The following is a 72089-nucleotide window of genomic DNA, read 5'->3' on the forward strand; positions in this document are numbered from 1 at the left end:
AATTTGATATGATACATCCTTTTACAACTGGAACATTAACAGTGCCGTGCATGTGCCAATCAAATATATGATTTTTAATTCTAAATAAAAATTACATTTCAGCGCCAGGTGATATCGAACATTTAACTGTGAACCGATCTGCTGAGTCGGCGGATTTGAGCTGGTCACCTCCATGCCGAACAAACGGCATCCTAACCAAATACACAATAAATCTTCGAAATGTAGACACAAATGAAAGCTGGACGAATAACACCAGTTCAAATGAGACACATCACACGATAAGGAATCTTTTACCGTATAGCAATTATACTATTACGATTGCTGCTAACACCAAAGAGGGTCCTGGGAAATTTGCACATAATACTACTCTGCAAACAAAGATTGATAGTAAGTTCTATATTTTTGTTTGTTTCATTTTTTGTATTGAAAAACGCCAATCCTGCATGTTATTGTTTTTGTTATACTTTTATCTTATATCTCATAGTGCCTAGTTGATTACCTGTTACCGATACATGGTGTGACTTGTGTGACAAAATGCAATTTTATGCATTTTAATTCTAGAAAAGACCTGATCAAACGTGTGATTTCGAGCATTTCGAATGCTCTGTATTCAAAATGTAGTCAAATGCTCTGTTTTGATAATTTCTAATGAATAAGCGAATTCATGAGATCCAAATTAGACGAACCGATAATAAGTAAAAATATCAAAGCCAATTGTTTTAACTTTTTGTATTATTTAGAGCCGAGGATGCCGACATACCCTAAAGCCATTACAAAGAGTGCAACTAGTCTTAACGTTACTTGGAAAACACCAAACTTATACACTGGTCCCACAAAATACATTGTTTCTGTCATAGATTCAAAAAACATTTCTATACAGATAAAGCCTTGCGATACAGGGTTCGGTGAGTAAAAAACAAAGTTTCTTCATTTTATATATGCTCAGAACATCTAGAAACGCAACGTTTTTCCTCCATTTTTTCATACTATTATTGATAATTTCCTGATAGATGTATATTTGAATAATATCAATGGTCCAAATTCACGATTGAACAAGCACATAGCTAATAACGTATATACCCAGGATTTGAATTTACCAATGCAAGGCATCGTCGGTTAATAAATATTGACTGAAGACCATGTGTTGCCTTTCTAGATGTACTCAGTAAAATTGTTTCATGTTGCCGTTGATATATGAGACCCGGAAGACATATAGTACTTCAACTGCCGTCCTTCAGTCCGTCCGTCATGAAGTGGGTATTCGCAAATTGTTCCAACTTTCATGTTTTTCAACTTAAATGTATTGCAACTACATCAATACAGTGTGTACTCAACTCCTACTTCAATTTCCATTCAAAAGAAATGAAACTTAACATACAGCCTCTGCATGGAGTGGACACGCACATACGGTCTGGAATTTTATGTCTGATTATTTGTCTGGAGTTAGGATGTTGTTATGAACATGTTTCTTATTATCTTTAAAGTATTTTCGAATACATATGTCATACAATGTTGATATCTTTCTTGTTTATGAATCAATAATTGCTTAAGTTACCATTAATCTAAGGGTTTAATATCGTTAAAATCTATACTTAATTTTGTGAGTTTCGTTCCTGATGTTTCATTAGTGTCCCCTGCAGATATATTTAATTCAAAATATGTTTTTGCAGATATCAGATATTGAAAAACAGCTAAAGTAGAAAATTTATATATTTTCAGATTTCAAAGCTACTGAATGTATAGTGACAGGTCTAGATGAGTATTGGACGTATAGTATTACAGTAATTGCAACCACTGATGCGGGCAGCACATCCTCTATATCAGTAACAGGACAAACTGCTGAAGCTCGTTAGTTTTATTCATAGTTATTTCATTTGAAAATGTGCAAATGTGCCTTCCTGTTGAATATTGTCCCTGTAATGTATAATATTATACTAAATTGTTATTAATTAAAGTACCGGTAAACCACTACTGATCAATTCTGTCAACATGAAAGCCAATTTTGAAGCTTATTTTATTTCAAAAAAAAAAAGAAATTGAATATTCTCATTGTCAAAATAGGGATGCGTTTTATCTAACTTATTCATTGTCAGTCATGAGATTATTTGCATAATCAATTGGAAATTATGGACTTATTGACTGAGTACATGTAAATCCTCTTTAAGAGGATAATGAAATAATCAGCTAGCACAATTACAAAAATAATCGCTGGCCTCCAAAGTTAACAATAGGCAGGCTATTGCCACGTGTTTTAAATATTAATATCCCTGGAACAGCAATATGAAATTCTTTATTATACCAAAACAAAATTGAAAAAATATATTATACACATTTTACAAATAAATCAAGAAAATGCAAAAGAGAAAGAATCAACCATTTAAGACTTGTACATAGAAGGAATTAATTTCTTATATAAATGACAAGATCTGTGGAGATTTGAATATTGGATGAATAATGTAGATTTATGCCGGATCACTTTAAACATTATATATAGTAATGAAATGGACACCACAGGTATACGTACATGAAATTCATGAGACACGAACGTAAAACATCTAGAATTATAATTCCATGAAAGAAAGACCTTATTATCTTTAAAAAGCTACTTCATAAAGAAATTATGATATTATGCTCTTACAGGACCTGGGAGTATTCGCCGTTTGAGTCTTAAATCAGAGGATGATGTTACCAAAAATAGGTCTGTAGAGGTAACATGGACTGCACCAAAAGACAGGGATAGAAATGGAATTATCCAGAGATATTATGTCGAATTCAAAGACAGTAGTGTATGTATATAAAACCTTCTGCAAATATCAAATACGCAAATTACGCAAATTTTAATCATTGCAACACTTTGACCAAACTATTTTGATACCAATATTTGTTTTAGAATTCATAAACCTTATAATTCTCGTTTGTATTTTTTAAAGTCGATCACATTCTTATGGGCCAGGCAATTCATAAAAAATGAAAATTTGAAACTTTGAAAATACCATTGCACTTACAAAAAGCCATCACAAATACTCTTTGATTGCGGGGAATAAATGTACTGCAATTCACCAAAGGACTGCAATATAAATGCTTGAAGAGACAGACCTTATTAAAGTAAAAACATCACAGGTTCGTGTGGCTGGTGATTCCAAAACATGTATGACCATTATTTCCAAATAAAAGAGGCGAAATGTCATGTACGCTTTTATGTTATAGATTAACAGCGGTCCAAATAATACCAAATGTAATATTTATTAAATATAAGACATAATATTATTAACAAACAAATTTTGATCAACTGAATGGAAATGCAGAAAAGTTTTGAACGTTTTGCAACAATTTATTATCATTATTACTCAATCAGAGTAGAATATTAATTTCTAATTAATTTATTAAATTTGTGTATTTGTGTATTTGTGTTTTCGCGAGGTCGTAAAATAATTTTACACTATTTATTTTGTTGAATTGTTCGGGATATTTGTGTGAATGTCGTCCTAGAACTATCGAGAGTTTTGGAGTCGGCTAAACGCTGTCAAGCGTTTGACGAGTCCTTGCTATCGGCCGATTTCTCATTCTTAAATGGCCTCACAACACAGCGAAGTGATGTAGTTCCATTGGATTGTCTCTAATTTCAAAGAGTTCATTGATCGAATGAAGTTCATTTATGTCAATCCTATTTGCTATGACCAATATACGATGTAATCTGTCATATTTATGACTTGTAATTGTGCAATACTCGAATAAAGCCACGTATTTTCTTCCGCGGTAACTCATTAAGCATAAACACGCATAACGATTCTGCGGGATTTGGTAATACATTTGCGCATATGATTATGGTGACGAATTTTATGCCCTTTTGTCACAAAATAGCAAATATGATGTTCACAAATTCAAATAAAAACTGCATATTAACTTATTAGCCAAATTATCCATTTGTTACCCTGTCCGTTTCAAAAAATAATCTTTAAAATCATTGCGCAAATAACAAATTTATTGCGCTGTGCATTTTATGAATTGCGCAGGCTTACAAAGCTTGCGTAACATCCAGCGAAAGACAAAATATAGTTCCGGAACATACTGCTAGTATCTTATTGAGTGGGTACCTCTGAAAGCATTGGAATGTCTCTTATCAAAGAGTTTGCCACATCGATGAAATTAAATTATGACAGCTTCATTTTAAATGACCCGAATAAGATATGTGCAGTACGTTAATTCTTCCGCGAGACTTCGCAATTTAAAGCGGAAAGAAACACCCCTCCCCACACCCACCCTGCTACCGACCACGTAAAAATGGCTCAAACATTTTTCTGCCCAGTCTGGGCCTGTCTGTCTACATGAATCAAAATGGATAATTGAAAGTGGATGGACTTCGGGACAACAGACATGATTTTTAAGGGGTTAACAAGTCTGAAATAGAATAAGTGATAGTTTTAACTAAAAAAGAACTGCATTTATTAATATCGGTTACACTATATATTGACAGTCAGCAACATTTACATACATGTATCTCTAAACGCAAAAGTAAGTATACTTTAAATTGACATCACTTATAATATGATTGAACAATACCTAACATACGACAAGGCTATCGCCAGGCCCATTATAATATCTGTAAAATATCAGTTCTTTCGTCCATCCGTTACAAATTGTATGTGGCAATCCGCGCTGTAAAATTTTAATATTATAAATTTTCATATTCAAATTTTATCATGTGCGAATATATACCAGCCGATAATTGCCTCTTTTGGCAATGCTGGAGGCAAATGTTTACTGGAAAAATATATAAAGTCATGGGCAGTATCTTAGTGTCAGCTGTCAAATTGTAGTCTGTACTTTCAACATTTTTATTTCTGCGAGCCACTTTTCAATTTTAGAGAAATATATTGGGTTTAAATACTTGTATAATGTCAATCAAAGTTTTACTAGGCATCGACCGAATGTTCATTTCATTTATTGTAACAAAATCTCTCTTTAGTTGGGAAAAAAAACTAAAAGCAAACTGAAACTGGTAGACTATACTGTCAGTACATCAATCATTAGCCGACTCAGGCCCTTCAGGCCTTTGATTTAGAGGTTTCGATCATTGTGTATATTAGGAATTTCTCATGAATTTAAAAAGATCACTAATATACTATTTTCGTGGCTCAATTAGTTGAATTACATCTTGCAGGAAAACAGGTATTAGTTTTACGTGTTTGCTTAACTAGAATATTAATTTTTAAGAATTTATCGTATCTGCTTTATCTATTATTTCAAAATCGTGAAATGAGAATATATTTTGCAGGGTAAAACAGTCAGTTTTGGCACTAAAAACAATATCACGACTCACTATTTTTATCAAGGCATGTTTCCTGGCGTGTACTCTGTTCAGGTTAGTATATATTGTGTATCATACTTGTATATGACATATAAAGAATTTTATTATAATAAGGAGGTATGTTACTTTCAAGTTGTTACCAGAGTAAATCCAAATTAGTTGGACCGCAGCAATTTTTTTAATTTCGTGTAATTTAATGTGTTAACTGCTATAATCTCAATTTTGTTTATCTCTGTCACTTCGAGAATAATTTTTTTCGAGGTTTGAAGTACATGACCTTCCACAGGTATTTTATATTGAAACAAGAAAGAAAATACTGATATTTAACACGTTTCAGTGTATTTTGGTTTCAATGTTATCCGTAGAAGTCTGCATAATTTTACTATTATGCGTGTAAGCTTTCTAATATAAGCTTAAATGTATATTTTATGTGTGATGATGCTCATGTTTCCATGGTAAAGCATTTTCTTTCATATTAGAAAAGCCTGTGTATGAAAATGGGGGTTTCGACGGCTTCAGTGCCATTCTGTTAATGACCAACATGGACTGTTTCGGTAATATTATTAGCAAAATACCAAGCACTTTACATGGTACCCTATTTTTTAAAGTTTAAAGTAACCATGGCAACAAAGATGTTCAAAATAGTTTATTATCTCAATTTTTATCGTAATAACGTATAAAAGTATTAAATAAAATTTTAAAAAAACTGCTTATTTCTAACGTAAGTAATACTATTTTCGTGTTAATTGCACATATTTAAACAAATTTCAAAGCTTACAGTAGTACCCCTTATCTGACATTTTATGAAAAAATACGTCTGGACGCTGCTGTTATTCTCTTGGATATTGTTGAAATGCAAATTAAAAGCCGAAGCTGTGATCATTAAATAGACCAATGTCAACGCTTTGGATTTTACATTTAGCTATTATTATTTATATAAGTCACGGACTTCGTTTCCATGGTAACATCAGTTATATTCGAGAAACCATTTTTTACTGAAATTTGAACAATTTAAGACCTTAGTTTTAGCATATAAGAAGCAAATTATCAACTAAAACTGAAAAATATGTGTTGCAAATCAAACTGCCCAATTTTTATTCGTAAATGACCGAAAATAAGTACACTTCATCCAATATTCCCAGTTACATCAGTTACCATTATCCATTTTCTTACATTTCGCAAAACATTTCATATTAACTAATAACAATACAAAAGAAGCAATCTATTGATCATTATTCAGAGCGAAAGACTAAAAAAATATTTCAGCAAATAATGCCTGTTTAAAAATATTTCAAATAAAGAGAATGCACAAAATCACTTTCAAAATAAAAGCTATCAATTTTTGCGCGGTAACTGACACGTAATGTCATGACGTCATCGACGTCATTTTAAAGCAACAATGTTTTGAAACGTTTCTGCGGCAATTTATTCATTATTTCTGCCTAATTAAACAATTAAGCATCATATCGGAGATAGTTACATAAAATTTTTCAGAAGAATGGATATACAAATACAGTTTATCGTAAATGTCGTCGTAAGTTGTCACGTTAGCTTCCGGTTGGGCTTGTGCGCATATAAATATTAAGGTAACCTACCTCCTTAAGTAAATGGTAGTTTTGAAAAATGTGATCAGCTGTCAAGTAACCACAATGTATATCGACTCGCAGTGCAATATTTGACATTTGTATTTGTAATACGTAACAAACTAACGTTTGCAACATTATTTATATAATAGATATGTCTACTTTGAGTAGCAGTTTTGTCAGTTTGTCAGTAACTTCAAAATAAGTGGTTTGTGTACACCGCTGATCACATTGTCACATTGAATAAGTCAAGTTGCAAGTGTAATACATATTTTCTTTTCAGCTGGGGCTTAGCTCAGTAGGAATAATGTGCGTGCCTGCGTATTGCAGGGTCATGTGTTCGAACCCCGGGCTGGCCGTATGCTTTCTGTGACAGTTTGATAAAAATCGACTGAAATAATACGTCCTCCACCTTAACTGCCCAATGTTACATAGCTAACATACTATTGAAATATGGCGTTAAATCTAAATATAAACAAACAACTGGGACATCGTATGAATATGTATTTACACTAGACTGATCACAATTATTACAAATATTTGTAATGTCCCTGAAGTAGCTAAGGAAATGATAGGTTTTAAAAGTCTCCCCGTAAATACAATTAAGGCTGTTATATTTCAATCTTCTCAGATCGTTCAGCACGATTTTTATGTCGTGTTTTGGTACTGTTTAGTTTATCAGCTTGAATATTCAGCCTGGGTGGTTCCAATACTCCCGCTTTCATTGCTATGGGTATTGTATAATCCCACACTGGATATGGTGCCTGCTTTTTAATTTTTGCAGTTCCTGTAAAATGCAGGCTCCATAACCGCAGATCCCCTTTCTAAATTCCAGTTTGCTTTCTCGTTTAGGGCAAACCTATTATTTTAACTGAGGACCATACACCGCTTTTGATGGAAATACACGCTAGTGAACCGCCGTATGAATACATCTGCGGATGTTTCTAATTTGATTTTTGTACTTGTAGCATATGTAAATATTGAGTTGTGCTCAACCCGGCGCTAGAGTGCATAGACGGTAGCATGCATTTCCACTACAGGCTGATAACGGAACCTGCAACATTTTCGTTTTTGTCGTGTTGAGCGACCTGTGGAGTTTCCACTTTTTCTATTTTATAATAGATTAAATGAACATTTTGAATCAGTAAATGCACTCGACTATTTGAAGACTATCTCATTGAGATCTATTCTGCTCACCTGGACGTCGGCGGCACACTTTTCTTAAAGTTTTACGTGTTTGTTCATGTCTCAGTACACAGTGCATGCATTGGATTGTAATTTCACAAGGGTTCCTATATAGTCATCTAACCGGTTGAAATAACACATTTAGACAAATCTTGAATAAATGTTCTAACAGTTACGGCTCTTTTTCGGGGAAAGTTTTTGCGTGTAACCAGCAATGAGACGAATGAAACTTCACACAAGATGTATTATATACACGCCCAAGGTTGAAATTATTCAAACTATGGTCTATTTGACTCAAAAACATTAATTGAAGTATTGTATGCCAGTTGTTTTCATTGCTGCAATAAAATTTAATTTGTAGTATATTATAAAATAAGTCAGTTACACAAGACTTGCCAAGGTTGTGACCCTTTTCTAACATGGAAGATGTCAAAATATATTAGTGAGCGATCATATGAACTCCTCTTATAAGTATTGAAGTAACCCTTTGCATAGATCGATAGAAAAATGTGATGAGTCGCAAATGAATTTTAAAACTATTCTGGTCAATTAATCACGTTTTTATTTTCTCTATAGCTGCTTATATAGCGAAATATCTTTTGCTTGTGTTACAGAAAAAACATATCTTCATCTTAATTTAGCTATGTGTCTTTTATTTAAAGACGATACGTTAATAAGTACTAAAGCGCTGATATCGAACTTAAGATTGATTGACTCCCACAATTTTTGCATTGTTTTGTTCGTTATGCAATAATGATACATTTTCATAAGGTTTTTGCTGCTACGACTGTCGGAAATGGCACGGAGGTAACACAATCGATAACTGTTAGACCAGGTGGTGAGTATCATTCGTGTGTACCCTTTTTAACCCATTTCCTATATTTGCTTTCTTAATATAATGCAAATCTCATATGAATCTATTTCAATATGTACCCTATCCAATTCAATTATCATTAGGCTCTAAACTGCGTTCGTTCTAAAGGAATGAAAAAGTAACGTACATGGCTAGTTGGAAACAAAGAAACAAAACCTGATGAAGTCTATTATGTACCATTATTGTGGAGATAATCATATTGTTTTATAAGGAATAAGTCTAAGGGTAAGCGATCTGTGAGAGGGGATTGGAGTTACAGATATTTGTGTTTGGACTGTACAATGGTTAGATTATAAGCCGTTTCTTTTCCATTTTCCCCCATTCGGCCATCTTTGTATTTTTGTTCTCTTGGAATGGTAAGTTTCTGTAAATTTCAAACTGCATAGTGCCTGACAAAATCAGACGTATTCATTGTTATACTTATTTTACTATAACATTTCTGTAGCACTATGATCGAAAGAGGTATTTATAAGTGTATTACTTGTATTTATTTATTTCGTTTATTGTATTAATGTATTATCTAAAGTAACGCTTGCTCAAAATAACAAAATCGGAAAAACATGATATTGCTTCGTCTGTGAATACTTCAGTAAGTTAAGGAAAGAAAATTGTAGAAATACAAAATTTACGACAGGATTCAATATTTATCTTAATCATCAATTAAAACACTGGCACTCTCTAGCCTAAATTCTAATACCAAGTTAGTGAATAATATTTCTGGCGCATGTAGGTAATATTTCCAGGCGTCTTTTTCTTCTTTTATTTTATTAGCGTTTTGAAAGCAGCGGAAAATATATAGTTAAAGATTTTGATTGAAACTTAATTCAGTATAACAAATTCATCTGAAATTGGCTTATTAATCAAAGTAAAGAAAAATAAATATGTTTATGTGTTACAATTCTGAATATAATGCTTGAAACTTTGACTTAGAAAGAAAATCTATTTTGTTTTTCTGTTGTAATTATTAAGAAAAGTTTGTTTTCAGTTTGTTTCTATTTTGTCTTTGTTTTATATTTTATTACCGGCAGCCTATAGTCTACAACGGCATTTGCTTGACACTCCAAGTATTCTATTAGTACTCTACTATAACAGTCATGTAACGTGTAGTTTGAAATGTAATTCATTTTGGAATTCATTACTCGTACATTTGTTTGATCGCCTGTCTTTATTTAAGTAAGAAATGTGTCTTTGCACTTTTGAAACTTGTATGTATACTCAGCGTCACTGAAAATTTACCAACTTAATGGGCCTTATATTTTAAAAATCGCATTGGACTGTGTTAAAAGCATAACTCGACTACATTTCTGACGCATTCGAGATGTCACTGGTGTAAAGATTGTCAAATTGGATGAACTCCATTTGAGGCACGCGTTGCACGTGCAAAATGGCTTTTTCGAACAATGTCCACATGTACGAAAATTCTATCGCAAATCATTCATCGCACTTGCAAGTTAGTCGACAGACTAAAAGGAATAGAATTCCACGTTTAAGGTCCGATAAACGCCAGCAGCATGGTTGACGCCGAATTTCATGTCGTGGAATAGCACGTCGTATGTGCTGTTCTCACCTGACAGTCATGAAATGGGTTAGGAGACATGATCAGACAGGGTTAATGAGTAATAGACCGCGCACAGGCCATAAAAAAATGATGTCGATGTTGTAAAAAAAATAAAGAGGTATATATTAAGTGGTAACTTTTCAGTAACGCCCAGTATATATGTTTAGTGTCTGATGAACATATACGTAATTTCTGCAAAGTGACAGTATGGTAGATTTATTTGCCCGTTAACTTTGTTTTACTTCTTCAACGTAAATATATTTCTAAATGTTTGGCGAATATTACATTTCAGCCCCATTGAAACTTATCGAAGAAACAGCAGATAGTTTATTGATGCAGCCAAGTAAGGTCAAGGTTTCGGATGACGAGAGACAAATAGCCGTGAAACTTCCATTGAAAGACCTCCTATGCAATATACGCAACGGTCAGTTGAAACGATGGGGTGTAGTTGTTGCCCAGGAAAGCCAAGCAACAGGTTTAGCAATATTTTTCTTTAAGTCGAGTAACTACATTTTAATAATTCTTAGCAGAGCTGCATTAAGATGCATTAAGATATCTTTTTTTTAATTCACAAACTGTAGCAGAAACTAATTTCTTAAGCATGGATTATCACTGATACTTAATATATTCTGACCGACACTATGGTGCATATGACTCATTGAAATTTACTTACGAAATAAATCAGCGACGGAATACACTTTCTATGCACTAATTAGCAAATATTTTGAAAAAAGGGACATAATAATGCAAAATTTGAATATCCTCCTGTGGACAAAACATTGGATCTTAACACAGACTATTACCGAAGTAGACTCTTTAGTATACTACAAGCATGTTGCCAATATGATAGAATCAGGTAAAACGAAACGTGTACAAGATGAAAAACCAAAACAAAATCAGATTTCAAATATTATTTTTCAAATGGAACATATGTGATTAGTCGTTAGTGTCCTTTTAACTGAAAGCACTCTGCCACTCTGCAATGAAATTAACTTCAATAGTACTTGCTGAAGTAAGTAGGGAGAAACAAACATTATTATAATTTCAGACTACTTGATCTTATTAGACTAAGTATATAAGTCCAATCTGAGTATGATTTATTTGTGCTTCACCGAGGCAGAAGATCTCTAGTTCTGAGCCTAAACAAAAAGAGAAAAGTCAGTTAACTAGAACTTTAGACTCTCATTATTATAATATTCCATATCGTACAAATTGCTACACTACTCCTTGTCCTACAACACAACAATATATGTCGGGTGGTAAGTGATGAGATATGAATTACTAATATGTTATTGTGTAACAGAATATTTTTATTTTACTGAATTGTTCTGAAGGTTGATTTCACTTGTTTTAACAATCAGACACAAGTTTCACAGGAAGCACAACGGATTTCAACAAGAAAGTGAAGGAGAAGTATAAGAGCTGGTTTCAAGTCAAAGACATGGATTCTATTCCATCTTACATAGCTACACCAGAAAATTGGACAGTGCAGTGTCCTACTTTTTACAATAGTATGTTTTAAGAAATATAAATTTGTTGTTTATTTATGTCGCATCACTGTACATTAATACACAGCAATTAACATAACATAGAATACTTTGTATATATTTTCGTTGAGGGTCATTTAATAAACCAGTAATAGTCTTTCCCCACAGACAAAGATCATGCATCTGAATTAAATATATTAGATAGCACACCCGACAAACAACAACCTCACTCTTGTAGGTCTAACACTACATCGAGAAGTCGTGTCTACATCCTTGACGATATCCACCAAATATTTACCGGTTTTATGTGCTTTACTATGACGTCTGACACTATGATGTTTGTTTGTTTTGGGTTTAACGCATTTTTAAAATGTAGTTCAGTTATATAACGGCCGGCGGGCAGTTAACCTAGCCGATATGTTCCTGGACTCTGTACTACTACAAACCTCTGCAAGTAACTGCCAACCTCTCCACATGAATCAGAGGTTGAGGATGAATAAATTCCGATCAAATCGTCATGGAGAGCATACGCCCCGCCCGGGGATCGTACTCGAAACCCCGCGACCTGTAGATCTGCGCTCTCCCAATTGAGCTAAGCTTGCGGGCTTATAAGTGTTATGTAGGGACAGTGAATTTGTTGTTCGTCTGAATAATTGATTTTGCTTAGAAGATCATGAAACCAATCAAATGTTGTTTTATGCAATATTTTGCTATTAAAACACACGATTTTACTTAAAAGGGCGTGTCATTTTTTTTCAAAACAAAATGTAATCTCAAGATACGGGAAGTGATCATTTTCATTTTTTAAATGCGAAATTACAACAGTTCAATGCAACTGCAGCGGAAGGTCGGTGAATCTTTTCGGGTGCCCGCCTATTCCATGAATCGATGCTCATAGGGGCCATTGGGTTTTTCTTCGACCGCCAAAAGCTCGAAATATCGCCAGTTGACATACATTTTGTATGGGTAACACTTAACCCAACAAAAATAAATACTTCCTCGAAATTTCAACTTCTTTCTTTACTTACTGTCATTAAATAGTAAAATTATTAAGTAGATACACATACTTGTATATTAATACATTGTATTTTAGAAGAGACTGGAACAAGAGCCAAATCGCATCATAATATCTACGTATACTTAAACGGCAAAACTATTTCATTCACGTTTGAGCCACCCTTGCATCTAGACCTTCTACAGACGATGAATGTATACGTTTATACCCATATTCTTGCCTACATCACGTGGAATATGCATATTTTTCTGATTACGTGCCAGGGTCAGATGTTCCCGTATTTCCCCAATGCAAAACTTGTCAGTAATAGCGTGCATTTAACAGACGTCACATAGTCCAAGCTCTATCTATATATACTTAACCAAAAACTATTTGCCTTGAACGTGATTGGCAAGACAAATCATCTTACATGTCTGATTGTGAAAGATAACTTTTCCTACACCCTCTTCACAGAATGGATAAAAAGACATCGCTAAAGCTCGAGTTTTTATTTCGCACTGCGATCATGTAGGGGAAACACTGAATATGGCTATATCTCAATACTATATGGTTCGAACCAGGTTAAAAGTCTTTTAGACTATATCATTGTCAAAAAAGAGATATTTGTGAAACACTAATACTGACTGGTTCCCGGCTGTTACCCATAGAGCTACGTGAGGTATCTGATCCTGCACCTTTACATACATATCCATTATGGTAGTAAGTATGCTGAAATTTCAAATACCGTAGGTCGAAATTTTGAGATAATAAGTCAAAACTTCAAGATTGTGTGCCGACATTTTGTATTAATAAAGAACACCACATCTGGCCCTTCTTGGGGTAGTAAAGACCTGCGAAGTCCTGTTTCACCAAAAATATTAATAGCGTTTCACTTTGATAGGGATTTGTTTTTACTTTAATAAAAAAAATTAACTTGGTCATTTCGTAAAAAAAGCATCAGCAATTTTTGGCTTGTTTCGCGATTTTGTCAAGCAAAACTTCACATGTCACCTTTAGGCCACCGTAAGTGTAAGTTTTACATTGACTTCTTACTTGAAAAAAACGTACTATTTCAGGTAACCGAAGAAAACGTGCAGCAACAACAGCAACGCCTGAGCACGTGTACAAAGATTTTATTGTGGGAGAAGACGGCAAGTGTTCCGGCAAACAAAATAACAAATATTGTAATGGAGAATTACAACCAGGACGTAGTTACAGGTTTCAACATTTATATTGATAGATATGTTTACATGTATATAATTTCTCTATTATCTTAACTATTGAATAGCTTCATGGTACATTAAAGATTTTATGCTGATTTTCCATCCTCCATTTAATGCTTTGAAGAAGATTATCATTGTCAAATATTTAATAACAAAAATGTTACTGTAAGCAAAGATATTAATACAGAAGATCTTGAATTGTCATTGCCGTTTCCAGTGGACTTCTGTTATTTAATTTAATTTGATAATTATGTAACAATTATATTTCTACACAACATAGGGTGAAAACATTCGTTTGTACAGCTGGAGGCTGCACCGAGACAGAATATTCAAATGCAATATCCACGGGTGAGTTATTATACGCTAACTTCTTTTATAATTTTAACAAATTTCTGTCAATATTACCTACACAACGTCACGCGCAATAACTTTACGTTATGTCAGTCATTGAGCCAAACCGATAAAACCCAGTTTTCACTGCAAAGCATTAAGCATAAAGGCTTGGTACTTCTACGTCTATAAAACGTAGCTAAACGACAATAAACGTCGGAAAAACGTATTAGATACGGCTATATAATTATATAAAGATAGTTTCTCCAGACACGCTTTTTTATTTTTGTACGATTGTTCAAAGCAAACATGAGGTATTGCTTGTAGTTCGCATTTCTCCGAATAGCTGCGGGTTTTTTTTTTTTTTTTTTTTTTTTTTCGGCTGTACCAAGTAATCCTTGGGGGAAAAACATACTAAACCGAAGTAAACCGAAGAAACCTACATGAGAACTGTGTTTCGTTGTTTTGATTTGGAAATAAAATCGTATGTATAATAATAATAAAACACTATTTGTCTGATTCTGTTTTCTTTTGGATATACACAAAGCATACTGCTTTTCAGCAGTTGTGCTTTTCAGCACTATCTCTATTCAGCATTCAGTAAATACATTAGTCGACAAAAAGACGTCTGGTAGTTACCAAGTAATGACAGCCTGTATCATTTAAAACCTAAACTGTTTGTTTTGAACAAACACAAATAAAAAAGTCCGTTTAAAACAATATGTTAGACTAAAAAAAAAGTATTAAGAAATTGTTTATTATTTTCATGAATTGTGAATTTATTTCTCAGCTCCAGACCCTACGGTACCGATAGCAGCTGGTATATCATCAGCATTAGTAGTCATAGCCGTTGTTGGTGTCGTTGTTTTCGTCTTGAGAAGGAAACAGCTTGTGTAAGCAATTCGTAATGTACCTATCAAAGTAAACAGCTCTCTCACCCAACTTAACAAATACACTAAAATATATATAAAATATAAAATATATAAACACCTTAACAAGTTGATCTTTTATAACATTTGCAAGATTTCGTTAAAGTAGTGTTAAAGGTTGTAAAAATTGTTTACTTATGTCTTCTTTATCATTGTTAGTTGTTTTGCCAAAGATGTCGAAAGACTGCGTACACATTCACATGGCGAAGGTATTCGTATGGACAAAATAGAACCAAAGAGAAAGAGTGCTTGCACGTATGTCTTCTTTCCATACTATTCACTGAAGCAACTTATCTTTACTGTATTTATTTGGCTATCGTCTATTGGTCCGTCAAAATTTTTGTCTTAAAGTACGGAAGAGATTTCAATGAAACTTGACATATAAATAGATATCAATGAGAGCGTCTGCAAAACTTAAGAAACATACCTCTATATTGAACATTTTCAACATCAGCTTCTTTAGTACGCCCGTGAAATGGGGCGTATTATTGAAACACCTGGGCGGCTGTAGGCGGCGTATATAAATGTCCATTCTCTAACATTAGCTCATAAAATCTCGACCATGATCGATAAGCAACTGGATCATATAAGTCTTTGTAGAGTTATGGTCAAGGAAGTACTCAAAATTGCAGTTCTTATCCAACGATCAATAAACTTAAAATGTTTATGGGCATATTCCTTTGCCACAGTCGATACCCAACCGGTTAGTCTGATAGAACTATAAAACAATATGAAGATCCTTTGGAGGCAAAACAACTGTCCAAGTTTAATAGGGATAGCCTTTGTTGTTCTAGCATAGTTATCAGTCTATTGTGCATACAACAGATAACTTGTTTTAAGAAAATTATTATCTGAAATACTTGTAATGTTTCTCTTCATTGAACATAATTCAGTATACAGTAACCGCATGGTATTTTTATATCAAGGGCAGTGATAAGCGCATTTTTTTCTGAAAATTATGAAATAATTATTATACCAACTTATCAAAGGGAAAGGAAATGTTGTTCTTATGTAAATTCCGTCTGCTAAAATTTCGTAAATCATTTAAAAGACTATTTCACGAACCTTTGGACTTTTAACATGTTTAAGCCGATTTAAAAGTCTTCAGGTATGCCTTTTGACTTTTAAATCGGTTATGACCATTTCAAAATTTGATCTGAATGGCGGCTTTTTTGTGTTTCCATGGCAACAAAATCCATATGGTGGATTTATTAAATTTCTAGATAAATATTTGAACCGTAATAACTCTTTTCTGTAAAACAATTTATCTACTTTTTTCCAGCTAAAATGAAAGAAATTACCATGTACCACATCTTACACTCAAGAAACATAAGAAATGATTCTAGTATTTTAAATGTATTTGTTAAATAAAGGATTCAGCAGCGTGTAAATAATGTTATAAGCACACTAAAAGGGCTGCCTCCATGATTAGCAATTTTCTTAAATTTGAAACTGCCATATCTTTCTCAATAAATGTTCGATTTTGAAAATTCTTACAGTGTTATGAAAGGCTTCAGCATGGCTTTCATATCAAAATAACTTACTGAAAGGCATTCCTTGTGCTTTAATTTAATATCTGAAAGACAACACTGTCAAAATGAAATCGAAAAAATCTACTCATAACATATTTCCAAAGGTTCGTGAAATAGTCTCATTACTTCAATTATATATGCATAAAGGTTTTATTGAAGAATTTCTTTGTGATTTCAGCGTGTTAGGGTATGTATAGAATTAGTGATATATAACAGATATACTACAGGAAAATTACATTCTCCTGCGTCGCAACAACATTACCCAACACTGCGCTTATCTACAAAAGCCTGTACTTTTTCGATACTTTGCCCGACAGCCTGGTCAAATTGATTATTTGAATTTACTTGCACGAGGAATAGCATTGTTTTTTCCATAAACTTTACTATATATTCTTAAAGATGAAAGCATTCCTAGGTAACTTAAGACAAGACAAATCAATAATGAACGTGTGCCATGCTGGTATAGAACAATTAATTGCAGGAAATGTCAGGACTTCAAGTGAGATATCAAGCTATATTTTTAATTATAAATGAACCGTCTGTGCGATTTTAAAATAAAGGCTGTGTTCAGTTACTTTAAATTTTATCTGTACATAAAAGTCCTTCCTTTTCAATTTTTCATAGAATGTTCCTTAGAAGGGATATTTTAATGAAATAGAATCATGCAAACCGAACATATAAACGCTTCTGTTACCCTTTTCACCCATATGCAACTTTATGATAGCAACGTTCAAAACCCATATGGCAATATGTGGTTCGTTTATATGGAATATAGACCTACTTTTGTACATTTGGACAAGGTTCGAGCTTCTATGAAAAGGATATATACTGTTACGTTACGCCACGATGGTAGCTATTATAATGATATTTCAAACTTTCCATCAAAGCTCTGCAATTTTCTGAATGCATTATCGCAATAAATTATTTTTTCAAGATACTTTTATTACTTTAGGAAACTTAAGGCTGTTGAGATAACCTTTCCAAAAAAGTGCAAACTATCAAGATAACTTCTGAAACTATCTAAGCAGCTATTTAGCCAAAAGAAGGCAGCCATGGACATTTACAATAAAGTACCAGTATCGAGATAATAATACTTAGCAACTGTCGCTATAAAAATTCTAGAAAACCTTCGGCTATTGAGGTAGTCCTTTCAGGAAACATTGATTTATTAAAGAAAATACTGATGTATCGTGATAGCTACCTAGCTATAATTGTATCTCATGGCAGGAAAAAGGGAAAACACAGAGGCAAATTAAAGTGAATAAAATAAACAATTGTCAAAAAGCAGTATGCATACTGGCTAATTTATACATAGTGATGCTTACACGAATTTCTTATCATATTGAAATTATAAAACGAGTCCAATATAATGTTGTATTGCGAGGCTATAATCAATTTTGAATTTATCCAATGTAAGATTCAAGTTTAAATAATCCAATGTAAGATTCTTCCATGTAAATGTGTTACCCCTAACCAAAAAGGTTATCTAATATTCAGAGGGGAATTCGGACCGGTTTAATTTTTGCATAAAACCTACTATAATCTTAATATTAGAACGGAGTAGATAAAAGTAATACACAGAGACACAAAGACACAGAATTAGCTGGCCAGGGGGAGAGAAAGCCCAAGAGCAAAGAAATAGAAATTGTTCAGATGCACGCATATCCGACTAACTTAGCCTAGCACTTTATGAATAGACAGCTCGTTTTCTAACGTGTCTAGTGTATAGCACCTATATACACAAAACTCTCTTTCCTACAAAAAACAGTTCTAGACTCTAAGTTACATGGGAGACGCTCAAAAACGTCTCAGAAATTTCCAGTGCTGTGTCATTATTCAGGGTCAAACTCAGCAAGGATCATCTGGGATGCTATTTTCCTCAGCATTTGATTTTTGAAACCTCGTCTTTGTCTTTGATAATATTATTATTTCTATAGCAACAGGTACATAGACAATCGTTCTTATGAGAACTGTTTTGATCTGGGCGTCGTCTTGATGGTATTATATCCTAGTTTTAAAGTGTTATATATCAGTTTATTACAATAAAAGACCGATCCAATTGAGAGAAATATGGAAATCAAAATAGCCTTTGTTATTGTCATAATTGTTAGTAAATGTAACATATTTATATTTTAATCATGAACATGCAGAACGATACAACAGTATCTGAGTTATTCAGTAGCATTTAATTTGAGTTTCTGAAGATAAACATACAACTTAAAGAAGTATGAATCATATATTTAAAAACAGGACTAAGGTTTAATATCAAATATATTATCATATATCGTTATGTATTGTTTATACAAGAAGAACGCCTGTCTCTCTAGAAAATAGCTCAATATAAATATGTTTTGCATAATGCAAGAAGAAATCTTGTTGTTGTTTTTTGTTTTTGTTTTGTTTTTTAAAAGAAAGGAGAGTTTCATTACGAGTCAACACTGTATAATGTTTAACGATATAACAGGGAAAGAATGCTTTATTGAAATTACATATAGATATATATTTTTCTCCTAAGCATTTTTTAAAAAATTAAACTAGAGTTTGTCAATTATGTGGTAAAGTAGTATGTAACGTAGAAAAAAGTACGTACTGACTGCATAAACCAAATAATTGCTCATTTTGAAATTATGTAGGATTTTGAAGGATATTTTACTGACCAGTATCTTTTCGATTTAGCAATGGTACAACAGCTTACAACAGAATATGCATACTGATTGTGTGTATCCAAATTGTTGTGTCCACATGCATGTATATAGTTTTATCCAGTGCTTCCGGCAATTCTATTTTTGCTTCATTTAATTGATATTAATTTTTAGGCAAGGGCCAATCAAGCTAAGTGAATTTCCCGATGCTGTTGAAAAGATGCACAAAGATGAGGATCTGCTTTTCGCAGATGCCTATAAGGTTTGATAAAATTCTTTTATTTGTTTGCTTAGCTCCCACAAAGTAAAATTTGATTATGGAAATACATACTTCATTAAGCAATGTGCTTTATAATAAACATACCTGATTGTTGAGAACAATAAGATAGTAGACAGAAATTCTATACTTGAATGCCTAATTTAGGTATAATTATTACTACTTCAACTTTCCATTTCGAGAACCTCAAGTTCTTTTTTAAAATTATTTTAACCGAGTATGCTAATCCTGGGTGCCGAGGTAACAGTATTCTGATTTTGTTCAAACTTGGCAAACACTATGACTATGAACCGTTTTTTAAACGTGTTCACCTGCTTCCAATATTTATATAACTTTTTGTAATATTAGAAAGAGACCGATTGATACTTCCAAAAATCGTTAATATGATTATTGAAATAAACAAATGAATAAATTACATGCGATTCAATGCGCTCGCGGTTATCTACGTACTGCTTTTTTAAAGCCCAGTTCGAAACAGAGTAAACAAGGACACAAGAATGAATATATTGCCCTGGCTCAGCATTTTTAAAAAAAGACCATGTATTGACAGCGCGTGAATTGCATTGTTTATACATGATTTTTCTTCTGGATTTCTATTAAGACAACGGTTATCTAAACTATTAAGGTTATGCGAGGTCGTCTTATGTTAAGTTCTAGGTTTAGAATGTTTTAAAATTTATTTATTAAACTTTAAGGTGCTGAAAGAAAAAAGTCCGAGTCACCCAAAGACGGCAGCTGAGCAGCAGTGTTGCAGACCTAAAAACAGATATACAAATATTCTTCCTTGTGAGTACTATATTGAAGGTATTTCATCATGCCATTTAACGTATCATATAAATTTTGTTTAGACATGTGTTTTGTCTAGAAAATGTTGGTCAAAGCTTAAAATATCAATTAAGATATGTGTTTAAGATATAACAAACTATTTTCAAATACATGACAAAGTCACTAAACAAAATTATTTCAGCATATATGTGACTTATTTAGGTGAGATAACTCAAGCACAGTTTTGATATTACGTTTCTTTCTTCCATTTCAGTTGATCACTCTAGAGTAAAACTACGACCATCTGATGACATAGAAGGATCTGACTACATCAACGCAAACTACATTCCTGTAAATAGTCTTACTTTAATGATGCCCGTATATGACACTAAATTATGTTAAATTGTTACATTGTTTCATTATACCATCAGTTTGTATCCGATTCTGTGGTAAAAGGTACATACAAAGTCAAATATTCCTTTATCAGGGGGTATTCATAAAATAACGCTATGCCATTTTCATACATGTATATGAATTTTTTTTGTTTGAAGGGATATAATTCTCGAAGAGAATATATTGCAACCCAAGGTGCAATGCGAGCAACTTTGGATGATTTTTGGCGAATGATTTGGGAACAAAACGTAGATACAATTGTAATGTTGACAAAGCTTACGGAAAACAGACGGGTAAGTTTGAAATTTAGACATGGACAAAACATATTCAAACACCGATGCATTGCCCATAGATGTTCTTGTCTCAAACAGAGAATGCAATAATAGCAATGTCGTCCATCTTTGATTGAGTTCGTTATATATTATTAATTAGACCAGCCACTTTGTTTGTTTGTTTGTTTTGGGTGTAACGACATTTTTCAACAGTATTTCAGTCATGTAACGGCGCGCTGTTAATCTAACCAGTGTTCCTGGATTCTGTACCAGTACATACCTGTTCTTCGCAAGTAACTGCCAACTTCCCTACATGAATCAGAGGTGGAGGACTAATGATTTCAGACACAATATCGTTTATAGACACGGGGAACATGCGCCCCGCCCGAGGATCGAACTCGCGACCCCGCGATCCGTAGACCGACGCTCTTATCTACTAAGCTAAGCGGGCGGGCCTCCAGCCACTTTGTGTCTTAATTTTAACTGCTATATGTATTACAACTATATTGTACGACAAGACTGCATGTCGCACGCAAGAGACCCAAGAACATTGGTTTTTTTCTTTCTTTGATCATTTAAAGTTCATGTTTTTGAGCAAGAAAGTTGAAACTGCAAGTCGTTGAGTACATTCATATTGAGTATTATGCACATGTTTTCATGAAAATAAGATACAGTGCTCCCTCTCTACAACAATAACCTTTGTGAGACGGAAACTTTGGTTGTTGTTCAGGGGGAGTTGTTGTGGAGAAGTAAAAAAAATTACAATAAGCATATTTTTTGGAGTCAGTAGCAAGCGTTGTTGATAGGAGGGAATTGTCGTTCAGAGGGCAGCTGTACATAGAGAGGGAGCACTGTACTGTCAATAAGCAAACATATTTCCACTAAATGCCACAATATCAATTTCTAGATTTTGGTGAGGTTTGTGGTGTTTAAAATTAAAGTAATTCTATTTCTTAAGGACATGTTAAAATAATTTCAGCACAAGTGTGATAAGTACTGGCCGAACCTTGGGGAACCAGTGTTCTACGGTGATTTGGTTGTATCCCTTCAATCAGAATCTGCTCTGTCAGACTATATAATCAAGATATTTGAAGTAAAACTGGTAAGTTTACGAAGTTGCTATATGCTTTTTCTGTCAAACGTGTCCGTTCACTTGTCTGAGATCGAGGTTGAATCTGTCATGTAACTTTAATATTTTGTATGTATGAAAATATAATATGAATTTAAATACTTCTAACATGCAGTAGTTTTATTACTAGGCAAAATATCAAAATATGTAATAGCCAGTCAGTGAAATGTATTGCGCAATTCAGAAAATCTGCATAAAGTGTATTGTTATGTAACAAATAAGAATATTATGGCATATGGTAAAGTACGAAAAGCACGTTAGATATGTGCCTGTGCTTACTATTTTCCATCGCAACTTGTTGATAAAGTTCCTTTGAAACTTTAATCGGTATGTAACATGTAGGTAAAAACTACCTCGCATCAGCTCTTCAAAATAGAAAGTTTTATTTAGATATTAGTTCAAACATTATTAAAATAAAATGATACTTTAGATATCAGCTGACCATTGAAAAAAAAACAACGTTTTTTATTCATCGTACTTGGATAAAATTTGTGTTTTACACATTTTACTAAATTCAACGTAGGCATAGAAATTTTGATACTTAACCCTACCTGTATGCATTACATTCGCTGTAGCAATAGTCTTATATAAATAAAATTGAATGTATTATGTATTGCTAAATTCTAAAACAGAAAATTCCTTGTTTGTTTGAATTTTGAAATGAAAGCCTTAATAAATAATTACGCCAAACTTCTTCTACATCAACTTCTAGCGCAATGTCAGATATAATTCTATTGATACTCATATTGCGATTATGGGTCCTTCTTCTTCCAATCTTTAGAAATATTCTCCACAGGACACAAAAATGAAGAAAATTAAACATTTCAATTTTCTACAATAGCCGGATATATGCCCAGGTAAAATCTGGCTAGTTATAAACTTCATCTTGATGGTTCGGCAGTATTGGCCGCACTTTTGTAAAGGACCGTTATTGGTACATTGCAGGTAAACTGCATGATAGAAAATGTATCAATTTTCGTTCAGATGCATGCATGAATTTTATTCGTTTTGTAGAGAACTCGAATAAATACAAGTTTTTGCCAACAACGCTTACTAGACACTAGCTCATTATGTTGGATGCCATTAGTAGAAACTATAGAAACTTACTATAATGGCCGTTTTTATATCCATGTAAGCATGTATTTGTATCTAAAACGCATAGCGCGTTATTATATCACTATTCTAAAGTGTACGTACTTGTTACTACTTTTAATTGGAACTTTGTACATTCATCTTTGCATGCTTTCTAGAAAAAGGAGCGGAAAATGGTCAGACACTTTAGTTACCTAAAATGGCCGGATATGGGTTGTCCCGAAACTCCAGAATTATTGCTCGCATTTGTGAAAGCTGTCCGGGAGTATACAAATCGAGAAAAGAAAACAACATCAGGACCGACGGTAGTGCACTGCAGGTAATTGATACTTTTTAGGGCCTGACATGCAAATACAAAAATTCGTTTTAAAAAGTAGCCAAAATGTAAACCTTGCAGATAGTTTAATGGATGCTTAAAATAATCATTGCCACATGCCCAATTTGTACCTGCTCCAAAGGTATAATTGCATTTGATATTCTCTTCTTTGCGTTACATTGTATTTATATTTATTGTATCCATAAGCTCCCCAATTTGCATTTAAAGCCTTTTCTCGACTTTATTTAATTGCAATAGCATAATAGACTTTGTACGAGCATGAACTACCTTAAAAGCCGATTAGATGTCAAGAAAATGTGATATATGAAACATATCTAAGAGTCTAATTGCTCATACTTTCATCAAATTCCTTCAGATAAAAGGTAATGTAAAATAGAAATTGCACTCGGAGGAAAATGTGTTCATACTCACTACTTTGTGAACAGCTCACCTTAGCATGAAGTGATCGTGTTGAGCTATTTTGATCACGCCGTCCGTCTCGTGTGCTTGCGTCCGTCTGTCGTCAACAATTCCTTTAAACGACATCTCCCCCCGAAAGCACTGAATGGATTTTGATAAACCTTGGCCTGAATATTCTTTTGGTGGTCTTCTACCAACTTTTTCAAACGTTTATGCTGGGTTGCAAATAGAGGCCTCCAGAGTTAAAAATCGAAAAAATATCAAACGACATTTCCTAAACCGCTGGTCCGATTTTGAAATAATTTCACAGAAATGTTTCTTATGTAACCTTCTACCAAGATTGTTCGACTTATTTAAATTCGTCAAAAACGTGACTGCCGGGGGAATGGTCTCTTTTCCTTATGTGTATATGGTAGAAACATGAAGAATCTGCTTGTGTGAAAATGCTTGCCCGATTTTAAAAAAGTTTACACAGATAGTCCTTGTGTGACCGTCTACTAAGATTGTTCAATTTATTCCGATCCATTTAAAAACATTGCCGCGAGAGGACGTGTTCACCTTTCCCTTTATACATTACCAGTAGGTATAATTTTTATCTGAAACTGCTGGCCTGGTTTTAAAATAATATCACACAAGTTGTTTTTGTGCGACTTTCTACCAAGACTGTAGACGTATTTAGATCTATAACTAAAAATATTCTTGTATGAAACTGTTTGTACGACTTTAAAATTAGATCACACAATTTCTTCTTGTGTGCCCTTTTACAAAGATGGAACAAATTATTCTGATTCGTCAAAAAAAACATGACCGCCAGAGGTAATGGTCACTTTTCCTATATTTATATAATAAAAACTTTGAAAAAATCCTGTAAGAAACTACTTTCCTGATTTTAAAATAATTTCACATAAATGGGCCTTGCATAATGTATCATAAACAGGGCCGCCATGTATATGTAAGAAAATTTAAAAATGTCCTTGTCAAAAACAGCTGGCCATATTTTTAAACAATTTAACACAGAATGTTTCTTGGATATTTGGCGTGTGAAATCAGGGTGTGACTGTTAACCGTAATTATTCCAATTGTTGTCTTAGGTTCAAAAATGGCCATGCTCATGTGTGTGACATGTACATAATATTGGCTAAATATAAAAGTAAATTTGAATACTTTCTTCTCTGAATCCATAATAGCTAGAGCCTTGATATTTATATAAACGTAACTCTGCACATGTACCATGTTATACAACAACACTTGAAGCCTTTTAAAGGTGAGAACTTCGAGGTCAGTGGACCACTTTCTTTAGTTGCCGAGCAAAAGACGACTCGCCTTTAAGTAGTAATTTTTCAAAATAACTTAAACTCGTCTAATATTGGTAGTTCATAAATGCAAAACAAGAATAATTGTTTAATGTATTTACAGGTTTTAATATAAGTAATGACTGTCGTACACGATCAATATTTTAGCATACTAGTACTTATTAAGGAAGATAATGATATGAGTAGTCTGATCATTCTAATTTCTACAGTGACACCTACATGATTTCTAGATTTCGACTGAATACAGTACATATATTGTATGATGATACATGAAATAGATGATAGTAAGTCACAGTGTAACCAATTTTAAAACTATTAATTAATCAGTTTTGTTGTATATCACAGTGCCGGTGTAGGACGTACAGGGACATTTATAGCTGTTGATTACTTGTTACAACATATCAGAGATCACGACGAGGTTGACATATTCAATCTTGTCCTAGAAATGAGGAACCATAGACTCAATATGGTACAAACAGAGGTAAATACTGCTTGTTTCTATATCTCAGATATCATTACGAGGTCGATATTTTCAATCTTGTCCCATTGGCATGGTACAAAAAGAGATAGGGCTATATTCAGTCTTGCCCTTGAATTGAGGGACAAAAGACTTAGTATGACACTCACACTATATGTAACAGCATATCGTAGATCAATATGATGTATAGATAGATAGATAGATAGTTTATTAACAAAAGGCTACAAACACATGAGTTCACATATAACATATAATCATATAACATTTAAATAGTAATGTGAATGGCGGTGTATAAAATAAGTGGTTTTACATATACACATAAACTAAGATGTATATCTAAGCAATCCGACATATTTTTAAACAATTATCTTAATAATAAACAGTTCTGTTAGTTGACATATAACTCACTGAACAAATCAACTACATACCTAACTCGTTATCATTAAGTGGGAACCTACATAACATGTAATTATCTGGATAAAATGTCATAGAGGAGAAAAGTGTTAAGGGTAATAAATAGTTTTACGAAGTTCAAAAGCCCTGTATACAAAGGTGGACAGTTTTTTCAAGGTCGAAATGTTTTCAATTGATAACAGTTCTGTACATTTTATGTTTGGGTTTTTTCCAGTAATATTTATGGATATACTTCGCTTTAAGATCTTTATATAATTTACATTCTAGAAAAAGGAAAATTCGTCCTCAATCTCAGTCGTGTGAATGCTATTCTAAATTTCATTATATAAACATTATCTAAATAAGACTTAAAACCAAAGGTTGAAAAGAGTTTGTTAGAAGAAGCTCTTGAAGAATTTTCTAAAGATTCATTCCAGTGTTGCATGAAATTATCTCCTATTCTTTGTTTGAAGCTAAGTAAAAATAAAGTTTCATTTTCTACTCCTTGATTTAACCAAACATAATAAAATCCTAATTGCTCTAATAATGATTTGACTGATTTGCCCAACAATTATAATTTGGTTAAAGTTCCATTTGAAATTTCATCATGTCATAAACTTTTCTAATATATCGGTTTCTTTCCGACTTCAATATTTTAAGCCAAAACTTTGTTATCTGATACAGTCTATGTTATTATATTATTAAAGGTTCTCTTCCTAACTTTCCATATATAAACGAATTTTGTGTTTGTAACCGTACGCCTAATAGATTTTTGCAAAACTGCAAATGAATATTTTCTAACTTCTTTGATTCTTTAAAGCCCCATACCTCACAACCATAGTTTAAAATTGGTATAATTAGATTATCGAAAAGGTCTGGTGTGTGTGTTACTGAAAAATTATTGAAATGCTGTATATACATTTTTAGCATTGCCTTTAGTGCCTGACCTGCTAGAGCTTCATAAGTTTTTGAAAATGATCCGCCTGTAGTAAAAACTACTCCTAAATATGTGAATGTACTAACTATTTCATTTTCTGCATCTCCATAAACAAATCTAAGATTTCTTTTATATTTTCCCCCTTTTCTAAAAACCATAACTTTTGTTTTATTTGCATTTACAGTAAGTTTCCATTTGTCGCAATATTCCTTTAACACCTCTAGACCGTATTGGAGTTCCTCTGCTGTTTCGGATATAATAGCGTATATGTTTAAACCTAAATATTTTTCATGATTCAGACACATGTGCAACATAATTAATACTTATGTTAAACATAATGGAGATATTCATTCTTGTCCTAGAAATGAAAAGCCACGGAATTAACAATCATGTATAAACAATGTTTGAATTTTTATTACCCCATAACGATACCACGGTAAGGCTGATTAATTTGTGAATCAGACAAGGATATTAATACTATTATTGTTCTTGCATGTATAGAAATGGTTTAAAGTAAAGAAAAACGGTTCTGCGATAAAAGTTCTGATTTAAACAAATCAATATGGAAAAAGATAATTCTGGTAATTTAAAATCTTTGAGCGTATTCTTGGCATCACAGTTGGTCCTGTCTTGGCTTCCTATTTTGTAATTTTCATTATATTACATTACTGATGCATACCATGGTGTTAAGTACAGTTTGGGAGCTTTTGAAAAAAAATATATATGATAACTGTAGCGGTTTTGGGAGAACTACATGGAATTAATTGACAAATGTAGTGAGTAAAAGTATTTGCTAGAGAGCATCGACACACCGTTTAGAGAAGAGGGGTTCATTATCAAATCGTGTGGACATGTATTTGACCAAAAACACTACAGAAATGATAAGTCAATACCGATTATTTCAATTAAAACACAGATAAAAGGTGAAATAAAAGAAGATCCTTTTGAAACACAGCACGCAACCAAACTATATAATAACAGACTCGTTCCTGTTCATGACAGGTAGTAAAATGAGCAACATCGGAACCCGAATTCTGTTGTTAAAAAACGTTGACTGTACTCCGAGACCTACAGGGTCAGAAATATTAACAACAGTGAGTTCATATTCCAAAACTTACTTTATGAAAGTGATTTACTTACACTGACATATTATTTTATGGCCTGTTTAGCTATGTGTACATTTTCACTGACTGAAAAAAATGATCTTTTTATGAAAATTAAACTTATATGTTTCAAGGATCAGTATATTTACATCCATGAGTGCCTGAAAGCGTTCATTACAACTGATAAAGAGGAAGAAGACGGAAATGAAGATGAACGTATGTAAATTATGTATTTGTCTTAGATATAGTAAGCTATTTATAGTAATTTATCGAGATTTGCTTCTAAACGTTTATGTCATAATAAAACGAAAAGTTATAAAACGTCTTATGTATGAAGACACGATTTTCATAGCGACAAGTTCTTTTAAATGCATAAAGTCAAGAACCGTGTATGCAGGAGATTTATGCACACACGTCTCTTTGTCTATAAAAGAAACAGAATTCTGTTTAAGATTTATGTCTAAACTAGAAGCTTAAACATCTCTCAGTTCACAATGGGATTGTAAAATGAAATTATGTATAAAGAGTAAAAATGACTGCTGCTTGTAAAAAACACTTCGGACAGAAAATTCCAAAATAACACTTTTACTATATGACGTTGATTTTACCATATCTGTGTAATAATTGAAAGTTAAATTCCTTTTTAAAACACACTTGGTCAGTGGGTGATATTAAACTGTCATAATATTTTCAGATTCTATTTTTCCTCTGTTTTTTTTTCTACTTGTTATTGTCAGTCCCCAAGTTTATTGCAATTGATAAATGATCAGAAATATTTGAAAGAAAGAACATCAAACGGGGATATTATACAAAGAGAGGTCGAAAAACAAACAAAATATATTCTGAAAAAGATGTTACTGTGTACATGTGTATTCCTGAAAAAAAAATGAAGGATCATGCAAAAGGTTAATTTAGAAATTTACTGACGTTATGAATCTTATTACTGAAAAGTTAGCTGTCAAAAATCTAATAATGATGCCATTTGTAAAAGTGTGGCATGTTTTGAGCTAGATGCTTCTTATCTGTTCAGACTTTCACTCTAATTATTACAATTTCTGGAACATTCTAAAATCTGCATTATTTTAATAAAAGCATTTTGTAAAAACTTGTACACTTAAGACATTTTTAAAAACACGTATGAATGGAACTTTTTTTTCAGAAAGAGTAGTGATTACGTTGATTGTTTAACTGCAATTTAATCATACATACAAAGTATATGGGCAAAAACAAACTTGATCGCCGAAAGTTTATCCATACAGAAATTAAATGGCATGTATTGATGCAGAACTTAGTGCATGAGCTTTACATGTTTTGAAACCATATTCTCAAGGATGTGTGACATTGTGTAAGAAAACGTGATACGTGTATTAGTTTCTTAATACATTACTATATTTTTCTGTTGTAGACATATATGTGAATACAGCATTCCGAGCGCAAGAAGAAAATATCTATGAAAATTAAGGAAATCAGAAGGATTGAGGAGGAACATATAAAGGACATGTTATTCAACTAGATACGCTGTATACATGTATGCTATGTTATTATATTTGAAACATGTAATTGACAGACACAAAATTCTATATTGCCTTATTTGACATTTTTATCATTGTGTGCCGTGTGCTTGAAAGCTTATAGGGACCTTATAGAGTAACCTTTTCGCAGTTCACAAGTATTCTTCTATAGATCCTTCTTGATAAGTTTCATAAAATTTACATGTCATTATGTGATGACCATTTTCTCATCAATCAATGTCGTATACATAACATCGTTCTATCTTAACATGCATCTAAACTGTTTGTTTTGTTTTGTTTTTTCACTTATATTTATATCTTGATTTTACAATGTATTACTATCTATTCACGTAGAAATACCGACTATATTTTTATGGTATAAATAAATTATACTATCAGGAAGTAAAATTCACAGATTGCATATTTTCCATTTTCTTTTAAATGTTACATATCAAACCAATCAGGTAATCGGAAACAAAATTAATATTAGTAATAGCTAGATTAATTTGTTGCGTTTTCTTTTTCATTTTCTAACGTAGCATTCATACAAACGTTCCTTGACTTGCATTTGTTATGTGTTCTTTATTTTATGCTAACTGATGAAATACTGTGTTTTATCAGTGAGATATAATCCATATCACTCACTGCATATCACTCACTTTAAATGATATAGCTTTGCCGATCTACTAGCACATTGTGTATAAATTTTTAATTATTTGCTTAAAACAGGATGAAAAATTGTAGTTGCACTCTTTGTTCTTTATAGTTTAATTCTCGATTCAAATTATTTTACTTAATGAGATTTTCATAACGTTATGCAGCAAGCAATAAAATAAAATGGAACATTATGTCGTGTGCGTCTTTCTAACGCCACAACACGTCTGGTATCATGTTCGTTTACGCGCGTCTGTTTCCCGCGCTGAGATTAACATTTGTCGCAAAATCTCAACGTAATTAAGCATAAAGTAAAAAGAAAATTTGTTTGTTTTGAGTGAATATGGAATACATCTCACTTCAAAGTGAGAAAATGTTCACATTTTCACTCGCGATACGCCATATATTCCATATTCACTAAAAACAAACAAATATCCTCTATGTATCCACTATAGCATCATAGAAATCATTCTTGTTGAAATCGAAATAAAGTTTGAACCATTTTGTTGTCTGCTGTAAATATATATACTAATCGCAAATTTCTTGCCGCTATAACTTCTCAGAAAAAAGAGAGATAAAATTAGTATAAAATCATTGTTACAGTGACGTACAATTTAAATATTTTATAACTATTCTTTGATATATTCATTTAATGACATTTTTTACTCGATCTTTTCTATTGTCTTAGAAGCGTCCCGGAGTTTGGCATATGTTTATAGAATTACTAATGTCACACAAAGATTCATAATGTTTATATATCTTAGATATTGATATCTATAATGGAAGAAAAAAGATTAAAAAGCACTAAATTATACATTTATAGCCTAAAAGTCAGGCATAGATATATTCAAAAATATTTCTGACTGTCATCTTTATATATTAGGCCCGTTATTACCCTTTTTAGGTCAATTTCTTTCTTTCATGCATCAGTCCGATGAGGATCTTGCGTTTTAAGATATGACCTTCTGATTTGAATGGTTACCCATTGATTGTAAGAATGTCCCTGGTAATTGGCTGCTATCTAATCGTGTGTTCTGGCAACCGGGGTGTTTATTTCTTCAAGGTGGACCAAATGTCACTTAAAGTCAGTTTCGATGTTCGAATGAAATTTTTTGTCCGTTTATGTTGTTTTATTTTCAGTTTAAGGCCGTCGTGGTTACGCCGTTTATCTTCCTTGTAACTAATGCCTAAGAATCATGGAACCATTCCCGATGTACTTGAAAATAGTCTTCATGAATCAAATGATAATTTTACTTGCTACAAATATTATATAAAATGTTTTATAATTTCACCTTAAAACATTTAAACAATTAATATAAACTGGCTTAGGAGAAAAATAACAAAAATATTCTTCATAACAAGGTGAACACAGACTCGTATCTCAAGGGTTAGTGTCATATTTAGGGTAAAAAAAATATGCCTGGTTCTGGAAAATATTGTACGACCCGCAATTTTGTCATATGCACGTTGAAATTTCGAAATACATTACCATTGTGGGAGTGTAATGAATGGAAGTATTTCGAAAAACGTCTCTCCCGAAACTGCTGCATTTCAATGAAGGGATGAATAGTTATGAAAAATATTGACGTTTTCTTAAAAACCGACAAAGTAAAAATGCTAGACAAATTTTGTGATTATTACTTACTGTAAAGACAAAATCTTAACATCATCAACACTTTTTACATAATTATATGTGATCAATATTTGTTGCCATTATTTTTGTTGCATTTTGTATTAAATGTACCAAACGGAACTAAATTTTTCCGAATGGTTACTAAGTTAAATTCACTGAATGAAAAGCAACGTGTATAAGAAAAGGTAAACTATTGAATCAAATCAAACCAGATATTTTCAAAAGTTCACACTATTTATACCAGCATCTTCTCCATGAAGAGCGTTATTAATCGACTGAACAATTTATAGTTACATCAAAATTAGGAAAGAAAGGTAATAAAGTTGAATCTACAGCATCAAGAAATAGCATTTAGCCGCTAATATCCCTCCTTCTAGATTTCGTAAGGCCTATACTCTCCTGCAATGTATCATGTGTATGATACACAGTAACGTTGATGTCTTTTCAACCAGGTAAAATTGCTTATTACAATATCTGATCTACTATCTAACACAGTATATCATAATAGAAGTGATATGAGGAAGGAGGTTGTTCTAATTAAATTAAAGTATAAAATAGCTGTTTGCTGATCCACAAAAATGTACTATTCGTAAGAATACTTTAGTTTCCTTGTTACCAGTCCGTTTTAACCTTACTATGCTTTACAATGCTTATTATGGATATAGCTGATTAGTTGATGTCCTACAAAAGTTTGACGGACAGATAAACTCATTTCCCATAACTAAAAATACAGAAAAATTATTTCAAAAGGTAACTGCTCCCACAGTCTCTTCAGTATTCCTACCGATTTTTGTATCAGTGTCATATACAAAAAGTACTCGGGTGAGCTATTGTAATCGCTCACCGTCCAGCGTCCGTCTGTCCGTCTACACTTTCCTTTAACAACATCTCCTAAATCACCAGGCCCATTTTGATGAAACTTCACAGGGATGTTCCTTTGATGGTCTTCTTAAAACGTTGTTCAAAGAATTGAATTTAATACAGCATTCTGGTTGTCATGGCAACTGAAAGGAAAACTTTACAAATCTTCTTGTCGAAAACCACTGGTCCTAGGACTTTGCTATTTGGTATGTAGCATTATCCGGTGGTTTTCTACCAAGATTGTTCAAATTATCTCCCTATAGACAAATATGACCAAGCCCTATGGGTCACATGATTATAAAGACTCATTTAGGGAAAAACTTTGAAAATATTCTAGTCCAAAACCAAAGAGCCTAGGGCTTTGATATTTGTTATATAGCATCATCTAGTAGTCCTCTACCAATATTGTTCAAATTATCTCCTTATGTTTAAATATGGCCCCGCCATGGGGGTCACTTTGTTTATATAAACTTATATAGGGGAAAACTTTGAAAATCCTTGCACAAAAACACATGGCCTAGGCCTTTGATATTTAAAAATTTCTTTTCTGAAACCATAAGGCCCAGATCTTAGATATTTGGTATGTGGAATGCTCTATTGGTTCTCTACCAAGATTGTTCAAATCATGACCCTGAGTTTAATATAGGCAATATGGTCTGTTTTTCTTAATAGACTTATTTGTTTTTGAAGCAATGCCAATGAAATTTGGAACACAAGTATAGTGTTTGATACAGTCTTTGATAATCATCTTTAATATTCTTAACCCTGACCTAATGACCTACTTTCTTGTATTTGAAGCTACAGCAAAGAGGTTTGGACTGCCTGAATGATGTTGATATAGATTCAATTCTCATCTTCAGTAGTCTTAATAGAGACATACTGACCTACTTTCTTGTTTTTGAAGTTACAGCAAAGAAATTTGGACCACATGCATAACGTTTGATACAGATTTAAATACTCATCTTGAATAGTCTTAATCGTGACCTACTGACCTACGTTCTTGTTTTTGAAGTTACAGCATAGAACGTTATGATAGATTTTAATACTCATCTTGAATAGTCTTAATCTTGATATGGTGACCTACTTTTTGAAGGTACAGCATAGAAATTTGGTTCACGTGTATAACTTCTGATACAGATTTCAATACCCATATTAAACCTGATCTAATGAACTACTTGTTTGTTTTTGTAGCTACAGCAAAGAGGACCTACGTACCTAGTTTTTATTTTGTTTTTAAATTTTATTATAGAAATTTGTTCAAACAAGAACTTAACGTAAGTGAGCGATATAGGGTCATCATGACTCTCTTGTTGTATGTTGCATATAAATAAAGTGTACTCATGTTGGATTTTTGAAGAAACCTGTGTGTTTTATTTTTACGATACAGCTTCTTTTTGTTACCTTGCGATGCATGGATCTATGGCTGTGTTTGGGGGTTCTCTGTGCTTCCTGGTAATCTACCCTAACATTTTTCCATCGACAGCTCAATATAGTGTTCGATTACTTTTCTGAAATACATTATATAAGTTTCTTATAACTGTGTGTAAAAACCGGCAATTTCGTTTCCCTGTGGAAGCAGAAACATCTTGATACAATATGCAATAACATTGATGTACTCGCAAATTAAAAGTGGCACCAGCATGGCCTCAAGTGGAACTGGTCAAGGCGCAAATCCACCATCTGCCAGTACAATATCAAAAATGGTACTGGAAATAACTGAAGCTTTTGGAGGAGGACGCGGTGGTAATTCTGGTGGTAGAGGCGGGTCCTGCAAGGAATGCGGGGCATGGGCGGTTCAGGGTTTGGTTTTATGGAAGCATGATGGGAAACATGATCGATGGCTCCGGCGGAGAAATTGGAAATATGATGGCTGGTTTTAGCGGAGATATGGGAAAATGATACAAGGCATGATGGGCGGGAGGTTCACGAGACGCTTTCAATTTCGAAGGTATGAGCGATATGGGAAGAATGACGGGAGATATGGGAAGAATGATGGTAAATAAAGGAGATACGTCGAGCGGATTTAGTTCGATGGGATGATTTTGAAAAAAACTAATCTCTTGACATGTTAGAAACTTAAGAATAGACTTGTCTGACGATTTCTGGAGCATTTCAAATTAATAATGTCATGATTGATAAGTGTATTTAAAGTGAGAAAATGAAAATGGTATGTTGTTATTTGTTGACTACTGTTTCTATTTTCCTGGTATGAATAAGACACTTTTATTCAAAGATTAATATAAGCCATATAATAGAGAATATAAGGTCACTGTCTTTCTGTACACTTAATATTTAAGTCGAGTTAGAGAAAAGTATAAATTGCGAGGTTCTGAAGAGCAGTGACTACTTATTTCCATTACCCTTTATAATTTAAAGTACCGGCAGACTGAGACCTATTTCTTTTTTATCCTTCCTTTTCATTGACAATATAAAATCTATTTTGTTTTTTGAAAATGAATATCTTCTCTCTACTTGCAACTAGCGGTACAAATATGGCGAAGGGCTACTTTAGATCAAATTTTAGGATAAAGGCCGGATCTTTATTATATTTTTTTGTACAAAAAAAATAGCAAAAATGTGTGGCCATTCAGAAACGATTTATATAACTAACTGTATCTAAGATTTTCATGACTTATGTGACAGTTTCACTAGGAAATAAAAGCAAATGTTTACTTATCAGCCTAAGGCATACAAACCAATTTGTCATTTTATCGATTTAGAAATCTAACTTCTACATTTATCAAACTTTTTGAGGATTTAGTTTTAAGAGAATATGTATCTTGGTAAAGACAAACTGCAGAGTGCGAAAAAATAGTTTAATCTTTAATTTGGATTATTTTTACGACATTGAGAAAATTAGTAAACGTAAAATGTCAGTATTCTTTATATAGTTCATACCTAAGAACATTAGTGTCAGGCGTATTTTATTGATAAACTCGAAATTTCGAGTAGGACATTTTGCGTTATTAAGTCGAAATAGAGTTATTAAGTCGAAATTTCGAAAACGTAACACGCAGTTTCGAGTTGTTAAGTCAATAGTTCGAGTTACGTATCTTCCATAACATACACATGACACTTATGCCCTGCGGTCTGTAAAAGACCAAACAGACTTCATGATTAATTTTGATACGTTTAATTTTCTAAAAGGAAATGAAGTATAAAAAAAGACATAATATAATTCAGCAAAACCCAGAACAAATGAAATTGCTCTACACGGTATGAAATTTAATTTAAACAAAACCTTTATCAGTTTGTGTCTTTTTCATTATTTGTATCGTTTTTTATTATATGTATCTTATTTATTATATTTAGAAAGTATATAAACCAAAACATTTCTGGAGAGATTTTTTTAAAAATCTATAAGCAGATACAAAAAACCTGATCAAAATCTTTATGAATATATGAAGATGTGGTTAACTTAAGAGAATTAGCCTTAAGCGCCTGTTAAAGTTTCGAACAACTGCATCTAGAATTCCTGTAATTAGTCACGATGCTTGCGGGATTAAATCGAAGTGATAAAATCACATAAGCAGTGAAGAAGTGCTTTCATAGAAGTTCCGAAGAAACTCGGATCATATGGAGACCTTCTAGCTTTTCATGATGGCGAAATCCCCTAAGTGCAAATCTGGGCATTAGGCCATCACTGGCACGCACCTAGTGTAAAACCAACAACCTTCCGTAAGCCAGTTCTATTGCTTCCCCAAATGAAGAATTCAACACCCCGAGTGAGGCTCGAACGTTGATGGGAACAAGTGGTTTGAGGTCAGCGACTTTAACCAATCGGCCACGGAGCCCCCTTGTAAACAAACTTGAACGAGCAGCTATTCATCAAAACAAAATCACGCGCTAGACGGAATATAGAACTGTCAAATACCAGTCAGTTATATCTGGTTTCGTTCAATGCGTATTAATATCAGCAGCCTCGTTACGTTTCCGTGAAATTATGTGTTGACTGTTTTTTAACATTATTCTTATGAACAATCTAACTCAGATATTTCACGTAAGCATACTGCTCCTTATTAGTTTAGGCAGAAAATAAGAAACTTTCGGTGATTTGTACCGAAAATAAAAGATATAAAATGTATGTTAAACTTTTCTCTTCTCTGTTTATCATTTGCCATTTTTCTTCGAACAGCTGATTCAGCCCTTGTTATTCACTGCAAGTTATTGATACCAAAGTATAATGACGGAGGGGAAAGCTATGTGCACAAAGATGTGCAATGAAACCTATGAGATGTAGCTGAGTTATATCAGGTCTGCTAAGACTTTGTTGTACCTACTTTAATCGATTTCCAGAGTTATTTTCTGCACTATGCATTCCGTGAAGGTGTTCAGTCTTACCGGCTCCAAGTTGCTGATACATATCTTTAGCCGTATTAACGTAATGTCGCGATCATCCTCTTTTTTATGCTCTTCATTATTTGTATTGTTGGATTTGCCTTGACCTTACTCCGTTACCAGCTCAGATAATGACTGAATAGAATGCAGTTCCTGTTCATATAGTTATGTATCTTTTGCCAGATGACCTCTAAAATGATACAAATATTTCATATCATATTTTGAGTTTGATTTCCAATGACATTCCAGTATTGTTTCATGAAATAGATCCATGGCTTACTTAAACTATTTTACTTAGTTAGCTAAAGGAGGCTGAGAAAGACTCTGTTTGAGAATTGAATTTCCATTATATCAACGCTATTTGACTATATGTGATGTCGCGTTAACGTGAGGCAAATTGTTGGGAATCCGACCATAAAAGTCTTATAATCTTACTTTGTCTGTAGTAAAGAAAGTACAACTGAATAGCAAAATCGGAATAAGATACTTTTTGGCAACTTACAGCTATTATCCTAACCTTACATACGTTGGTCAAGCAAGAGATATCATGAAACTTGCGAATGTATTTTCATTTTCTGTGTTCTATTCCTTATTCGACTTTTGAAAAAGGAATAGGGAACCTTATTCATATTTTCGATCTTTCTAACGTGTTCATTTTATGCTGTGAAATGTTTTCAACCCAATAAAGGATTATTTTCTCACTGCTTGTGTCAAGTCGTCTCCAGATAGTTTAGTTCCTTTTTCGAACTTTGTATCTCTATTTTGAGTCATACTTTCTCATATCCTTTGAAAATACTACTTATAACCTTAAATCATTTTATGACAATAATGTGAATATAATTTTTGAAAATATTTTATTACGAATACAATATTTTCATTTTCTTTTTTCTATTCCTTATTCGACTTTTGAAAAGAAACTGGGAACCAGTCCCTTATTCCTTATTCGGCAACTCCTTTAGATATAGTTCCAGTTCCTTATTCGAACTTTGTACTTATATTTTAAGTTCGAATAAGGAACAGAAAACTATATGACTATATCGTAGTCTAACTGGATGGTTTTCCCCACATGAAAGAATCTTGTACCTCAAGCCAGCTTTCATTCCCTGAGATGTGACAGCAAATGATTGAAAATTTTAAATTATGTTATTACTGAATTGTTTATTTAAATGTATGTACCAGAGGTGCCGGAAATTTATTAACAAAACCAAGTAACTATCTTGTGATTTAGCCAGAACAATTACCAGCATTTTAAATGTTACAATTGAATCAAATTGTTTTTTTTTTCAATTCACTTACAATGAGGTGAAATTTATTTAAGATATAAAGAAAAAATCTAGAATTTTATCTTTTTTTCCAGAATCACACAGCCAAGAACGAATTTGCCCAGACAGATACCAAGGTATATTAAATCTCTTTTTGCGCATAGAGTAGAGAAAAGTGGAATTCATATGCGTTGATAGTTTTGACATCATATTTGTTATCACCCGCCGAAGGCGGAGGGATATATTTTTGGCGTTGTCCGTCCGTCCGTCCGTCCGAAGCCATATCTAGGAAGTGGTTGGGAATGCTTTAATAAAACTTCATATATATTTTAACCACTATATGGAAATGCGGCCCTTCAAGTTTCAGTCAGATTGCCCACGTAACACCAGCGAAATGGCCCTTAAAAGTTTCTGGTGTTAAGTATATAGGGTACTATAAATATGGCAATTTCTGCTTCATAACTTGTGACATATTTGACTTAGAAGTATGAAACTTTATTTGAATTTAGATCACTATAATGTGGTAGTGCACACACAATTTCGTCAGGATCTCTTAAAACTTCAGAGTTTTTGCCCATTAATTGTTTAAAAATCCACATATTTGGACATAACAAACTAACAAATCGGTATAATTTCATTAAACTTCTTTTATTTTTTCCATGAAGATCAACGTGGTGTACCCGCACCTGGTCACCCCAAATGACCTGGTCATCCCTCACCCACCCCTTAAAAAGAATTGTTTTCAATCCATTTGTTTTTCAACCTACCATGAATATTTATCAACGTGTAAAGTTGTACCCTCCCAACACCTCGCTCCTCCATCTAGCCATCCCCCGCCCCAACCCCCAACCCCCACCCCCGAAAAAAAATATTTTTCATTTTCTATTGTGTGTGTGTGTGTGTGTGTGTGTGCGTGCGTGCGTGCGTGCGTGCGTGCGTGCGTGCGTGCGTGTTCCATTCTTTTTTTTATTTATTTCAAACTTTCCATCAATATTTATCAACATGTGAAGTTGTAACCCCATCCCGTCACCACCCACGTTTCAGATTTCATACTTGACTGTGCTGTCTTAAGGACATCTGTTCTTTTAAGTTCACATGTACATGTTAAACAGCGACACTTTGGTCATTTGAACTGCTCGAATACAATATTTGGTTCCAGTTACACTTCAAGCTCACATTTCAAATAACATTATATAATTCTGAAAGCTAAGCGTATTACAGAAGTTATTTGCTTCTCAGTAACATCCTTTTAGCCGGATATATATTTTTGCCATTCCTCACCACAAACCCTTTCGGCGGCGAATACAAATTCATTGAATTTGCTTGTTTTTCTTGTTCTAGTATTTATTCTTCACCTTGATACGGTGTAACGTATGGATTTATGTTCGCGCACATTTCAAAATAAAAGAGTAAAAGTTCTTATATGTGTAGCTGTAAACTTGTAGGCGCAGACATATATGGACGTAAACGCAAAATAAACGTATGCATGTAATCATCCGTGCTCTTGTAAAAGTATACACGGACGCACATATTTTGCTCGGTAAACTTGTAAATTTATACTTGTAGGCGTATATGTAAGTGGATATCATCTTCGTATTCACCCTCTTCGTATTTGCGTATATATATATGTAAAATTATAAAATGACTTCACACGCTCGCTTAGATTTTCTTAAATTTTAATAGAAAAGTCACAAACTAGTTTCGCCGTGAATGGCTCATCAGTGCGTCTAAATATATAACAAAAAATCGTTCCGAGTTCTTTTTTGTTCCTAATATATAATATTTTCGAGTGCCCGGGCAATTATAAATGTACACGTGTAATTTTACAAGTGCACGCGTACTACACCTGCACGTATATATCCCCGTACACAACCTTATATGAGAAGACATATTTCCGTGTGCTCGTGTAAAGTGAGTGAGTGTGTGGGTGAGCGAGTGAGTTAATGAGTGCGCGCGCATGCGTGATGGATATGTAAGCAATGCAATTAACTTACTTCTTAGAAGTGAAATTTCTAAATGCAATTAATAAATTTAAACAAAATATCAAGATTTCACCAGAACACGTATAATCTATATAGAAACATATAACGGGTATGCATTTTTCAGATTTTATTGTGAACGTTTGTACCGATCATTCGATTTCAAATACAAGTTTGGTCTGCATTGATACCGAGAGTGTTCCAAAGTTTCAGCAGTTATTTTGTGAATGTGTCATAACACCTTTCCAACCTGGAAGTAAAGTTCGTATAGAAATTCTGAAAGGAAAGGGCGTGCAGTTTAAGATAAACGATATTGTGCTTCCGGGAACCTCTAATGTTAGCAGGACATCTCTACAGGATGAAACAAAGCTTAACTTTTCTACTACTAAAAATTATACGATGAGAGCCTGTGTAGTAGTTATAGGTATGTAGTTTTTTTTAATATAATATAAAACACAGAATTATCAAGACAATCAATTAATAAAAGATAAAAGTGATTTAAAAATTCATAAGATTACATAGTTAACAGTATTTTCATCATAAGTTAGTGAACAGTAAGGGGATTTTTTTGCAATACTGTAGCATTCTCCTTAATAGTATATAATACCAGCGTCCATACACATATATAGAAACTTCATGTGTATCGGTATTAGCACATTTAAAATGATATTGTAAGCAGAATTATGACTCGAATAAATGAAAACTGAAAATTGAAAATGACTTCTTAGTCAACCATTATTGTACTGTAGATTTTTAATCAATGCTAAGTGTTCCAATGTCACAAGCCAGACAATACTCACGCATTAAACTATATTCTAAAGTTGATTTTTTTTCTTCATGTTTTAGCTTTTTAATGGAAGGGTATAAGAAGTTGTTGTTATGCTTTATTCTAACACGATCAGCAAATAACTTACATACATGTAGAGCAAAATCTATCTCGGGTTATTCTGCAATAAACCACTCGCGTGCAATGACGTCATCCGATCCAGGTGCGTAGCACGGTCGTAAAAAGTAGTTACCATTTATTCTAACACTGTTGACACTAGTATGTCGTGTTAGAATCGAAATAATAAGTTCCAAGGTGTGATTTATTGTAGAATAACCCGAGTTTTGAGTTCTTATGCGAAACAATATATCACTCAGGCCTACGGCCTTCGCGATATATTCTTACGCATAAGAACTCAAAACTCGGGTTATTCTACGATAAACCACTTTTGGGAACTTATTATTCTTAAATAAAAAAAGAATAGTTCTCCTATAGTCTTGCGGTTATGTCGTTTACTGGTATTGCCATTTCCATCCTTGTTGAACCTTAATCATGAACTGAATGATAATACTTAGTAGTCATTTTATTCATGGGGGTTAGTTTTCGTGGTTTCGCCGACGATTAAAACGTGTGTTCTACAGTCGTATATTCCACCAGGCATAGACACTTATTTCTTATGCATAATTCATGTAGATTTTGTAATACAAACTTCCTGATAAAAAAGTTCAAATGTAATTTACACTACGGACATGAAATGCACCTTTTACCACATACAAATGTAGCTACTACCGGCGTGAAATGCACCCTTTACCTATACAAATTTAGAACAATCTGACCAAAGGAGCAGAGCTAGAAGTTTCAACTGCAGTCTGTCCAGCTCACGTAGCATAACTTTCTTTAAATAGACAGGTCGTTCTTCAACATGTCCGAGGTAGGCCATCGATGCACAAAAAAATACCCGATAAAATGTAACTTTTTGCTTATTTTAGTAGGTGACATGTTAATTTCTAAATTGTCTGTTTTCTGATCCACACATTACATAATATGTAGTAATATTCCGCAGTATTCGCCCTAAATGCAATCGTATTTATAACTTTTTTATATCTACTTTTCTTGTCCTAAGTATTTCTGAAAATATGAAATGTCCAAGAGGTAGAAATCTCACACTTTGCTGTTCATCATTTCTTTAAGACGGATGTATTTTCTCTGCAAAATGAATTGATGCTCTGCCATGTTATGTCAATAAAAATAATTTCAGGAGAAAAGAATCTAAAATTTATTGTTTCACATGATTTATATTTTCTATCCTGTAAAAAAGTACTTGTATTTCAGACCTAAACAGCGGACCATTTAATATAACATGTATGCATCCTACCACACTTGTCACAGATACAACAGCGTCAATAACTTCAAGAACGATAACAACAGAAGCCTTCTCAAAAGGCAACATAACTACTCTTGAACAAAGTAGGTCAAATGGAATCGATTCAGCGACCAATATTGCAGGTATGCCTAAAATCAAAACTGTAACTAGAAGATATATTTCAGACACGCATACATGTAACAAATAATTATTTAAAATTTGTGCTTGGATACATTTGTGTTGGGATATAAAATTCTGACAAAGAGAAAATATGTACGTACTAAGACCAAATAAAAAAATTTATGATAATTTATTGCCGAATGTATATCTTGACTGGATAGTGTGTGTATTTACTTGTCCTCTTTCGGCTAACAACAACGATAAACAAGAGCTCCACAAAATTGAGCAATATACGATTTGAGTTAAGTTGGTCTGCAGTTCGCAGTTCGCACGCGATTCCAATTGAAAACTGAAAACTAGACTGCAGTTCGCGATTCGAACTGCGAACTGCAAACTGCTCTGTAGTTCGCAGTTCGCAGTTCACGATTCCAATTACGAACTGCAAACTGGTCTGCAGTTCGCGATTCGAATTGCGAATTGCAAACCGGTCTGCAGTTCACGATTCAAATTTCAAAGTGCAGTCTGATCTGCACAGCCCTGCGAATTGCAGGCTAGAATGCATTTTACAATTCGATGGTCATTGCTTTGGAATCGAATGACAAACTGCAGACTGGTTCGAAGTTCACGATTTGAACTGCGAACTGCAAGCTTGTCTGCACTTCACGATTCAAAATGAAAGTGCAAGGCCGGAATGCTACCATTTTAATTTTAGTACTTAGTAAGTAGTAAATTAAACTGTTGTTTAATAGAGTTTATGGGTCAGCACTCCTTCCCTCTCCATTAGAATTGAAAATTGTCGGCTAGTCTGTGGTTCTCAGTTTCCAATTCAATTTTCGAACTGTCTGCATTCCCTCTCTAACTCTAAGAATGGCAAACTGGCGGCTAGACTGCAGTTCTTAGTTTCCGATTCGATTCGCGAACTGCAAACTGGTCGCAGTTCGCAGTTTGCAGTTCACGTTTCGAATTGCAAACAGCAAACTGGTCTGCAGTTCAATATTTCAAAATGACTTATAATTCAAATACTAAGATAGTGGTTATTAAATAAATGTAAATTGTCTGTACTCCCTCCTCCTCTGTTAGGTCTGCAGATTTTAGTTTCCAGTTCGAATTGCAAAATGTAAACTTGTCTGTAGTTCCCATTTCGCAGTTCGCGATTCGAATTGCGAACTGCAAACTGGTCTGCAGTTAGCGATTCGAACTGCGAACTGCAAACTAGTCTGTAGTTTGCAGTTCGCAGTTTGCGATTCGAATTACGAACTGCAAACTGGTCTACATTTCGCGATTCGAATTGCGAACTGCAAACTGGTCCGAGTTCGCAGTTCGCGATTCGAAATGCGAACTGCAAACTGGTCTGCAGTTCGCGATTCGAAATGCGAACTGCAGACTGGTCTGCAGTTTACGATTTAAACTTCAAAGTGCAGTCTGATCAGCACTGTCCTGCAAACTGTGGACAAGAATGCACTTCAAAATTCGAAGCCCACAGCTTTGGAATCGAATTTCAAACTGCAGACCAGTTTGCAGTTCGCATTGGTCATTGCTTTGGAATCGAATGACTGCAGACTGGTTGATAGTTCACGATTCGAACTGCAAACTGCAAGCTTGTCTGCACTTCACGATTTAAAATGAAAGTGCAAGGCCGGAATGCTACCATTTTAATTTTAGTTCTTAGTAAGTAGTTGTTTAATAGAGTTTATGGGTCAGCACTCCTTCCCTCTCCATTAGAATTGAAATCTGCCGGCTAGTCTGCGGTTCTCAGTTTCCAATTCGATTTGCGAACTGTCTGCACTCCCTCTCCTGTTATTAGAATTGCAAAATGGCGGCTAGACTGCAGTTCTTAGTTTCTGATTCGATTCGCGAACTGCTAACTGGTCGCAGTTTGCAGTTCATGATTCGAATTGCAAACAGCAAACGATTCTCAATGAAAATATCTTGGAACGTTTCTCTTATAATTCAAATTCTAAGATAGTTGTTATTAAATAAATGTTAATTGTCTGTACTCCCTCCCCCTCTCTTAGGTCTGCAGATTTTAATTTCCAGTTCGAATTGCGAACTGCAAACTGGTCTGTAGTTCGCAGTTCGTGGTTTGCAAATCACGATTCGAATTGCGAACTGCAAACTGGTCTGTAGTTCGCAGTTCGTAGTTCGCAGTTCACGATTCGAATTGCGAACTGCAAACTGGTCTGCAGTTCACGATTCAAGATGAAAATATATCAAAAGGTTGGGATTAGGGTTTAAGTACTAAGTAAGTGGTTGGTAAATAGAGGTAATGGGAATTCACTTCCCCCATCCTCCATAAGAATTGCATATTGCCGGCTAGTTTGCGGTTCTCGGCTTCCGAGTCGAATTGCGAACTGCAAACTGGTCTGCAGTTCACAATCCAGAATGAAAGTATGTTATGATTTAAGTACTGTGTATAAGTGGTTGCTAAATGGAGTTTATAGGTCTGCACTCCCAGCCCTGAATTAGAACTACAAATTGCCGGCCAGTCTGCGATACTCAGTTTCCAATTTGAACTGCGAACTGCATACTGGTATGTTGTTCGCAGTTCGAATTGCAGACTGCAAGTTTGTCTACAATTTATGAATGAAATTTCAAAGAGCAATCTGACAAGTACTGCCCTGCAAACTGTGGACTAGAATGCATTTCACTATTCGAAGGTCATGACTTTGGAATCGACTGGCAAACTGCAGACTAATCAACAGATAGCGGTTCGAACTATACGAACTGCAAACTGGTCTGCAGTTCATGGTTCAAGTTGAAACTATAAGGAATTGTACTTTTATAATTTTCGAACTTAGTAAGTGGTTGTTAAATAGAGGTTATTGGTCCATTAGAGTTCGCTAATCTGCGGTTTTCAGTTTACGATTCGAATTGCGAACCGCGAACTGGTCTGCAGTTCGCAATTCACATTTCAAGATTCGAATTACGAACTGCAAACACAATGCAAATGAAAGTATTTTTGAACGTTACATAAGTGTTTGCTAAAGAGAGGTAATGAACCACTGATTTCCCGTAAGAATTACACACTGTCGGCCAGTCTGCAGTTCACAGAATACAATTCAAATTGCGAACTGCAAACTGGTCTGCAGTTTACGATTCAAAATGTAAGTATTGGGAGCGTTACTCTTATTAGTACTTAGTTAGTGGATGCTAAATAAAGGTTATGGGTTTACACTCCCTCTCCCTTCATCAGAATTAGAAACTGCCGGCTAGTTTGCGATTTGCATTTTCCGTTTCGAATTGCAAACTGGAAACTGGACTGCAGTTCGCAATTCGCATTTCACGATTTGAATTGCGAACTTGAAACTGGTCTGCAGATCACAATGCAAAATAATAATATATCGACACGTTACTTTAATCAATCAATACTTGATAAGTGGATGCTAAATAGAGGTAATGAACCTCTTTCCCCTAAGAACTGAACACAGTCAACCAGTCTGCAATTCACAGTTTACAATTCAAATGGCGAACAGCAAACGGGTCTGCAGCTCACGATTCAAAATCTAAGTATTATAGGAGAGTTACTGTTTTAATTCTAGTACAAAGTTTGCGGTTGCTAAATAAAGGTTATGGATTTGCTCTCCTCCACCCCGCCCACCATCAGAATTTGAAACTGCCGGCTAGTCTGCGATTCGCACTTACCGTTTCGAATTGCGAACTGGAAACTGGTCCGCAGTTCGCAGTTCACGATTCGAATTGCGAACTGCAAACTGGTCTGCAGTTTGCAATTCAAAAAAGTACTAAAAAGTGGTGGTTAAAAAGAAATTTAAAGTTCTAACATGGCAGCCGGAGAAATCAGATTCAGTCTATAAAATGTCGAAAATAATCCTAGTGGAATGTACCAACGACATGAAAAACTACATTATATGTTGGTCATTGCCTACAAGTTGTAAAGACCCGCGCTGAAGAATTTAACAAAAATTTGTGACAACCCGGACAGTCAGACAGACAGAAAACAATGCATCTCCCTTGAATTTTCAGTGAAAAGAAAATGGAGGGTTGAATAGTTCCTAGTAAAATGCCTGTCAGTTGTGGTCTGCTACCCTTAAAATGGCGCATATTTGCTCCCGTCCGCACAATAAACACCTACTTCCAGTTTCGATCTGCAAAACTTGCCATGTGGGGTGTATGAACATGTTAACCGTCTCATTTCATGTAGAATGTATTCCAGTAGTGCAAAAGTGTGATTGATTAAAGCACTGGTTCTACACGAATGTGCGCAAATAAAATTGGGTAAATTAGGTTCTATTTATTATGGACTTCTTTCGAATATACCACGAACAAATTTTTTCGACCAAATTACTGACCTTATTCCGAAACAGCAAAACATATAATGTATATGACTCTGATTTCAATTATTATGAAATTATTATTATTATCATACCATGTTTATGCATAGCCCTTTTCATAATAAACCCGTTTAAAGGCGCTTTACATAGCGCAAACGCAGCCACTCAGGTCGCGAAAGTCATCTGACACAGAACGATCTCACCAGAGTAGAGTGAGATAAATCCCCCAGAACAGATAGAGAGAAATCGTGTATTTAGATACAGACTCTTTGTTGAAAGACAGACTGGTGCTTTAATATACCTTGTGCCTCTTAGCCAGACCAGTTTACAGTTCACAATTTTGATTCGGATAAAGTGACTGCAGCTGAGGGGAAGGGAGTGCAGAACCATAACCTCTTTTTAGCAACAACTTACTGAGTACGAAACTCTAGGCCTAAGAGTGATGTTCCAATATACTTTCATTTTGAATATTGAACTGCAGACCAGTTTGTAGTTCGAAATTTTAGTCGTGAACTTTGAGCTGGGAACTGAATGCCAGTTGGCAGTTTGCAATTTGAATCGGAAACTGAGATCCACAAACTAGCCGGCAGTTTGCCATTTTAATGGTGAGAGAGGGAGTGCATACCAATAAGTTCATTTTAGCTACCACTTACTACGGACTTAATTTATAATAGTAAGGACTAAATAATCTTTGTTTCCGGTAACATGCAAAAAGTAGTGTAGGAAGATATCAAAAATAAGGGTGTTATGCATTTAGAGCATCAGTAAGTTGATTTTGAACTTCACTGATTATGTTTAAAACATTAAAAGTGCAGTTGTGTTAAAAACTTGAAGAGCCATAAAACATTTAGGGTCTAGCAAAACATTTAGGGTAGCTCGGGATACCGAAAATAAACAATTGTTTAAGCATGTGAACTGTGAACTGTAGATTTGTTTGCAGTTCGAAATTCGAATCTCGACTGAGTGCGAACTGCAGACCAGTTTACAGCTCGCAATTCGAATCGTGAACTGCGAACTGTGAACTGCAAACCAGTTTGCAATTCGAATCGTAAACTGCAACCTGCAGACAAATAGCAGTTCGCAATTCGAATCGGAAACTAAGAGCTGCAGACTAGTGAACTGTGAACTGTAGATTTGTTTGCAGTTCGAAATTCGAATCTTGACTGAGTGTGAACTGCAGACCAGTTTGCAGTTCGCAATTTGAATCGTGAACTGCGAACTGCAGACCAGTTTGCAGTTTGCAATTCGAATCGTGAACTGCGAACTGCAGACCAGTTTGCAGTTCGCAATTCGAATCGAAAACGAAGAGCCGCAAACTAGCCGGCATTTTGCAGTCCTAATGAAGGGGGTGGGGGCGTGCAGACCATTAACATTTATGTAACAACACTAACTTGGTATTTTAAGTATAAGAGTAACGTTCCACGTTCCAATATACTTCCATTTTGAATCGTGAACTGCAGACTATGCAGCTGGTAGTTCGCAATTCGAATCGTGAACTGCGAACTGCAGACTAGTTTGCAGTACGCTATACGAACCAGAAACTAAGAGCCGCAGACTAGCCGGCACTTTGCAGTTCTAATGGAGAGGGAGGAAGTGCAGACTATTTACATTTATTTAGCAAACACTGACTTGGTACCTAAAGTGTAAGAGTAATGTTCCAATATGCTTTCATTTTGAATCGTGAACTGAAGACCAGTGTGCAGTTTGCAATTCGAATCGCGAAGAGCAGAGCAGTTTGCAGTTCGCAATTGGAAACACGAACTGCGAACTGCAGACCAGTTTGCAGTTCGCAATTGGAAACGGGAACTGAGAACTGCAGACCAACTGTGAAATGCATTCTTGTCCGCAATGCGCAGGACAGTGCTGAACATATTGCGCTTTGAAATTTGAATCGTGAACTGCAGATCAGTTTACAGTTCGCAATTTGATTCGCGAAATGCAAACTGGTCTGCAGTTTGAAATTCGATTACAAAGTATGGGCTTCGAATTATGAAATGCATTCTTGTCCACAGTTCGCAGGGCAGTGTTGATCAGACTGCACTTTGAAGTTTGAATCATAAACTGCAGACCAGTTTGCAGTTCGCAGTTTGAATCGCGAACTGCAGGCCAGTTTGCAGTTTGCAATTCGAATTATGAACTACGAATTGCGAATTGCGAACTGCAAACCAGTTTGCAGTTCGCATTTGGAAACGTGAACTGAGAACTGCAAACTGCAGACCAACTTCGAAATGCATTCTTGTCTACAATTCGCTGGGCAGTGTTGATCAGACTGCACTTTGAAGTTTGAATCATAAACTGCAGACCAGTTTGCAGTTTGCAATTCGAATCACGAACTGCAGACCAGTTTGCAGTTCGCAATTGGAAACGCGAACTGCGAACTGCAGACCAACTGTGAAATGCATTCTTGTCCGCAATGCGCAGGACAGTGTTGATCAGACTGCACTTCGAAATTTGAATCGTAAACTGCAGACCAGTTTGCAGTTTGCAATTCGAATCGCGAAGAGCAGACCAGTTTGCAGTTCGCAATTGAAAACGGGAACTGCGAACTGCAGACCAACTGTGAAATGCATTCTTGTCCGCAATGCGCAGGACAGTGCTGACCAGACGTCGACTGCACTTTGAAATTTGAATCGTAAACTGCAGACCAGTTTGCAGTTTGCAGTTCGAATCGCGAACTGCAGACCAGTGTGCAGTTCGGAATTCGAATCGCGAACTGCAGATCAGTTTGCAGTTTGCAGTTCGCAATTCGAAACGCGAACTGCGAACTGCAGACTAACTTAACTGAAATCAATATATGTCCGAAGTTCTAGATCAGAAAGGGGTGAAGTAAAATTTAAAATCTTTCTTTGTTTTGTTTTGAGTGTGTGTCGGAAGGGATGTTATGAGACAGTGAGTGGGGATTAAGGCATTTTGTGTGGCGATAGTTAAAGAATACTAAAACATGAAAAAAACTAAAAGTGATTTTTTGGAGGGAAGGGGTCAACTTTTGTGGACCTTGTACTTTGACCTAGCGGTCAATTTCAAGTGTTCAGAGCATCGTCTCACCGCCACCTTCCTTTGTGAAAAGTTTGACGACAATATCCTGAGTGGTTATTTAGTTTTGCGCTGGACACAAAATATCATATACCGATTGGCTATAACCGTATTTTTATACCTTACCACCTAGTTAATCCGTGCGAATTCTTACGCATAAGAGCATAAACGTGTCATGTTTTGTTGGAATTATGTGGGCTCTAATGGGGTCGGGTAATAATATGGATTGTTTTGCATTCCTCGAAAATAAAAGATTTTTACGGGGATGAAATGTGGATTGTTGCACTCCGTAAATCAACTCAGCACCATCCACCTATACTCCAAGATAAAAGTCATTGTCTTCAATAGATTTGAAATAGAGCTCCGAAAATAAAAGATACAAAAGACAGATTGGAACTCAATTTGTCAATTGACCTTTGATCTACCGACAAAGTTCATGTGCTGTGTACACATTGTCTCTTCACAACTTACCTAAACTTCGGACAGTTATTAACTTATTAGGTTTTACTCCGGACACGAAATATGAGTGCCAAATTTGTCATTCGAGTTCCATTTGTGACATTGACATTTGACCTAGAGACCTGATCTATGCGCCCTGTACATTGTCTTTTTGCCACCAACCTATATTCTAAGGTTAAAGGCAATACCTTGAATGGTTATGCTTCAGACATGAACTATGACGGACAGACGCAACGCTATGACATAGTATGTTTGTTTTATTGTTGTTGTTTTTTGTTGGTGTCGTTGTTGTTTTTGTTGTTGTTGTTTTAGTTGTTGTTGGGTTTTTTTGTTTTTTATTAGTGGGTGGGGGGTCAAAACGGGCGTATAAAAGACGTTTTACTGGATCGTCACTATGATAGTCATAAGATTACCAAATGAAACTTAAACTAAATAATTTCTTAAAAATATCCTTTTGAGAAAATAGTAAGAAATAGTATACACTAAATAATGCTAATACAGTAAATTTGTATTTATATACCTTTTGGTTTGAAGATTACTTTTAAGGGCACTAAATCTTGCATATTAAGACAACTTTGATAAAATGTGTAATTTATTTGAAATAATTGCTTACTTGATAATATTTTAAGTTAGGTAATGTACGATTTCAAATTTCAATTTTTCAGTCATTGTGGTTCCAGTAGTGGTTGGTGCTTTACTGATTCTAGCGGCTGCAGTGCTACTTCTCGTTTTTGTGAGAAGGAAAGTATCTTTTTACTGATGTACACAGTGTTATTATTTCTTTTTAAATAGGAACATGATAAATTTCCAGTTCATTTAAGAATTAGCAGTTCTTTTAAGAATTGAATGCTAATTTGCTAGTTTTGTGCGTTTATACGGTATAAGCCATATTGGGACTTTTTGAATAGCATTAGCGATTCCTAGATAATTATAGAATTCATTTCTTATATTGACATTCTTAAGGTAGCTTGATACCAATAACACGTGGTTTGCTTTCCACGACTATTAGAAAATCAGAGCAAATGTCGGGATATCGAGCTTTTCAATTGCTAAATAGAACAGCCAAACAAGACCCGCTCAGGTTAAATTGCAATTCACCTTCTGATATTTAATTTGAAATATAATATCCTTATATCCAGTGAAAGCGATACAGTCGTGTTGATTCGATTTACCATCAGTAAAAATTAGTCAAAGCTATGATTAAATGCTCCTTTTTGCATCAAATGTTAAAAGAATTTTTCCGGCGACGCCATTATCTTCATGTCTTCATGTTTCTGTGAATGACGTCAAATTTAGTGTGCATCTTTAGGAAAGGGCCGTCCTATATATTATTACTCCCATGTTCTTTATACGAAAGTAAACGCGTTTATCTTTTCCATACAAAATATATAGCGAATTTTAAAGTTAATATTGGTTTTCACGGATTCAGTGTTTCTATATATCTTCGGAATGTACTACCTTTGTTCTATATCTATGAAGATTAAGACATGCAGCAAGCCCTAAGAAATATTGCCAACCCTATTATTTTAATGTAACAATACAATAACACCCGAAAGAAATATAAACTCACTAAATACACATCAGATGATCTTTGTTTTAATTCCTGATGTCGTTTCAGACGCTGGTTTACAAAAGATACTAAACGGCATGAGCAGGAACCATGTATGTCGTTATCGGAGCAAGGTCAACAGAACAATTCTCAGAACGAAGAGGGTAACCTCAATGCTGTCAATCTATATGAAAGTTTAAATATGTATGAAAATGATAAGCCTGAAGAGATGTATCAGCAGCTTTATGCAGAAAAAACAGATGAATATCAAGAAATGTCTGATGTAGTTACTGACTCCCGAAATCAGAACACGTAAGTACATTTAAGGCAATGTTGATCTAAACTGACTGCGCAAATATCTACATGTCATGTAAAAGAATAACACTTCTGTTGTGGTTCTCTTCAAACAACACATTAGCCAGCCCGCTTAGCTCAGCAGGTAAGAGCGTTGGTCTACGGATCTCGGGGTCGCGAGTTCGATCCTAGGGCGGGGCGTATGTTCTCCGTGACTATTTGATAAACGACATTGTGTCTGAAATCATTAGTCCTCCACCTCTGATTCATGTGGGGAAGTTGGCAGTTACTTGCGGAGAACAGGTTTGTACTGGTACGAAATCCAGGAATACTGGTTAGGTTAACTGCCCGCCGTTACATGACTGAAATACTGTTGAAAAACGGCGTTAAACCCAAAACAAACAAAAATCAAACAACACATTATATTTGATACAGGTACGTACATACGTATGTATGTATGTATGTCTGTATGTGTGTGTGTATATAAGTAAGTACGTGTGTATGTATGTATATATCTATGTATGTATATATGTATATATGTATGTATGTATGTATGTAAGTAAGAATGTGTGTATGTATGTATGTATGTTTGATCACTTATGTGACCAAGTTTAGTTAGTAAATGTAGATCTCTTTTTTTTCTGTGTACTTTCTCTTTTGAAATATAAGCACAGTCTTTCTCACAATGTCTATGAAAACGCGAAAACGCATTTTTTCGTAAGACACAATAAGTATGGGTCGTAAATTTACTACTCATTAACTTAAGATCATCATTATGTATTTAAAGGAACGTTACAAAACAAGTTAACAAGCAAGAAGCCGAACAGAGTTGTGCACCCTCCAAAGAATGACTGAAGGGACACGCAAAAGCACAAGGAAACAATATCAACGGTGAAGATCGTGATATTGAAATTCCATCGAAAGCATATGAACGATCAAACATGTATGGAAATGATAACCTATCAAGAGAGATGTATGAGCAAGTAGATGCTAACAAAGGCGGGGATTATCGGGGAAAATATGTTCCAGGTATAGAGGACGGATCAGTTAATGAAAGTGACTAAAGAGTCAAAACAAATAAGCAAATAATACAAAATGATTTTAGGACAATGATGTTTACAACTGGTTTCAACAAATACACATGCTTTTGTTTTCAGCATTTTGCCGTTATGACAAGCTGTATCTTTATATTTCAATTACTTTGTGTAGTTGTTTTTGATAATTCGCCAAACTACCTTCAAATACTTGTATGACAACATTCCAGAAATAAAATCTGACTTTACGTCCATTTAATTGCCTTGTAAAATATAGTACCTGTTAATCCGGCGTTAAAGGAACATGATGGGTGTTACACATTACATAAACTCTCATTAATAGACTACGAAAAGATCTTCTTATACCTATGATTAATAATTCAAGTTACTGCCGTGAGGTTAACATTAGCACTGTAAGCACACCATGAAATTAAATGCTTAGAATTAAGATATAAGTAAAATATGAAGACATATATGGGCGGCGGTTACCGCCAAAAATAGTAAATATTCAATCCATTCATTAACAAGTCAGTCAGTGCAGTGTATTTGAACGCCGTCTAGTCTAAACTTCCATCCCGTCCAATATATTTGCATTCAACGCATTGCATTTTGAGACCATTTAATACAAAACTTCATTCCATCCATTTAAACATGGAACGATGCATTGAAAAACTTATTGCGATGCACCGTAATATGAAATAACCCAACAAAACATGATACCATGCAGCTCAATGTGAAGACGTTTAACACAACATGAGTACGTGCAGTGTAATGTGAAATGATTTATTCCAACTTGACGCTGTCCAATGCATATTGAAACCGCTTTGTATAATTAATGGCGGTGTATAGAAACTTGATGTCATGCAGTTCAATGTGAAGACGCTTAACGCAACTTGAATTCGTGCAATGAAAAATAAAACGATTCATTAAAGATTGGCTCCTTCTAATGCATACTGAAACCGTGTTGTATGATTTGGAGCGGCGTATCAAAATTTGATGCCATGCAGCCAAATGTGAGCCGTTTAACGAAACACGAGTACGTGCATTGTTAATGAGACTATCAGTTCATAAGTTTGACCTGTTATAAATTTGGGTCAGTTTTACATAAAAATATCTTAAAATTTGTCTTAAAACTGATCTTGTGGTAAAATTCTTTCATTTAATTTCAAACAGTTTCTGCGATTTATCTCAGTATTAAAAGGGACATTATTTTCGTGAAACATCTTTCTTCTTAGTTTAAGCTTTGTCAGAAGTATGCTTCGTGAAACAGACAAGGTAGAAATAGAAATAATATTGTCAAAATTAACAAACACTAAAACATTCCAGAGTTAATTATTAATAATATAAAATCAATGTTAACATTGATTTCATACGACCTGTAAGGGGATTTGATAGGGCCGGATCCAGATTTATTTTACGGTTGGGGAGTGGGGGGCACCAGTCATAAACGAAGACGTCACCGCCGAGGCGCATAGCAAGGTATTGGAGTGGTTTGCCTTTGCCAATGTTAGGGAATTCAGGGGGTCTTCCCGAGGAATTCTTTTGAAATACAGTATGAAATGGTATCCTCAGGTGCACTTATTGTGTGTGTACTCTCCTCATATTAGGGGGTCAGAGGGCTTTCCCTTTGAACATTTTTTAGATGCAGACATGAAATGGTGACCTCTGGTGCGTTTTTAGGTCTAAACTTTGAGGTACTGTAGGGTTACGTTACTCGCCCCTTGGTTGGTTGGTCGGGGGGGGGGGGGGGGCGGGGCTCTTTCCCTGGAAAATACAGGTATGACATGGTGGCCTCTGGTGCGTTTCTGGGTCTAAACTTTGAGAAAAAATATCCCTTTGTCAAAATAGTAGAGTGAATCTTTGATGAGTATAGGTCACTTCTCAGCAAACTCGTGGGGGGGGGGGGGGGGGCATGGGCCCCCCCGGCCCGGCCCTGGAATCGAGCCTGTTTGTGAACAGAGCGAGCGTAGCATATACTTGTGGAGATAAAGTTAATACTTGTATGAAATCCAGGAAACTATCTGTTCAACCTGTCCAACTTAAATGAAATACTGTTCAAGAAATTGTGGCATAAGATCATCCCCACCACCCACCCCCGAAAAAACAAACAAACAAACAAACATTGACAAAACATTGTACAGTGAAGTACATGTAATTTAGACATACTGTCTAGAAACATAAACATGTTAACATTGATTTTATATTATTAATAATTAACTCTAATAAAAAAAATTCGTTTCACAAACATAAGGTCCCTTTTAATACTGAGATAAATCACAGGAACTGTTTAAAATTATATGTTGGAATTTTACCACAAGGTCGGTTTTAGAACAAATTTTAAGATATTTTTATGTACAACTGATCCAGAATGATCTATATTTATAACAGGTAAAACTTATAAACCGATAGTCTCATTAACCTTTTACAATGCATGTACTTGTGTTTCGTTAAACGGCTCACATTTGGCTGCATGTCGTCAAATTTTGATACGCCGCTCCAAATCACACAACACGGTTTCAGTATGCGTAAGACGGTGCCAATCTTTAATGAATCGTTTCATTTTTCACTGCATGAACTCGTTAAACGTCTTCACATTGGAGTGCATGGCATCAAGGTTTTATACACGTTGTAATAAATCCTTTCACTTTACACTGCACGTACTCATGTTGTGTTAAACGGTAACACATTGAGCTGCATGGTATCATGTTTTGTTGGATGATTTCATATTACGGTGCATCGCGACAAGTTTTTCAATGCATCGTTTCATGTTTAAATGTATGGAATTAAGTTTGTATTACGTGGTCTCAAAATACAATGCGTTGAATGCAAATATATTGGACGAGGTGGAGTTTTAGATTAGAGGGCGTTGAAATGCACTGCATTGCCTGGTGTACACCCTAGATAACTTTTGCAATAGAGGAAAATGTACCAGAAACATCCACAAACTGCTGTCTATTAGAAAGATAGGAGATGAACCACCTTAAAATATCTTACTAAGGCCAGCCGCTTGAAGCTTCATCAAGAGGACTGAGTGGTCCGCTGTATCAAATGCCTCCTGTAGATCTAGCAGCAACATACCTACAATATTGCCTTTACAATTTTCATTCCTGAAAAACAAAACCCTATCAGGGGATTAGACAGGTTACAGTGGAAACTCTACCCCTAAAGCTAGATTGAAATTTATATAGCAAATCTTTGTCATTGAAATAAGTTTCAACTTGGTCATAGACAACTATTGCAAAAGTTGCGGACACAATATTTAAAATCGTCTGTACTTGCCAACTAATAATTTATCATTCTTTTTAAAAAGAGGGACAACTCTAGCAGACTTTAAATCATCTGGCACAACAACTTTAAAAAGTGACAGAGTTATAACATGAGTGATAGAACCAACTTTCATAGATGACCCATCTTTGATAAAGCGAGAAGTTATACCATCTAAGCCAGTTGCATGTGTGTACTTAGAGTGTATATAATTTAATTAATCGATGTTGCCTCTTAATTGGATTTAGTGTTCCTGATTCTGTTACATGATGGAATCGATGCAAGAACAATTTGCTGTTAATAACATAGTACAATTTAAACAATATGAATTCATGTCATCACATATTTGTATTCATTTTATTACATTACTACCTCTTTGAAGAGTCTCAAAAATGCACAAATTCATCCTGGAAAAGGATGTTACAAAATAGCAGCAACGGCATGTCACATCTAAGAAAATAATTTAATCTTTGTCTGATATTTAACATATTCTAGCAAAGAGTCATGGAATATCTACATTAGACTTCCGTTTTCTTCAACAATATCCTTTGATCTTTAAGTATAATCATTTGTTAAGTGTAGATAGTATATGATTTACTCTACTCATGTTAACTCATATTAGCTGTTTTATTTTCTTTATCTTTTTTGAAAATTGGAAAATGTATGTGTGTATATGTTTCTTTTAATTTACTAATGTGTTTTATGTATGTTTCTTTATATTTTGTATAAACATATATACCTTTCAGTGTTGGCTTTTGATTTACTTATGTTGATCAATGTTAAAGTTCTTTACATTTTGTAGAATAAAATTAATGTGTTTGTAATATCTCTAGGAGCAGTCTCGTTCTGTACAATTATCATAAAAAAATGCGTACGATTTTAGACATGTCACTGTTCTCATTATATATAATTAAACGTTCTATTCATACATGTTATGATACGACTGTTAGATACATAACTGTTTTTTTACATTAAACCGCTTCCCTCTTTCATGGCCGATGTTACCATGAAAGACACTTTTTAAACACCATCTCTGGACTTTGTTGCCGGTTTAAAAAGACATTGACAAACAAGGTTGCATGCATTAGTCAGCTTCTTTGTCTGTTATCGGTTAATTTTGTAACCAGGTTGGGTGAAGAATTATGACGCCATTTGAACCTATAATTTTTAACCGGATTCTGTAGACATCCGTTGGTCTGCTGTCACAGTAGGAAAACGTGATGCCAGGGAATGTTATGGTGTAGCATTAGGGTAGTTCTGCACGTTTGGATTGGATGTTTTTCTGCATTGTAAACTTTGATTAAACACTCTTTTTTTCAAAACTTTAAACTATACTTTAAAAAATCAACAAATAAAAAAGATAGGGTCGCGTGTTTGATTTTTTGCTAGAAGTATTTGTTAGCCCACCCGCTTAGCTCAGTAGGGAGAGCGTTGGTCTACGGATCGCGAGGTCGTGAGTTCGACCCCCGGGCTGGGCGTATGTTCTTCGTGACGATTTGATAGAAGACATTGTGTCTAAAACCATTTGTCCTCCAGCTCTGATAATTCATGTGGGGAATGGCAGTTATTTGCGGAGAACAGGTTTGTACTGGTACAGAACCCAGGAACACTGGTTAGGTTAACTGTCTGAAATACTGTTGAAAAAAAACGGCGTTAAACCTTAAACAAACAAACATACAAATTGAAAATTGGACCTCACTCAATTTTTCATAATGGGAGTCTATGGGCAAATCACAACTTTCATAATATTTTTCACAAATATTTTTTTCTACCATTTACTTTTTAATGAAACTCCTCACAGTCGTAGACAAACTTATGGTCTATAATGTAGTGAAATAAAATGTATAAGTTCATGTGCTTTTTTTTTTTAGATATTTGATCATAATTAAAGTGGACCTCACATTTCAAGCTTATTTTATGACGTTATTTTGTAATATTTACCCTATTAGATACTTAAATATCAAATATCATATCTTAACTTTAGAAAGATAATAACAGTGACATTGTAATAATTTTACTCACGGGCTGCAATTAATTCATAAAATGATATTCATTTCTGTACGTCGAATCCAGACTTTATTCTACGTTTTCTGGATAAATGACGTAATGCCATCTCTTCCGGTTTATCAAACGTGCGGAACTACCTTAATGCTAGAACGTTTTATTGTATACCTTTATAAAGTCTGTCAAAAATACGGCTTTTACTTCACAAGTCACAAATATGAGCAGGCAGATAAAATCCGTATTATACATTTTGTATTGTATGTTGCCGGACTACCTTCATTTAATATGCGTGACCTGACACAGATCTATAAATAGAGCACAAAAACTATTCTCAGTTCTGTTTGATATTGATATTCATGGCTTATTTCGATTGAAATCAAAACAACAGAAAGGTGGAGGTATGTAATTAAACGATCATTACAACTGTAGCTAGTTCCAGCATTTTGTCTCCGGCTGTCGTAGATTTAGCCATCTCAACACCTCTAGTGATCCTACCTGGCAAACTCCACGTCGAATACAGCGTTCCAGATCAAACTACTATTAACATTGCAATTTTAGACTATCTAGAGTTTTGACGCCACTGCTCATTATTATTATCCAGAACTCGCCAATGAAAGATGGATTCGACTTTAAGTGCTGGTATATTTTCTGGTCCTTGGTGACCATGGAGTCAATTCAACATATGTGTAATAGAGTTCCGCTTAAACCGGTGCTAAGGGACACATTTTATTACCTCTCATGAACAGACAATCAAACCGAGAAGTCGAAATTTGAAATGATGAATTTTAGACTAAATATGGTGCAGACAAATGTAAGATTTACTTAAGGTAATATATCAGAGATCATGATAAGGTTGATATATTTGTTTGACCTTGGTGGCTGAATGAGGAATCATAGACTGAATATGGCACTAACAGTGGCAACTGAAACTTATACTGTAGCAGCATATTCGAGACCACAACTGACGCGGTTGATATATTCAACATTATCCTAGAAATTAGAAACCAGACTGAATATGGCACAGACAAACAAAGATAAGGTACACTTGTTACAATATACGATGAAGACGCATATATTGTCCGAAATATAAGGAGCAATAGGCTGAGCATGGTGTAGAGAGAGATCGGGATTGTATATATTGCTACAACATATTAAAATAAAGATCACGACGAGGTTGATATATTTAATTTTGACCTAGAAATGAGCAACCCTAGGCTAAGTATGACAGTGGCAAAAATAAGACAAATCTTACAGCATTGAGATGTTAGTACTTCTCCTAGAAACTAGCGCCCACTAGTTTAGTAAAACATGCATGTGAAAGATAAGAAAATTCTTACACAACAGAGTCATGCAGTAAGAATTACAGATTATAACATATCAAAGTGATATACTAAAAATGACATTTAATTTATCTATGGCATATTTATCAATGTATACATTTGCACTGACTCAAAACAAGAGATCTTGTTATGAAAGCATAAACTGTAGGCCTAAAAGACCAGTATGTTTACATCCACGAGTGCCTGAAAGCGTTCATTACAACTGATGAAGAGGAAGAAGACCATGATGAAGAACGTTTGTAACTTCTGATCTTTTGTTTTTAAAAAATATGCATTTGTTTTCGGAAAAGTAAGTTATTTATAGTATTCCATCGTACTACATGTATGCTATAAAACGTTTATATCATAGTAAATGAAGAATCATAAAAAGTTATTTGTATGAAGACACAATTGGCTTACTTTAGCGACAAGAGTCCGCCCGCTTAGCTCAGTAGGTAGAGCATTGGTCTACGGATCGCGGGATCGTGAGTTCGATCCCCGGGCGAAGCGTTTGTTCTCCGTGATGATTGATAAAAGAAATCGTGTCTGAAATATTTCGTCCTCTACCTCTGACTCATGTTGGGAAGTTGGCAGGTACTTGCGAAGAACAGGTTTGTACTGGCACAGGATCCAGGAACACCGATTAGGTTAACTTCCCGCCGTTACATGACTGAAATACTGTTGAACTGTTAAACCCAACACAAACAAACAAGTTTTTTATGCATAAAGTCCAGCTACGTATCTGTGCGAGATTTATGTACACAAGTCTAATTTAAAAGACACGTGGGAAGAAAATAAGGAAAATGGGATTATAAATTGAAATTAGGAATAAATGGCGAAAAAACGGTAAAACAGTTTGACCGTTGGGTTTAAAGGACACTTTGGACAGAAATTGCATTATAACACTTGAACTATCTGACGTTGTTTTTGCCACGTCTGTGTAAAAATGATAGTAATGCTACTTTTCAAAACGCAGTTTCGTGGTCAGAGGATAATACCACACTATTTAGATATTTTCAGGTTCTATTTTTCCTACTAATATACCGGTATTGTAAGTTTTAATTTAACCTTTATAATTTAGATAATTTAACATACATTATTAGGGTAATTTAAAATTTATAAATTCCCGCTACAAAAGAACATTAATGGGGATATAGCACGAAGAGAGGTAGCAAAGCAAACAAAATGTGTACTAGAAAGAGGACGTGCATTCTTTAAACAAAGTAAGGATCAGACAAAAAGGGTTTATTTTCGAAAGATTCTGACGTTATGTGTCCTATACCTGAAAAGTCGGCTGCCAACACATCTGCTAATGATGTCATTTCAAATTGTTTTGCAAAAGTGTGGCATGTTTTAGCTAGATGCCTCTGATCTATACAGATTTACACTTTAATTATTACAATTCCTAAAACACCTAAAATTTGCATTTGATGAAGACATCTTGTAAGAACATGTCCATTAAAGACATTTCAGGGCTGAGCGCAAAACTATTGTATCTTGTTCTTTATCTATATATAGTTACAACAGTTAGGCGCTCAGCCCACGATTTTTCAAAACTTGTATGAATGGGACAATGAGCAGTGGTTGCCATGATTGTTTAACTTCAATTTTATTATACATATATTAGCAAAACAAACTTGATTGTCGAAAGTGTATCTACCTCACGTTTAGAAAACGAATTGTAAAACATGAACTTTACATATATGGAACACATATTCATAAGGAAGTGCGAACATTTTTAAGAAAATATGTGTATTAGTGATTTAATACCTTCTTACTTTTTTCTGTTGCAGATGTATACGTGAATACATCATTTTAAGCGCAAGAAGAAACTATCTATGACAATATTTAGGAAATCAGAAGAATTGAGGAACATAAAAAGATAATAGGTAAGGGTAGATTTCTCGGAAGCACAGAGCACCAAAAACACAGCCCCAGAGCCACGCATTTGCACAGTAGGCCCACAACAAATAGAACCTGTAATGGAAAAATATTTCAGACGGGTTGCTTCCAACATCCAACAAGTACATATTAATTTATGCTAAATAATGTTGGAGGGGAAGGAAATGGTAAGGGGCGAAATGGGGTCGGGGGGAGGGGAAGGAACCCGAAGGACATGTTATTGAACAGGATACACTGTATACATGTGTGCTTATTATATGTGAAATATGTATTTGACAGACATCACATGCTATATTGCCTTATTTGACTCTTTCATCATTGTGTGTTAGAGAGCTTATAAGGATCTTATAGAGTAACCTTTTCGCAGTTCACAAGTGTTTTTCTGTAGATCCTTCCTGATAAGTTACATACATATGTCATTGCGTGATGACCATTTTCTCATTAATCAAAGTAGTATACATAACATCTTGATATCTTGATTTTTACCATCTATTACCGTCTATTCACGTTTAAATACCGACTACATTTTCATTACATTAATAAATCATACTATCAGGAAGTAAAATTCACAGATGGCATATATTCCATTTTCTTTCAAAGGTTACATATCAAACCAAAAATGTAATTGGAAACAAAATTTCATTTTCTAACGTTGCATTCATACAAACATTCCTTGACTGCATTTGTTATGTGTTCTGTATTCACGATAGCATCATAGAAACCATTCTTATTGAAATCGAAATAAAGTTTGAACAGTTTTGTTGTCTGCTGTAAATAATTGTGCTAATCGCAAATTGACATAGTAATGTCTTCGATGACGTATTTGCTTTGTTTCTTGCCGCTATTGCTTCTCATAGAAAAAGATTAAAATAGTATATAGAATCATTGTTACAGTAACATACAATTTAAATATTTTATAACTGTTCTTTTACATATACACTTAATAAATTTCCTTACTCGATATTTTCAGTGGTCTTAGAAGCGTCCCGAAGTTAAGCATATGTTTATAGCTAATGACACACAAAAAATTCAACAAAGCTAATTTAGATCGGCATATAATTTTACCAGTTTTACGGAAAGATCAATTATATATCATTGACAACATAACAAATAAGGTAAAAATTACCATACAAAGTGAAGTTCTAATACCAAATACTTTTCAAGCAAACGCAAAATAAAATGTGTTTTCTGTGGTTTTCTGGGCATAGGGTATTGCCAATGCCCAGAGTCACAAACAACGAATATTTAAAATCAGCGTAATCAAGGGATTTCAATCTTTCACTCACACTTTGCTAAATGCTATGTGTGCACGCATATATTTGATAGCTGTTTTTCCATAGGTTTTATGCACAACACGTCAAATAACGTTACAGTTCACGAGATAAATGTATTGCCTACAGCAAAATAAAATATTCCTTTCGTTTTTCAAACCGTAAGGCTTATAGCATATTTTTAGATGTTAATCACAAATGACCATGCCTGTTATCAGGCGTGGCTGAGTTGGACGTAATATCCGTCACTGGATGCTTTACTACATTCCAACATTCTGAACTTTACGGGGTTAAGTTTGCTATAATGTTGTGTCAGAATAACCATCTCAAATTACAATTACATGTATAAACATAGGATAGTCACTTATGAAACGTATACTCTCTTCGTATAAACTACATAATTATACAAGTTGGAACATTAAATCGGAAGTTGCATATGTTCCTAAGAAATTACTTAGATGACGAATACAATTTTGTGCTTGCATACGATGCTTACAGACTATTGAGAAAATGATATATGCCACTCGTTTATACGAGTCATGCCAGCATGTTTAAGTAAATAAACTTTATAAATAGTAATAGTAAAGTACTGTTAATCGACTCTCAAATTATATTGTTAATACATTTCAGTTAACAGATGGGGATAAAACTATACGGTATAAATAACGTATATATATATATATATATATATATATATATATATATATATATATATATATATATATATATATATATAATTTATTATAAATAATTGTACCAATATGTTTACACTCTCACATGTATGTATATGTACCTGCCATATGTCATTTGTAAGTATATAATGAGACAGATCAATCATACGCAGTATTGCGTAAATCTAAATAAATAGTCTGTTCTGTTCTGTTCTTTTCTATAAACAAATGTTTTATGTTTAGAATAACTTTTAATTTTATCGATAGCAGTGTGCACATAAATGTTATTAATTTATGTATGCGTACTTTTCGACTTTAAAAAATCGAATTAAGTGTTAAATCACTAAAATTATGTGATTGCTTGATTTGAATTTGCTGTAATTCTATCAAATAAATTAAAGCATAATTTTCTATATATGTTTATTGTTTTTAAATCAAAAAGGTTTCATACTTAAATTTAAGTATATTGGCAAAATAGGAAGTGTACCGTTAGATTAAAATGTTGTTTTTTGTGGGGGTTTTTTGTAGTGTATATCACTCTTCGAAACACATCGATGAAAATAATAAACACTAATTATGTAGTCATTTTTTGTATTAAATGACCTATAATGTATAAATCTGTCATATATCGCGTATGTGATACTCATCATATTGTGGCGGTTATATGACTGATGTTATATCACGTGTCCATTTGCTGTCGTTATGTGAACGTCACCTGCGATCTGGATATTGGAAATCAGCATAGGTGTTTTCACGAGATTTTTGACCGATATCGCATTTAAGGAGCGCCGTTTTTGCAATATATCTGGCATAGATAATTTTCAGGCAACAATTTATTAATAATAGTTTAAAAAAGCAGGCTTGGATAATGTTTAAAATATTGTTTATGAACAGCGATAAACTATTGTTTTTATTTTGAAAATTAATTTCATTTTCGTCAGTGTCCGTTTTCGGAAAATCTGGAAAACAATCGCGAGTGGTCACTCATACATCCATAACAATTTCTGGTCTGTATAACTTCTGGCCGCAGGAAATCTTTTGACTTGTATCTTATGAAATACATCACCTGTCCGATTCGGCAGAATATGGAGAGCGTTATACAATAAGATTCGCCCAAGGTCTTAAGATATTTCCAGAGCAAATTTCTGTGCCATATCAAGTTTGCAATTTTTGCTAAAACAATGAAGAATTTAAAAAAGGATAAATCTAAGTTTTTCTATGGAAGGTCCTGAGCGTAGGAGGGATGGGGGCAGGGAAGTTAGGTCTGTACCCACTCTATCTTTATGTGTTTTGGGAATGGCAACCTGTGTTCTTCCCTACCTCACTTTTTTCACCAAAAATAAAACGTTTAAAACTTGTACCTCGTTATTTCAAGTCATTATTTACACAGAAAAATGTAAGTATAGGAAAAAAGGCATATTTAAAGAGCATACAAATAAAGGTAAAGTCTACATTATACAAATACGTGGCGAGAATTTATTTTCAGTATCGTCATCTTCCGAATTATGTAATAACGACATAAACCTACATGCATTTAAAACTACACACAAGTTTGAAAAGAAAATACAATGTTGTAAATCAGTTCGAAATATATCCTCAACTTTGTAGTGGAAGCAGGGATTTCAAAATAACATGTTACAAATGGCCACCATAACAAAAAGTTGTGTCGTGTCGAGTGCAAGACCCAGATCCTTAGCTCAAAAGGAAGCTCATACATAGAGGTGAAAGCTATTTTGTCATTTTTGTTGTGCGGTCGATAACGCCCGTATACATTGATAAATATTCCTGGGCACAAATATTTGCATGAAGACGATGTGTCATACACAAACCTCAGACCGTAAGCTTAAAGTTCAAGGGCACAGTAAGGGATCATTTTTCTTGTACTGTCTATTGCTTCTAAAAGCGGAAGTGGATATTGAAACGACTTAAAGAAAAACAGTTAAAATAATCAGACAATCATCTCATAGGTCATAGTCCTACTTAAAGGTCAGAAAAAAAAGTGGTCGTAGAATTATAAAACAATTAAGCGACAAAAGCCTTCGAAAACTGGCTTAAATTTCAATTCTGAAAATGCTGACGTCGATTGTGTTTTCTTTCTTTTTTTCTTCTTATTTGACAGAGAAATATAAAAAAAATGAAAATTGACAGTAATTGAATTTAAATAGATAAACTAAACTTTTCTTTGTTAAAACTCATTCTCGCAGTCAGTCCTTCAACACTGACGATGATTTTAGACTAATGCAAGAATGTTGTTTAAGATTTTCAATTATCTTAAATTATGTCAAGCTGTAAAACCTGGCGTTTTAAGATATGACCTTCTAATTTGAATGGTTAGACACTGATTGCAAGAATGTCTCTGGTAATTCGCTGCTATCTAATCGTGTTTTCTGGCAACCGGGATGTTTATTTTTCCAAGGTGGTCCAAATGTCACTTAAAGTCAGTTTTGATGTTCGAAAGAAAAGTTTTTTGTCTGTTTATGTTGTTTTATTTTCAGTTTGAGGCCCATGCGGTTACGCCGTTTAATGCGTTTATCCTGCTTGTAACTGATGGCATATTGGTCATGGAACCATCCCCAATGTACTTGAAAATAGGTTTTCATGGTGTAAATAATAATTTTATTTGTTACAAATATTACATAAAAATGTGTAATTTCACCTTCAAACATTTAATTTAAACTGGCTTAGGATATAAACAACAAAAATATTCTTCATAACAAGGTGAACACAGACTCGTATCTCAAGGGTCAGTGTCATATTTAGGGTAAAAATATTTCATGCCTGTTTTTGGAAAATATTGTTCAACCCACAATATTGTCATATGCACGTTGAAATTTCGAAATACATACACCGCTGTGGGAGTGTTATGAATGGAAGTATTTCGAAACGCGTCTCTCCCGAAACTGCTGCATTTCAATGGAGGGATGAATAGTTATGAAATATATTGACGTTTTGTTAAAAACCGAGAAAGTAAATGCTAGACAAATTTTGTGATTATTACTTACCATAAAGACAAAATCTTAACATCATCAACACTATTCAAATAATTATATGTGATCAATGTTTGTTGCCATTATTTTTGTTGCATTTTGTACTAAATATACCAAACCGAACTTAAAGTCTTCACTAAATTTTTCCGAATGGTTACTGTGTTCGCTGAATAAAAAGCAACGTGTATTAAGAAAAAGCAAACTCTTGAATCAAATAAAACCAGATATTTTCAAAAGTTTACAATATTTATACCAGCATCTTCTCCATAAAAAGCGTTGTTAAGCGACTGAAATATTTATAGTTACTTTGAAAATTAGGAAAGAGAGGCAATAAAGTGGAAGTTGCAGCATTAAGAAATCGCGGTCAGTCGCTAATCTCCCTCCTTCTAGATTTCTTAATGTCCATATCCTCTCTCCTATACTGGATGATACCCGGTAACGTTAACGTCATTTCGGCCAGGTAAAATTGCTAATTACAATATTTGATCTACTATTAAACACATATTAGAATTAAAATGTTTTGAAGCAGGCGGTTGTTCTAATTTAATTAAAGTATAAGAAAAGCTATTTGCTGAAAACACCTCATCATACCTAATAGTACAAAAAAATGTACTATTCGTAAGAGTACTTTAGTTTCCTTGTCACCTGTCCGTTTGAACCTTACTATGTTCTATACTGTCAATTATGAATGGTTTATGTCCTAATAAAGTGCGATACTTTTGACAGACAGATATAAATATATTTCCCTTGACTGAATATACAGGAAAAATCATTTAAAAAGGTAACTGCTCCCACACTCTCTTCAGTGTTCCTACCGACTTTTGTATCAGTGTCAAACATCTGCTCGCACCAATCATGCTAAATTTGAGCTTTACCTGTTTCTTAGTTCTGGCAGTTTCTCTACATAAAGGTACGTTTTCTATTTTTATCATTATGTTGATATTCATTTTGTTTTATTTCGATGCGGTTTCTTGTTGTGTTTTTTTATCTCTTTTTCCGAAGGCAGTACAAGTTTTCTGACTTATCGACATGCATTTAAGACAACGATGACACGGGCAGTTTGTTATTAATCATATTAATTAATTAATGTCGGAATTAACTATGAATCTACATGTTCAGATAAGTCTATTTTGTTTCATTAACAAAAATGTAATAGTATTTTTGTAAATGTTCCATGTACGTTGTAAATATTTCAAATACATTTTGGACTAGATTTATAATAATAATTACTATTATTGCGGCCCGTCTCGACGGGACGGTATTACGATAGGAATTTTAAAAACAACGAAAAAGACCGAAGTCATCGAATAACATTGAGGCTGTTTTTACCTTGCTTTCTGTGCGAGCAATTATAATTTAATTGCGATTGCTTTGGCAAGCTAAAAACCAGTGTCGTTTTGTGCTACCGAAAGGAATTTCATCTTTGCGACTTTCGAATCCTCCATCGTTGACTTGTTTATGATTATGTTTTACAGTTTGTCGACTTGACTATTTTATTTTCTGATGAAGACATGAATTTTGTACATTTTTTTAACAATAATGCGAAACTTTAAAGCAACTGAAAACGTTCAATATGTTTCCGAAAATCCTCTCCAATTTCTACATGTTTTAAGTGAACTATAAATGCAGATTGTAATTTAAACGAAAATTGTTCTGTATTTAGGTTACATTAGGTTACATTATACAAATTCAGTTCCTTCTTTATTTCATGTAAACAATTAAATCTTGAGACCTCATTGTCAGTACTTTAGAGCATTTCAATGATATTGATATGAAAACCATTTATAATCAGTTAGTATAAATGTCTTCTTACCAATAATATTGAGATGTTGACATAATCTGTTCTTAAAAACAACACCCTCTGAAAATGCTCCAATGATATTTGCTGTTTAGCACTTATGCATATGTAGACATTTTCTCGATGAATAAAAGTAATTTATAATATTGTTATAAAAACTTTCAAATTAACAATGAAAGTGGTCTAGATCTTTTCTCAATACAATAAGCAATAAAACTAAGTCAAAAATAGAACTGCCGCATCCTTATATGCCTCATAATACCAATTTCATCAACTACATGGAACTACATTTTGGACTTCTTAACATGTAACACTGAGAAGTCAATTCCTATTTGGTGTAACAAGTCCTTCAGAAGACTTTATTTTTAACGTGATCTAACTAAAGAAAAACACTGACCAGATTAAGACTGGATCTACAGAAATTAACCTTTCACTATCCAATACATTAAAACCAAAAAAATTAACTAAATAAAACCTTTGGCCAATCAGTGGAGGCAAAACTAAACGAAATTTACTTGATTTTAATGGCAGAATTTTTTTTTATTTCTCAATAATATGCCGATATATAAACCTAAAGAGACTCTTTCTAAATGAAATTTGTTCCAATTTTGTGTAACTGCTCGATGGTATACCAGTATTATGTACTTCACAGATCTTTCAGTGTCAGTTATGTTGGGCATAACAAACGGGCGGCTGACTAGCTTGTACAGAAAGCTAATTTTGTTTCTTTATTGAAAGAGGATGATAAAATCTATAGGAAGATCCATTGGAAGCACAGAAATAATTGCAGACTTGGTTTGATTGAGTCGGTTCATGGCAGGTTATGAAATGTGCAATATCCTTCACGCTTCATTCCCCCCACCACCACACATACATGTACACACACACCCTAGCACCGGTGGTGTTCTATTACGTTCTATTACACAAATACACGCATCATTTACGATGATGCCGTCAACCAGAATTTTCACTTGCAAATTTACACATCACATTCAATCTGTAGACTTGTAAATAGAGCAAATTTAATGATAGTGCATCACTACAACACTTTTTTAAGTTTTTTAAGTAAGTGCTCGTACTTTGTTTGCATTTCTAACAGGTGTTATTTCTAAATTTTTAAAGTCTTTAATTATTACGACATTTTGATATTCTGTGAAACAGATATAGTTCAGAGTGTATTTTTCACATATCTGTAAAATAAATAATGATTTTCGAATTGATAAAATTGAAAACATTTATCATTACTGAATTATCTCTAACATATGTCCGAAAGCAGCGAAGCTCTACATGCCCATATGGACAGTTTTGGCACTACACCTTCCTTTCGTTTGATTCAGTATTAGATACATAACAATCACTAAATGAAACTAAATACAATACTATTTCTGTCTAATAGAAATAAATCTTTTTTGGGGATTTCTGAAGAAGACTTGTGTCGAAAGCTCAGCATAGTGTTTGTTTATTTCTAAAAGAAATATATGTATTATTACCGGCACATCCGTTTCTCTTCAGGTGAATGCCAAACTGGAAGCGGAAGCGGAAACAACTGGATGCAATATGCATCAGCATTTATGAACACGCCAATAAATAGTGGCGCCAACATGCCTTCGAGCGGAACTGGTCAAGGCGCCAATCCAACATTTGCCAGTACAATCTCAAAAATGGTACAGGAAATGACACAAGCTTTTGGAGGAGGACGCGGTGGTAATGCTGGTGGCAGAGGCGGAGCCAGTGGAATGCAAGGAATGTGGGGCATGGGCGGTTCAGGGGACGCACCGGAAGCAGGCAGTTCTGGTAGCATGGGAGGCATGATGGGAAACATGATGGGCGGTTCCGGCGGAGGAATGGGAAATATGATGGGTGGTTTTGGTGGTGGTATGGGAAACATGATGCAAGGCATGATGGGAGGGGAAGGTATGGGAGGAATGATGGGAAATATGGCAGGCGGATTTAGTTCGATGGGAGGATTTTGAGAAAACTAATCTCTTGACATTTTAGAAACTTTGGTATGGACTTGTCTGACGATTTCTGGAGCATTTCGATATAATAATGTCATGACTCATAAGTGTATTTAAAGTGAGAAAATGCAATTGGTATGGTGTTATTTGTTGACTAAATTCTTTTTGTGTTAACCTATTTTGACATGTTAATCATATATGAATCGTTTTAAAATAAATGTAATAAAACCACTTTTATTTGTCTTTACAATAATTTTCACTGGACTACTTCAAATGTTCGAAGAAGATGAGGGCGTTTGAACCCATCCTGGCATCTCCATCGGCGTTGCTTTCAGTTAAAACTTTTATGGCATGATTCTTATTTCATGGTATCTACTTAACTACTGTTCCTATTTTCAACATACCTCACATAACGAGTGGTCTTGGTAAGAATAAGACATTTTTATTCAATGATCAATATGAGTGGGATAATAGAGAATATTAGGTCACTGTCTTTCTGTACCCTTAATATTTCAGGCGAGTTAGAGAAAAGTATAATGGCGAGGCTCTGCAGAGCAGTGACCACTTATTTCCAATTCCCCTCATAATTTAAAATACAGAAAGGCAGAGACCTATTCCTCTTTTATCCTTCCTTTTCAATGATAATATAAAATCAAATTTCTTTTTTAAAACAAAGTTGTTCTCTACTTGCAACTAGCGGTAAAAATATGGCGAAGGGCTCTTTTAAAATGAATTTTGAGGATAAAGGCCCGATCTTTATTATGTCTTTTGTACAAGAAATAGCAAAAATGTCTACCTATGGCCATTATGTTACTCACTGAAGCTAAGATTTTCATGACTTATGTGACAGTTTCACTAGGAAATAAAAGCAAATATTTACTTATCAGCGTAAAGCATACATATCTTTTTGTCTTTATATCGAGTTAAAAATTTAACTTCAATATTTATCAAACTTTTTGAGGCTTTAGTTTTAAAAGAATAATAATTATTATGTATACAATCTGGATAATGACAAATTGCAGTGTGAAACAAATTTTGCTCACTTTTGGTATTTAGCCGTACATATATTTCTCTGTGTAAAATTATCTTTAATTTGGATTATTTTTACGACATTGAGAAGAATGTTAAAAGTTAAATATCAACATTGTTTATCTAGCTCATACTGAAGAACATTAGTGTCAGGCGTATGTTATTTATTAAGTCGAAATTTCACTAAACGTAACACGAAATTTCGAGT

At 34.2% G+C, this 72089-nt stretch overlaps 3 protein-coding genes across 3 annotated transcripts; all 3 read left to right on the forward strand.

Moving 5' to 3' along the window:
• Nucleotides 1-746: 746 nt before the first annotated feature.
• LOC128556605 (phosphatidylinositol phosphatase PTPRQ-like) lies at nucleotides 747-18686 on the forward strand. The gene is made up of 13 exons (XM_053542149.1): nucleotides 747-905; nucleotides 1720-1848; nucleotides 2641-2786; nucleotides 5276-5362; nucleotides 8848-8914; nucleotides 10801-10983; nucleotides 11870-12019; nucleotides 14066-14207; nucleotides 14493-14560; nucleotides 15333-15435; nucleotides 15631-15772; nucleotides 17182-17190; nucleotides 18558-18686. The coding sequence occupies exons 1-13, from the start codon at nucleotides 749-751 to the stop codon at nucleotides 18684-18686; spliced, it is 1512 nt and encodes a 503-aa protein (XP_053398124.1). The 5' UTR covers nucleotides 747-748.
• A 1082-nt stretch (nucleotides 18687-19768) lies between these two features.
• On the forward strand, nucleotides 19769-31349 carry LOC128556741 (receptor-type tyrosine-protein phosphatase O-like). The gene is made up of 9 exons (XM_053542404.1): nucleotides 19769-19907; nucleotides 20618-20708; nucleotides 20962-21038; nucleotides 21239-21373; nucleotides 22332-22454; nucleotides 23732-23892; nucleotides 25968-26103; nucleotides 28668-28749; nucleotides 29939-31349. Exons 1-9 carry the CDS (start codon nucleotides 19866-19868, stop codon nucleotides 29992-29994), a joined length of 903 nt encoding a protein of 300 aa, XP_053398379.1. The 5' UTR covers nucleotides 19769-19865; the 3' UTR covers nucleotides 29995-31349.
• A 22236-nt stretch (nucleotides 31350-53585) lies between these two features.
• LOC123552827 (uncharacterized) lies at nucleotides 53586-70867 on the forward strand. Its single transcript, XM_053542150.1, has 4 exons — nucleotides 53586-53673; nucleotides 59282-59344; nucleotides 60435-60521; nucleotides 70407-70867. Exons 1-4 carry the CDS (start codon nucleotides 53586-53588, stop codon nucleotides 70865-70867), a joined length of 699 nt encoding a protein of 232 aa, XP_053398125.1.
• The last annotated feature ends 1222 nt before the right edge of the window (nucleotides 70868-72089 follow it).

This window comes from Mercenaria mercenaria, chromosome 4 (assembly GCF_021730395.1).
Source record: "Mercenaria mercenaria strain notata chromosome 4, MADL_Memer_1, whole genome shotgun sequence".
Classification (NCBI taxonomy): Eukaryota; Metazoa; Mollusca; class Bivalvia; order Venerida; family Veneridae; genus Mercenaria; species Mercenaria mercenaria.

Excerpts from the sequence above, each read along its gene's own strand:
- LOC128556605 (XM_053542149.1), top strand. The coding sequence starts at position 749 with ATGCCGACATACCCTAAAGCCATTACAAAGAGTGCAACTAGTCTTAAC. Across the intron at positions 1,849-2,640 it reads AGGACAAACTGCTGAAGCTC|GACCTGGGAGTATTCGCCGT; the intron begins GTTAGTTTTATT and ends ATGCTCTTACAG. Across the intron at positions 12,020-14,065 it reads GTGTCCTACTTTTTACAATA|GTAACCGAAGAAAACGTGCA; the intron begins GTATGTTTTAAG and ends GTACTATTTCAG.
- LOC128556741 (XM_053542404.1), top strand. The coding sequence starts at position 19,866 with ATGCACAAAGATGAGGATCTGCTTTTCGCAGATGCCTATAAG. Across the intron at positions 19,908-20,617 it reads TTTTCGCAGATGCCTATAAG|GTGCTGAAAGAAAAAAGTCC; the intron begins GTTTGATAAAAT and ends TTAAACTTTAAG. Across the intron at positions 20,709-20,961 it reads ATATACAAATATTCTTCCTT|TTGATCACTCTAGAGTAAAA; the intron begins GTGAGTACTATA and ends CTTCCATTTCAG.
- LOC123552827 (XM_053542150.1), top strand. The coding sequence starts at position 53,586 with ATGTATGGAAATGATAACCTATCAAGAGAGATGTATGAGCAAGTAGAT. Across the intron at positions 59,345-60,434 it reads AAAACAACAGAAAGGTGGAG|GCCTAAAAGACCAGTATGTT; the intron begins GTATGTAATTAA and ends CATAAACTGTAG. Across the intron at positions 60,522-70,406 it reads AGAAGACCATGATGAAGAAC|GTGAATGCCAAACTGGAAGC; the intron begins GTTTGTAACTTC and ends GTTTCTCTTCAG.